This window comes from Vipera berus (genome assembly GCF_964194415.1).
Source record: "Vipera berus genome assembly, chromosome: 2".
In the NCBI taxonomy this organism is placed as follows: domain Eukaryota; kingdom Metazoa; phylum Chordata; class Lepidosauria; order Squamata; family Viperidae; genus Vipera; species Vipera berus.
Window position 1 is genome coordinate 143,453,268 of NC_138203.1, and position 71,492 is coordinate 143,524,759.

The 71,492-nt window shown below is 47.3% G+C and overlaps 2 protein-coding genes across 2 annotated transcripts; both read left to right on the forward strand.

Annotated features, from left to right (window-relative positions):
• Nucleotides 1-3,701: 3,701 nt before the first annotated feature.
• On the forward strand, nucleotides 3,702-21,703 carry WNT10B (Wnt family member 10B; the record flags this gene model as incomplete). Its single annotated transcript, XM_081321852.1, has 4 exons — nucleotides 3,702-3,853; nucleotides 10,687-10,949; nucleotides 15,335-15,687; nucleotides 21,245-21,703. The coding sequence occupies exons 1-4, from the start codon at nucleotides 3,723-3,725 to the stop codon at nucleotides 21,701-21,703; spliced, it is 1,206 nt and encodes a 401-aa protein (XP_081177978.1). The 5' UTR covers nucleotides 3,702-3,722.
• Nucleotides 21,704-52,484: 30,781 nt separating this feature from the next.
• On the forward strand, nucleotides 52,485-68,288 carry ARF3 (ARF GTPase 3). The gene is made up of 5 exons (XM_081318526.1): nucleotides 52,485-52,625; nucleotides 56,338-56,542; nucleotides 58,277-58,387; nucleotides 60,214-60,338; nucleotides 66,442-68,288. The coding sequence occupies exons 2-5, from the start codon at nucleotides 56,395-56,397 to the stop codon at nucleotides 66,601-66,603; spliced, it is 546 nt and encodes a 181-aa protein (XP_081174652.1). The 5' UTR covers nucleotides 52,485-52,625; nucleotides 56,338-56,394; the 3' UTR covers nucleotides 66,604-68,288.
• Nucleotides 68,289-71,492: the final 3,204 nt, after the last annotated feature.

Genomic DNA, 71,492 nt, shown 5'->3' on the forward strand with positions numbered 1-71,492 from the left:
GATAGGGTGGTGGTGGTGGTGGTTATATCTGGGGGGGGGGAGAGAGAGAGAGGGGGAGGGAAGCGGGCTAATCGGCCTCGAATTCCACATTCTCATTTGCACGTGTACTTCCTGACCCTGCGCGCTTAAGCCTCCAAATGCAGTACTGACCGTGATGAAATAGCATTGCCTTCGTAAAAGAGTTTATGCTTGCTTGTCATTTAATACTCCAGCCAAAAGCAGGCAAAGCCTGGACAGCCCACGAGCCTTGCTTTGCAAACCAATCGTGCCGGCTCTCTAGAAAGCAATGACTCGGCCTCGCAGCTGGATCGCCGATCGGAGGCGCCAGCTCTGAACGCGTCAGCTGTTGCTATTCTACTGTACTTCGTCGGAACCAGGCCACATTTCTGGTGCCTGCGGTACTTGCGCCAAGGCTTGCAAGCTATAGTCTCGGTGCCCACGTGCCAGTCGAGTAAATTCTTATTTAGGAGCCACTTTCCTCCTCCCCTGACCCCCGTTTATCTAGATGGCTGCATAACCGTCCTAAGGAGAAACGCGTTCTCCTGGGTAAAATTCTTGCAATTCTATACAATGAAAATAACATTGGGAGCGCCAAGAATGATGTTTTTAAATGCTCGGACAATCGAGTAATATTTCCAGTGGTACGGAAGAGGAAGACCGTAAAAAGACTTTTTTAAAAAAAAAAAGCAGAAAAACGACTGAGCAGTTGCCGGACCTTCTGTGCTTGTAAAGCTAGTCGGGAGTCCGTGTCCTTTTCATGTTTTGCGACGGTTTTTCCAGCAGAGAATGAGGAAAACCCTCAAATACTCGAGAACAAGCAAGTCCTTCATAACTTTTTCCCGAAAAGATATTTGCAGGATTCCTTTTTTTATTTTTATATTTATTGAAAGCTAAAGGTTGCATATTCCATCTAGCCGAGGTTCCACACGTTTTAAAAGTTGAAGCTCTGCGGTCAGGAGCAAACAGTTCCGATACAGGCAGAGGAACATTAGATAACCGCAGTAGACGATCTGTGGTTTCTCCTCTATATTTCCTTGTGAGATTTTATACCCAGCTTTTCGTGCGGGATGGGATATCGAGGATTCCCAATGAAGGTTTTTAACCAGCATATATGTAAGAGAGGATCTGCGCATACAAGTACAGTATTTGTGTGTATCCCGGGAAGGGTGGCTACATATTCCTGGGCGCCTGGATGGCTATCGGAGGCTTGTTACGCAATGAGCTCCTGCGGGTCAGAATTTAATATCACCCTTTTATATTTCGGGCTGTTAAGATACCATTTCTGCAAACGTGGGTGTAATGAGGCAGCGAGGAAACGATGCTCATCCTAGGCTCCCTTCGAAGGACGTTCCAAGCTTCTTCGCTGCTGACACGCGGGGGGGGGGAGGGAACCCCTTGCTTTCTCGATGGCTCCTAGTGGCCTGCTTGAAGGGGAGGGCGTGGTAGGTCTCTCGGGACTACTGTTGGGTGGGGGGAGAGAGGGGGTAGACTAGATGGCCTTTTGATCTCGCCTCCCTTCATTGACTTCGTGTGACTCCCCAGCTCGGGAGGGAGGGGAAAGCCAAGGTGGGACCGACGCCACAGACTGGAGGAACTGCGAAGCAACCTCGGAGAGGGGGAATGGGAACATGAAGCAGAGGATGAGCGTTCAAGAGCGTGGAAGAGAAGCGCTTGGCTTCGCAGCGTAAAAGGTAAGCGGGCGAGTCGAGACGTGAGAGATGAAGGACGAGAAAGCCCAAGTAAAATCTGCGGAGGAAGCGTGCAGAAACTTCCCCCGCGAAAAGGGGAAAATTTTTTTGATGAGGACGAAGGTAAGCTGAAGAAAGTGACACCACCCCCACCCCACCCCCAAAGAAATTCCGACCGGGGACAAGACCAGAGAGGTCGTCGGCAGGAAGAGTGGGGTTCCACGCCGGGCTTCGCGCTCGGGGAGGCTGGAGGTGCCGAACGCTGCCCGTGGGACCACGGCGGGACAGCGTTCACGCCCGTGGGTGTGGGCATTGCGCTCGAACCGCACCCGAAGGAATTGAACAGCTGCTTCCCGGCTTCGGCTGCCCCCGGATGGGGAGGGGAAAACCTCGCCCAGGCGAGGCTTTAGCGACTGCGGAGGAGCGAAGGAGAGACGGGGCAGGTAGATGAAGAGGAGAAGAAAGGGATCGGCCGGCACACGGGTGAGAGGGGTGGGCGTCCCGCCGGCTGCTGCGACGGGGGGCGCGCTTCTGCGTGGACAGCCCCGCCAAAGAAAGGGAAGAGGAGTGCGCGGAGGGTGGGGTGGGTGGGTTTCTGTTAAGTGGGGCGTTCTGGGTTTTGGAAGGGAGGTCGACCTTGCGGGGTCTCGGGAGAGGCTTTCCAGCTTAATCTGCGGAAAGGGATTTGGGCACAAGGTGCCTGGAGGAAAGCTGCGACTGCTGGAGCCTCAAAGGAAGAAATCCGACAGGTAGGGTTCCTGCCTGGGTTCACTGTTGTATTCCCATCTCTTCTCTCTCTTGTTTTCTTCTGGCAGGTCGCTTGTGTCTTTAATAAGGTTGAACAGGCAGAAAAGCGACCAGTAAAATTGTCCTTCCATGTTGTACCGGCGGTACAATATTGGTATCTAATGAATTTCGGGCTGTTATCCAGAGTTCATTCAAGAAAAAAAAAGGTTTGGAAACCTTGACTCCGGAACAGATGGTGTCCCTACGATTAGATTAAGGGTCGTAGATTGGGGACAGCCTGCCTCCAAAAGCTAGACGCAGCAGGGTACAAAGAAGAACGTGTGTCTTCTTCCTTTTCTGCTTGTGAACATCTCAGGGGCATCTGGTTGGCCACTGTGAGAAGCAAAGTGCAGGACTAAGATGAGTCTTGGTGTGATCCAGATGGGCCCTTGGATTCTTAAGGTCTTGGGTTTTTTTTTCACCTTTTGAGAAGAGCTCTGTCATACTCCTTTTTTCTTCCTTAGAAATCTATATTCAGGCTAATCTATGCAGCAGAATCTAGGGTCTGAGTCGAACGAAAGAAGGGAGCTTCTGTTAGTAGCAAAAACAATGATTCAGTATTGCTTGTAGAAAGCTGTGTAGAAGCCATGATTTGACTTAAACTGGAGGGAATCCAATCCAGGAGGGTGAGGCTGGTCTTTTGTCTTAAGGGCCTTCTTTATTATTTGTTTTCATATTTATGAAAAGTTGCCATTGACAGCAAATGTTCTGAAAAGAAGCCTCCAAGATATTCACGTACAATTATATAACAGTCCCTCACTCTAATACTCCAAGAATAACCTGTAAGAGGATGACAGAATTGGGGGACGTTAATTTTTTTTTTTTTTTTGCTACATGTTTGTCCTCCTTCTGAAAGTTAAAGAAATGCCCATCTCTCCTTGTTTTATCCCCATAACATTGTTTGAAGTAGACTGGGATGAACTCCATCGACATAAATTCTTGGTCCAGTCAATCCCTTGTCCATTGCTCTGTACTACCTACCCTTATATACAATAACGCCCTTAAGTTGAATTAGCTTTTTTCTTGGTTTGCACAAAATAAACTAAACTAACCCAACGTACCATGTGAAAACATATAGAAGGCTAAAACTAATCCAGCTGAATGCGCTGTCCACATGTGGCAACCGGGCCTCTCAATTGTCCACATTGGATGTGAGCTCAGCCACTGACTCCAAACAACTTGCTTTCCGACTGGTTCTTAGATTTCCCTTTTGCAGGTTTTTCACCCCCATCCCTCCGTGGCAGGGACATGAGGGAGAGGGCATCATCCAACCACACTAGAGAACCAACCCAAGGCATCCAGGTGGAGTTCAGCATGGCCCCGAGGAACCCCCATGTGAATACTTGCCTTTTTGCTGCTTGCCTCTGCCTTTGGAGAGGGTAAGTAACATGACTGTTGGGAGCTGAGGTGCCTATCCTGGATCAGGTAGTAGCCTCAAGAGGATGCGGGTTTTGAAGTCACTTTGAAGAACTTGGGGATCAGGGCAGAAGTCTCAAAGAAGAGCGGTCTACTCTAAGCACATTTTTCCCACCTCCCCCTCTCTACAGAGCCAATGATAGGGTGAGAACAGCCTCTGCAGCTGTTTTATGCCCTTTTTTAACCTTCCCCCTCCCACTAAATATGAGCACAATTCCTAAGTGCCAGAACGATCCGGTTTTGGAGTTTAAATTGAGGGAAGCGGAAAGTAGGGCTCCCAGAATGTGATCTTAAAAATTATTCTCGGGATGAGCTGTATCCTCTGAGCATGCGACAGGTAGCCCTCTACACTCCAAGATGGTTAGAAAGAGACCGGGGGCGGGAATCGTGGGAGACAACTGATGCTGCTCTTACAGTTTTATTATGGGAATAGTTAAGAAACGTGATTGGTGGAGTCCTCCAACCTTCCCACCAAGCATCACTTGCTGGTATGGCAACAAGTGCCAATCACATCCCCATCAGAGATTGGACCCAGATCGGGTGAGGGTAGGTGAGTGTTTGGGAGAGTACTCTTATCCACCTGTCAGATTGCCAGGTGGGTTTCGTCCATGAGCCAAGGACGGTTCCTGTTGGTGCTGAATGTAGGGCAAGAGCTGTATGTCATGTTTCTCCATCTCGGGTATCAGCAAGTAGCCATCATTAAGGGCGATTTTCATGTTGGCTAAAACGGATGCTGTAACAGCCCTGTGTATAACAGCTGTGGGGCTAGTTCTGATGTACATGTCTGGCTTCTCCTGAAAAGCCAGAAATTAGAATGAAGCTAAAATGGGCAGCTCTCATTAGCAGTGTTCCAGTATTAAATTAGATATTTTTGTGAAACTTTCCAGTCGCTTTATGCTATTAATAGAACCTTCCTTGCTCTAATCCCCCTCCCCCCCGCCCCCAGGTACTGGAGTCAAACTGTTATAATCTCTGACAAGTCCAGTGACAGGTAGTCTTTGACTTATGACCCCAACCGGGACCAGAACTTCCATTGCAAAGTAAAGTGGTTGTTAAATGAGTCACACTCAATGTATGCCCCTTTTTTGCCATGGTCGTTAAGTGAAAGTGTCACTGTTATACAAAACAGGCAGTCATTAAGCCAATCCTGCTTCCCCCATTGACCTTGCTTGTTCGAAGTTGGTTGAGAAGGCTGCAGATGGTGATCATGTGACCCTGGGGTATCCCAACTATCATTCGTTGCCAGGGGCCCAAATTTTCATCGTGCGAATGCAGGAACACTGGTGACAGTAGTAAGCGCGAAGAGCTGTCGTGAGTCACTTTTCCAGTCCCATCATAACTTTCAACTGTCGCTAAATGGATGGTTGTAAGTTGAAGACTACCTGCCTTGTGCTGGTTCAACACATTTAGCTACAACTTTTCAGAGGGCCAAGCTGAGGATTGGAAAAGGTTCCTGCTTCCGGCCTTGGAATGCTTAACCCAGTGACCACACTAGACCGGAAGGATCACTGGCCCAATGTCCTGTTCCATAACTCAGGGTGCAAGTGCCGTTCTTTCCCTCCTACAGACCAAGGACTTCTGCCTCTGAGAGTAGAAGAGAAACCAGGATGTTCCCTGTTTTAAACCTTGCTGAAATTTGGAAATGGTGTGTGGCATGGGAATTTCTCCTTCTGTTTCCTTTCTTTCCAATCTCGAAAACAAGGCATTGCTTAAGATATTCTTTCCCAGCCTGTTAACCAGACAGACAGCAGATGAGAGGTGTATAGCCTAAGCCTTCCACATTTGGATGATGTCAATTTGGAAGGTCGAAGCTTTAAAGTTAGCAGGGAGAAAGAGGCGTAAGGCAACCCTGTCTGCATTAAGTCACCTGCTTGCCACTGTTGACTGACTAGGCAAGTGGCAAAGTGTAGCGGCGCATGAGAGGTCCTCTACTGGAGTGTTTCTTGTGAGTGGGCTTTCGAGAAAGAGGAATTTGGCTGATCCTTTTCCTGATTTTTCAGGCTGTACAACTATTCAAGGGTCACCCTTTGCCTTTTGGGGGCATGTCAAGGGTGCACTACAAAAAGTGGGTAGATCTGGGACAAGATTAACTCAGCTTTAATTTAAACATAGTGATAGACATAGTGATAGACAGGGCAAGAAGCAACGGATAAAAACTAACCAAAGAGAGAAGCAATTTAGAACTAAGGGGAAATTTCCTGACAGTTAAAACAATTAACCAGTGGAACAACCTGCCTCCAGAAGTTGTGAATTCTCCAACACTGGAAGTTTTTAAGAGGAGACTGAACAGCCATTTATCTGAAATGGTATAGGGTTTCCTGCCTGAGCGGTGGGTTGGACTAGATGACCTCCAAGGTCCCTTCCAACTTTATTCTTCTTCTTGTTGTTGTTGTTGTTATGTAACGTAAGTTAGTTCAGGAATCTTCCCCTCAAGACCTGCTATGCTACCTCATCAGGCTGGAGATTGTTCCTGTAGAAATGTGTGAAAAATATCAGGAATGTATACTAAGAATCTACAGAGAATCCTCGACTTGCAAACATACATTTAATGATGGTTTTAAGTTATCAGCAGGGGGTTGGACTAGATGACCTCCAAGGTCCCTTTATTATTATTGATCATTGCACAGTCAGCCAGATGTTCAGACTGGATTTGGCATTTTTGTCTACCTATTGAGTTGTTGTTGTTGTTGTTGTTATATTATTATTATTATTATTATTATTATTATTATTATTATTATTATTATTATTATTATTTATCTCCTTTTGCCCATAAAAAAGTAAAATTTGGGAAAACAAGGAAGGTTGGGGCTGGACTGTGTGCAACTTTGGGACCCAAGCTATGCCCTCAGTTGATGGCCTTTCCCCATCTCAGATGCTCAGAGGACACTCCCAACTTCAGAGAAGAAAGAGGTTCTTGCGGTCCTTTGGAGATTTACAGGCTCATTGCAGCTTCTGTAGGCTTTAATTAATGTATACAAGGACTGAAAGCTCCAAAGCACCCCTCCCCCCTTTTTGGGAAAAAAAATCCAATCCAGTGCATCGCACAGCCCTAACAGACAATTCTAGGAGTAGAAGTTTTCCATTCTGCAGAGCAGGAATAGAAGCCATCGTACCACTCCCATAATCTATCACGTGATCACAAAAGCCCCGGGGAACTTAGCTATGGTTTATGAGTAGCCACTAGATTATGATGAGCCAGTTATAGTAGAGTCCTCAGCTTGTTCACTCAGATGCATATTCCACTGGATTCAAACAGGTTTTATCCCCAAACTGTAGGAATGCAGTCTTCAAGTACAGGTCTGCTTCTTTAAGGGGTAAAGCTCATTGCTTAATGTAGTTTTCTTTCCAGGAATGCAACCTGCCTTTTCGAAGGCTGCAGCCATGCTTCTCTTGCACTACTGCTACAGATGAGAAACCCAGATGTGGCATGTTCTGTATCCCTATTCCTGTCCGGAGTGAAAAGTTGCTTTGTGGAAGGATGGTTTGGGCAAGGGAGAAGGACTGAGGCAGTGCTTGATCTTCAGGAGAATTCATCTGTAGGCGTTTAGGAGGAAAGCATTTGTAGTTTATGTGAGATACTATGTGTGATGGCAATCACAGGGCATGCAGGAACTGTTAAAGCTATACATCCATTGCTATGAGGATGTCCTGTCTCCATTGGGTGGTTGCTATGGTGGCCTCTTCTCATCAGGAAACCTGGCTCCACTCCCTTTTCCCACATTCATATGTCTGTGTCTCCCACTGCCTGGGCTACTCCTACTCTGTTCCCTCTGCTGCAGAGACACCCTGCTTTAGATCTGGGAGGGGCGCTGCCTTTCTGTCATGGGAACATCCTTTTACTCCCCCTCCCCTATTTTTGGGTGCCGAGCCTTGGGGGGATACTTTTGATCTCCAACCTTGCTTTTATCTAGTGCCAGAGGGGGCCCAGGCAGGGAATTTCCCCCTGCAAACTCCACCACCCAGGTGCAGCCCTCTCCCTTAGATGGTGGAGCCTGGCTGGATGGCCAGAAGGCTTTTGTACAACTCTGCACATATGTTTGACAAAATGCACTTAGCCCAGCTCTGTGTGGAGAGAGAAGCCTGTGTGGAGTTAAAAATTAAAAAATAAAATGCAGGAGATCTGATTTTTCATTGCCTGTCTCTCCCACACACTCTGTCCTTTTGCCTTCTGCCCCTATTTAAACCATCTAGAACAGGGGTGTCAAACCCACAACATTATGTGACGTGTCGCGATGTATCGCGACTTTTTCCCCCCATTGCCAGCAATGGGGTGGGTGCAGTTTCGGCATGAGGCATCCGGCCTGTGGGCCAGCAGTTTGACACCCCTGATCTAGAAGCTTTTGTAATGGAACCAGGGTTGCTGGCCAGCACATTTAGATCCTCTTCTCTGTCATGGGCAGAGAGAAGAGGAAAATATGTACAGTAAGAAAGGTGATTGGTAGAATCCTCCAACCTTCCCACCCAGCATCACTTGCCATCCTACCAACAAGTAGGATAGCAAATACCAATCCTAGTCCCATCAGGGATTGGACACAGCCAGGTGAATGTAGGTGAGTGTTTGGGAGAGTACATTTATCCACCTGTGACATCCATCAAGTGGATGTCAGATGCACAGCCAGTGACCCGTTGGCTAATTTTGAACACAGGTTTAGCACTTTTCTGAAAGAGAGCTAAATATGGGTCCATGGAGGAGGCAGAAGGGCATAGTATAAAGCAGAATGGTCACTGGTAATGAGCTACCTGCATCTTCATCTAGTGCCGCCAGTGCTTTTTTTGTAAAAGAAAAAGGTGCCGGAACTCACACATGTCATACAACCCGCCTTGCCTACCCTACAAGGTTCCATCCAAAAAAGGTGCCGGAACTCCATTCTGAGCGTTCTATGAGAAAAAAAGCCCTGAGTGCCGCAATGGAATTCCAGTGATGGCAGCTAATCCAGTTTTGTTCCTGTGGCTGGCCGCACCTGGAAGTAGATGAAGTTCAGCTGTGGTATTAGAGCAGAGCAGGCAAAATTGTGCCATTCCAAGCCTCAGGTAATTAAAATAGCAATAAGGACAGCCCTATGAAATCCTTTTGTTGGCAGAAGAATCAAAAAAACATTGTAATGTGGTAAACACAGTAACACGCAGCTAGCAGAACCCTGCTTTTTTTCTTCTCTTTCCTTTTTTTTTACACTGTAGATCACTTGAGAGCATTAGTCCTATTTTTTAAACAATGATCTGGAGCTGTTCTAAAAGAAAGCTAAACTCATATTTTTAAAAAAAAAAAACACAGGTCTTTCAAAAACATGCTAGAGCTTTACTTGCTAGGAGTGGAGTGCTGGTTAGATTTTTGAAAAGTGCTGGTCAAGCCGTACGTGAGTAATGAAGTACCTAGCCCAGGGGTAGGCAACCTTGGCTCTTTTATGACTCGTGGACTTCAACTCCCAGAATTCCTGAGCCAGCACGGCTCAGCTTAGAAACCTCTCCCTTTCCCCTCAGCATGGCTGGCTCAGGAATTCTGGGAGTTGAAGTCCACGAGTCATAAAAGAGCCAAGGTTTTGCCTATCCCGACCTAGATCAATGTTTGATCTCCTGGAATTCTGAGAAGTTCACCCATTTTAAAGTGGCCAAATTGTAGCATCAACAATTTGTAGAAAAACACAGAGGGTAGATGCCAGGTGTCTGATCTTTCCCACAAACTAACCCAAATGGCTACTGTACTAAGGGTAGGCTTTCAGCAAGTGGCTGATAGGACCTCGGCGGATCCCAACTTGTCCGCATCCACAATCGTGCTAGTGATGAATCAGGTTAGATGGTATCAGTGATCAAAATGGTTTCAGGAGAAGAACCCTTCCACTACTTTGAAACCAGATTCAGCTAAAGATGACTCCGAATCACCTTAGCTCGGTGCTGAGGATGAGGCAAAGGTAACCCTGGTCTATGGTATGAGGGAATGGCCTTGGGAGACAGGGGGATGAGAGGGTGCCTACGAAACAGACAAGGGGAGGGGAAGGAGCTACTGTTGCATAACAGGCAGAGAAAGGAACTGAGAAAGGAACTCCCCCTAATGTACCAGGCTGTTATCAGAGGCAGCTGGAGATTTATACTTTCAGATTTGTAAGATTCTGTTAATGTTGCCTTGCAATAAAGTCGAATTAGCTCATCTGGTTGTGTTTCCTGTCTGGTCTACCTGGGAAGCCTGACACCTTGGGAGGGCACGGGATAAAAAAAAAAGTGGTTACCAGGCATATTGATGCTACAATTAGGGTGTCAGCCTTCCCAGACAAACCAGATAAGAAATGCAACTGGATAAACTAAGTCTACTTAATTGTAAGGTTACATTAACAGACTCTTGCAAGTCTGAAAGTACAAACTTCCCACCTTCACTTTTAATGGCTTGATCCATCAGGGCAGGTCTCTCCTACGTTTCTTTCTCTGACCATTAAGCCACGGGGGGGGGGGGTTTCCTGCCTCTCTTGTCTGATTTTTTTCCAATGAGCGTCTTTTTCTCTCATTTGCCAGAGTGATCCACACATTCCATTAGGGAATGCACAAGTGAACCTATTCCATCTCTCTCTCTCTCTCTCCCTCTCCCTCCCCCCCCTCCCTCCCTCCCTCCCTCCCTCCCTCCCTCCCTCCCTCCCTCTCTCTCTCTCTCTCTCTCTCTCTCTCTCTCTCTCTCTCTCTCTCTCTCTCTCTCTCTCCCTCATTCCTAGGCCTAAGTCATTCTGGCTCTGAGATCAAGCAATCAAATGCTTCCTGATCATTTTCTCTTTCCTTCTTAACTCAAGATTTCCTTTTTCCTTTTCTCTCTTAGAATGCTGGGCCACAGTCCCTTGGGGCCCAAAGTGCTGGCAGAATCTGTTCTGAATTCTAACGCCATGTGCATGACCCTGCCCTGGCTGACCCGGCGCCAATTTGGACTCTGTGTACGCAGCCCAGAAGCGATGGCTTCAGCTTTACAAGGCATTCACCTCGCCCTCCACGAGTGCCAACACCAGTTGCAAGAGAGGCGCTGGAATTGTTCCGACCTGAGCAGCGGGAGCACTGTGCTTCTTAACAGTGCCATTCTGAAGAGAGGTGAGAAGAGGATTTAGTGGGAGAAAATGCCGGGCTTGGGACAACCCCTTCGTTGGGGTTGGTGGGCAATAAAATTGGGAGTTGGTTCGTCTCTCACTGCCCATGGTTCCCCTTCTATCCTCTCCTCTCCCCCTTTACTGATCTAGTGTCCACAGAAATGAAGTAACGTGGGATTACCGAAGAACAAGGAGGAATGTCAGCGAACCTGGGCGATTTGGCATGAATAGATCTATATTAAAAATGTAAATGTAAGCCTCCCGAAGGAAGATGCTGTGGATCTTTGTGTGTAGAAAAGGAAGCTGCAGCATTTTGTTTTCAGGCCTAGCTGGTCTTCATTTAGTTACTAAGCCTCATGGGTAAAGCCCTTTCCCCCCCCCATGGCTCCTTAAAGTCTTCAAATATAAGTTGCTTCATGATTTGTTTCATGAAGATTTGTTGTAGGTCATTAGAAATTTAAACGGGGAGAGAGCAAAGCTGGTGAGTGAAATTGACGTGGCTTATGAGCATCTGCATCTAGAACGTATTGTGAGAATAAGAATCAGAAATCTGTCCTCTTCATTTAAAAAAATACCTTTTGATTACCCCTCCTGGGTTATTTTTAAAAGGCTACAGTAGGTCTTAAAAGAGCTGTGGTAGTGCAGTGGTTAGAATAAAGTGCTGCAGGCTAAGTCACTGTTCATTCCAAGAGTTCGATTCTCACCGGCTCAAGGTAGACTTAGCCTTCCATTCTTCTGAGGTTGGTAAAATGAGGACCCAGATTGTTGGAGGCAATATGTTGATTCTGTAAACTGCTTAGAAAGGGCTGTAAAGCACTGTGACTAAAAGGTTACAATCAGGTGCCTTAGTGGGTTTAGGGCACCAATTTTGCTTCTGATTTTGTCCTCCTACCCCGCCCCCCCTGCAAAGTCTGGGACAGTTATGCTCTTGTAAACTGTTGATTTGTCAACACAGTTTAGCTATTCTCTGGAAGCTGAAAACGATATGGTCAGCTGAGCCTTCAGTTGCCACCTCTGATTTAAGTATTAATCTAGTTTGGATGTTGAAACCAAAAATAGAGTATTCCAGTTGTCCAGTGTCTGGGAAACACTGAGATAAAGGGCTCGTTTCTGGAGAACAGTAGGCAACTTTAATTGTACATCCTTCTTCCACAAACTGACTGAAGTCTGTGGGCTACAAGCCAAGGTTTCTTGAGGCCTGGGTAAGAATAATTAGAATTTAGGTCCATCACAGCTGAAAAACACCAGGTGGGAATGTTGATCTAATCCAGAAGTCCCCAACCTTTACTGCTAGGTAGCCCGGTTGGGCGGGGGGGGGGAGTGCAAAAGGGGACCAGCCCGCCACTTGTGAAGTTGAGCGCATGCACACTGGCCCGCTGCTTGTGCAACTTGAGCTGCACGTGCACATACACAGGCCAGCCAGTTGCGTGGCCCAGTTCTGAATAAGGCACAGCCCGGTAGTGGGCCACGGGCCAGGAGTTGGGGACTCCTGGTCTAAGCTGTCTGAAATCAATTCTTCCTTCATTGCACATTGTACGATATAGCCAACTATCTTCAGTTTGAGAGTAAAAATGGCTGCCCGAGGATGAGGAACAAGTAAAGGTGGTAGGGGTAGAGTGTAATTCCTGTAGGGCTGCTGTCAGCAAATAGCATCTTTGAGCTGCTCAGAATTGCTTTGAACTGGGAGACGGTGGCAAATAAATTTGATAATAATGATCTTTGCCCCATCACCTCAAACTGGCTTATTGATAAAGGTAAAAGTAAAGGTTCCCCCGCACATGCGTGCTAGTCGTTTCCAACTCTAGGGGCTGGTGTTCATCTCTGTTTCAAAGCCGAAGAGCCAGCGCTTGTCCGAGGACGTCTCCGTGGTCATGTGGCCGGCATGACTAGACGCCAAAGGCACACGGAACACTGTTACTTTCCCACCGTCCCTATTTTTCTACTTGCATTTTGACGTGCTTTCGAACTGCTAGGTTGGCAGAAGCTGGGACGAGTAACAGGCACTCACTCTGTTACGCGGCACTCGGGATTCGACCCGCCAAACTGCTGACCTTCTGATCGACAAGCTCAGCATCCTAACCTACTGAGCCACTGCGTCCCCTGGTTTATTGATCACTCCCACCAAATAGGAGCAGCAGCAGCCACCAGCTGCTCCTTTTCTTTGCATCAGTAAGAATCCTGCAGCTAAGCCTGGGCTGCTTTGGTTGGCTCACTCTCATCAGCTCCTTCCTCTGTTCCCGTATCTGTGCTGCGGAGGAAGGACCCTTCGCTGTGAACTCCAACTCCTAGCATCCCTCACCATTAGCTGGGAAGAATGCTGGGAGTTGACATTTAGCAACCTTAGGAGGACCGCCATCCTTTTAAGGAATGGACAAACCTGACAATAACTGCTTGGGCACAGTCTTCAGAAAAGGGATAATCTGTAGAAGGTTCTTGACCACAAGTAGAGTTGGGAAAAGGCAGTCTTGATGATGGATTCCTGACTTGGAAGGGTATGAGCAAGAGGAATCCTGCCAAAAGCAGCAGCAGCAGCAGCAGCAACAGCAACTCATTGCTTTTGCCTCTTTCCCCCCCTAGCCGGACCAACAACTGGGAACAGTGAAGAGCAGTGATTCTGATGCCTCTCCACATCCGTGTTCTGTGGGTGGCATGGCTGCACGCATTGTCTCCCAGGTGGAGGGAGCAGCTGAGAGCATCTTGCTAAGCCTGCCTGGTCACGGCTGCCCTTCTTTTCGCCCCTGCCTTTCTTCCCAGGTGCTGCCTCACCCAGGCCTCTTGCCTTGGCTGTGTTAAGAGTGGCCAACACCTGACTCCAGAGGCAAATTGGCAAGCAGCTCTTTTCTTTTGTCCTTTGCATCTCTTTTATTAATTGAGCTTTGAAGGAGCCGGTTCTAAATTTAAACCCGAGTTCAAAGCAAGGCCTCTGGGCAGGCAAGAGCTGGAGCAAGCTCCAAACCAAGCACCTGGGCTGAGCCGCTGCTTGATGTGTCAGCTGCTGCTTGATGTGTCATGAGTTTGGTGGGGCTCATCTGCGTTCACAGGAATAGGAGAAGCATCAGGAGACTAATGAAGAATGGATTAAGGAGGAAATGCCTAATAGGTGCCAGGGACTAGAGGCATCGTGTTCATAGATATCATGGCTAATTATAAAGCAAGTCTGTATCAATTTATAAACAACAGTCAAGAATTAAAATACCAGCTCTAGGCATGTGTGATGCTTAGCAGTCCTAATGAGTTCAATGGAACATGAGTAGGAATACTCATGTTTTTCAACCTGATGTTCTCCAGACGTGTTGACTTGCAGCGCATTAACTCCCAACCTGCCCGACAGTTGCGTCTGTGTGATTTTTCAAAATGTTGAGGTCCAACATATCTGGAGGCACCAGCTTACAGAAGGCTGTAGGCAAGGGCATATTTAGGCTATGGAGTAATTTAGGAGTAATTGTTTTTCCGAAGGGAATCCTGGAATTAGTGCATTAGTGAGGCAGGAAGATCCAGAAGTTCTTTAGGGAAGCAAGCTGTAACAACTCATTCATACTGTGAAAATAAATTATTTTAGAGTAGATTTTCAAAGGCCACCCACAGCTTTATTTCAGATTATTATTATTATTATTATTATTATTATTATTATTATTATTATTATTATTATTATTATTATTATTATTATTATTATTATTATTATTATTATCTATTTTATATGCACAAACATTTAATTTGATGAAAGGATGAGAATCCAGCTTTCTTAAATCCCCAAATCAGGATTATCTCAGGTCTGGATTTAGGAATGAGAATGATGTAAAGTGGACAGAGTACTGTAGTCTTAAGTTAAAAAAAGAACTGAAGGAGTTGTGGGATTAAGGGAGACTTTGACCTACTCTAAACGCCCAAGAGTCAACATCACCTTGAACCCATGTATAGCAGTGTTCCAATATCTCAGGGGCTGCCACAAAGAAGAGGGAGTCAAGCTGTTCTCCAAAGCACCTGAAAGCAGGACAAGAAGCAATGGATGGAAACTAGTCAAGGAGAGAAGCAACCTAGAACTAAGGAGAAACTTCCTGACAGTTAGAACAATTAACCAGTGGAACAACCTGCCTCCAGAAGTGATGAATGCTCCAACACTGGAAGTTTTTAAGAAGAGACTGGACAGCCATTTGCCTGAAATGGTATAAGGTTTCCTGCCTGAGCAGGGGGTTGGACTAGATGACCTCCAAGGTCCCTTCCAACTTATTATTACTACTACTACTACTACTACTACTACTATTATTATTATTATTATTATTATTATTATTATTATTATTATTATTATTATTATTATTATTATTATTATGTAAAGTCTTCTTGGCTTGAGCCTTTAGCAAATTTATACTCTTCACTGTGTTTGCTTCCTAGGCTTCCGGGAAAGCGCATTTGTCTTCTCCTTGCTAGCAGCTGGTGTGACCCATGCAGTGGCAACTGCCTGCAGTCTTGGGGAACTACAAAGTTGTGGCTGTGCCAGACAAGGCACAGAGAACCAGAAACTGAAACTCACCCAGCTGCAGTCTCTAAGCCGGGGCAAAAGCCTGCCCCCTATGCCATCCTCGTTGTGGGGGCAACCCAGCCCTCAGGACACCTGGGAATGGGGTGGCTGCAGTGCAGATTTTGCGTATGCCCAGAGATTTGCCCGGCATTTTTTAGACCCACGAAGAAAACCCCGTGATGCTCATGCCCGGATGCAGCTACACAGTCATCGCGTGGGCAGAAAGGTAAGGTATGAAACCCTTGGGCAGGGTTTTGGAGGATGGAAGGATGAAAGTCTATCCGTGGCATAATGAAAGAGTAATCATGGAGATAATCTTATTGCTACGATTCTGCCACAGTTGCATTACTTGGTGTTCGTAGCAGTTAATCTATATCTGTTATCTGGTACAGTGTTTGAAATTCTCAGGATTCATGTTTTTTTAATGTTTATTGCTAATGTGTAGCTGTCACGGCCATGGAGATGAGTTTGAGAACATAAAGTTATAATAGTAAATGTGGCTCGACTAAATTCAGATTCTTTTCCCAAACCATGTGTTGAGATAACTGCGGTGTGCAAGAGAAATACATTCAAACCATCTACTCTCAGAGGGAAGATGCCTGCTGTGTTTCTGCATGATTTATCATTCTCATTATGCTTGCTTCCATTCAATAAATCTACTGCATTTCTACATTAGATTTAGCAGAACTATTTATGTTATTTATTCCCAGTATAGGGAGGCATTAGGATTTTCTTCTTTTGCATGAACCTCTGATGGAGCTTGCTTCTGTTAATCGGATAGTATGCTTGGAATAGCTGATCCAACAGAAATACAATTGCTGAGCTCCTCTAAATGAAAGTTTCTCATATGAGAGAGTGAACTGTGCTTACATTGATGCAGATGACAATTCTCTTGGTAATAAGAAATTTGGGAGCAAGTTTATGTTGTTGTTGTGTTGTTGTTAGCTGCGAAGTTGTGTCCGACCCATCTCAACCCCATGGACAACGTTCCTCCAGGCCTTCCTGTCCTCTACCATCTTCTGGAGTCCATTTAAGCTCACGCCTACTGCTTCAGTGACTCCATCCAGCCACCTCATTCTCTGTCGTCCCCTTCTTCTCTTGCCCTCAATCTTTCCCAGCATTAGGCTCTTCTCCAGTGAGTCCTTCCTTCTCATTAGGTGGCCAAAGTATTTGAGTTTCAACTTCAGGATCTGGCCTTCTAAAGAGCAGTCAGAGTTGATCTCCTCTAGGACTGACCGGTTTGATCGCCTTGCAGTCCAAGGGACTCGCAGGAGTCTTCTCCAGCACCATAGTTCAAAGGCTTCAATTCTTTGGCGCTCAGCCTTTCTTATGGTCCAACTTTCACTGCCATACATTGCAACTGGGAAGACCATAGCCTTGACTATACGCACTTTTGTTGACAAGCTAGTTTATAGACCTGCTTAAAAAGTTGTCTGAATACATCATCATCCAAAATTGAAGCATTCTGCACAATTCAAGCAAGAAAACTGGAAAATTAGTTATTTTCTAAAAACATAAATGTGAGTTTATTTTGACTCCTATCTGAGAATATGTTCTATTGTAGAACACTTTCCACATTTATCCTGACGTCTTATACAGATGCTTTATACGTATTGAGGCTATAATGGATAGAACTTGGCACAGCAATAAAATAGGTTTCAGAACGAATGAAACTGAAATACATCGTTGCCCATCAGTTTGGAGGCTATGTATCAGACAGGCCTCTGAGAGGGGGGAGTGATGCCGCCCTCCAGCCATTGTTTCCCTGTAAGTAGTCCTTGGAATTACGCTGTAGAAGAAATATTAGATCTCCAAAATCAACTGCTTTGGATAGACCTGTTCTCTATTAAGTTATCTAGTACCTTTACAAGTCACCCAGTAAGTGGCCATCGCTATGTCTTGTGGCAAAGAATTACGCAGGTTCATTATTCACTATGTGAAGGCATGTTTTCTGAGATCTATTTTAAATCTTCTCATCCACTTTACAGGATGGCATTTGTAGCATTTTGAGACAAGGTGAAGAACTTTTCATTATGCCATGGGTGTTTTTATTCATCTATTATATCCCTCTCTTTTTTTCCAAGCTAAAGAGTTTGGAAGAGTAGTTTTTGTCCTCATAGGGGATGTTTGAATTTATGTCCTCCTCTTAACATATTTTTTCCAGCTCTGTTAGATATTTTTCCCCAAATGTGGCAACAAAAGTCTATCCACCTCTCACGCCAGATGTGTATATACTGTACATTTATATAGGGTTATGATAGGGTTAGCTTTTTTATTCTGTATCTTTTCTAATCCTCTCTAGCGTGAAATCTGTCTTTTCTATACTGAATAGTCAACACTTTCACTGAGCTACCCAGTACAATCCCAAGATCATTTTCCTGGTTGGTTAAAGACGGCTCAAAGCCCACCAGCGTAAATGTGAAATTAGAGGGTTTTGTTCCAACATGTATCACTTAACACTCACTTAAATTGAATTCCATTTGCTGTTTGGCTAACCATTCACCCAGCTTGAAGAGATCCTTCTGGTGCTCATCACAATTCCGCCTAGTTTTTAACCTCTTAGAATATGTCAGTGTCATCCATAAACTCAGCCAGCTCATTGCCTAGTTCTCAAGATTGTTTATGAATATCCTCGTGGGATTCCACTTCTTTCCTCTTTGAGAAAATTGTCCATTTAATCCTATTGTGGGGATTTTAAAAAAAAACCCAGTTAGTTTTTAAAAGACACTTCCTCTTATCCATTGATGCTAAGTTTACTCAAAAAGCTTTGGAAAGGAAATTTCTCAAAGGTTTTTTTAAAAAATAAAATAAAATCCAGGTATATTGTGTTGACAGAGTCAGCTGTATCCACATGCCTCTGGTTGGTACTCTCAAAAACCTCTAAAAGGTTAGAGAGGCCAGTGGCATACATGTCTACATGAAAGCTATATATCGCAAGTACATGTAGTCCTCAGCTTACAGCAGTTCATATAGTGACTGTTCAAAGTTACTACAGCACTGAAAACAGTGACTTACTATCGTTTTTCACATTTACAACTGTTGTAGCAGCCCCATGGTCACATGACCCAAATTCGGATGCTTGGCCACTGGCTCATATTTGTGATGCTTGCCGTGTCATGTGATCACCTTTTGCAACCTTCTAACAGGCAAAGTCAATTGGGAAGCCAGATTGACTTAACAACCTGAATAACTTAACTGCAGTTATTCACTTAACAGCTGTGGCAAGGAAAATCATAAAATGGGGCAAAACTCACTTAACAAATGTCTCACTTAGCAACATAAATTTTGGGCTCTATTATGGTTGTGAACTCTCAGTACTCTCCAACATACCTTGAGATATGATCAGACATTAAGAATCATAGCCTAGTAGGTGTGTTGCACATGAATAGGTTACGTTATGGTATATAGCAGGGGTAGACAACCTTGGCTCTTTTATGACTCGTGGACTTCAACTCCCAGAATTCCTGAGCCAGCCATGCTGAGGGGAAAGGGAGAGGTTTCCAAGGTGAGCCATGCTGGCTCAGGAATTCTGGGAGTTGAAGTCCATGAGTCATAAAAGAGCCAAGTTTGCCCACCCCTGGTATGCACTCAAAAATAAACCAAGAATTCTTTCTTTTCCCCTTCTTTTCTGCACTCTTCCCTTCCCCTTTCCCTCCCCTATTTTCCCTACTATTTGTTTTTTGTATTTTTTCCCTCTTTTATACTATAAACCAATAAAAAAGAGTAAAACAAAAACAAAAAAACAAGAATTTTAAGTGCCAAAATGCACTCAAAATTTGGATTCTGTTTATCCGCAGATGGCTTATCCATGAATACACTGTTTGCTGTGATACTTTTAAAAAATACTCATATACCAACATATACTCACGGATAAGCCCATCCATGGATAAACTCTCATTTTTTTAAAACTAAAATATCATGAAAAATAGATATTGTAATCTATGGATTAATTTAATTTTAATTTAATATTTGCATTTGTATACCGCCCTTTCCCTGAGGACTCAGGGCGGTTTACAGGGAATTAAAAATCAAAACATACAAAAGTTAAAACCAATTAAAAAGCATTAAATTCACCCTGTACATTAAAACCCCAGTTAAAATTTTCTCCTCAGCCTGGGCCCGAGAGCTCAAAGAGCCAGGTCTTCAGGCCCCGGCGGAATGATCGGAGGTCGGGAGCAGTCCTCAACTCTACCGGCAGCTGGTTCCAGAGGGCAGGCGCTCCCACTGAGAAGGTCCTATCCCTGGGTGTCACCCGCCGGCAATCTCTCACCGGCGGAACCCTGAGCAGACCCTCCCTGTGAGAGCGCACTGGGCGAAGGGCGTTTGATGCCGGCAGCAGGTGTTCCCTCAAATAACCCGGACCCAGGCCATGTAGGGCTTTATAGGTGATAACCAGCACCTTGAATTTCACCCGGAGGGCAACCGGAAGCCAATGCAGCTCGCGGAGTAGAGGTGTTACATGGGAGTATCGGGAAACCCCCATTACAACTCGCGCGGCCGCATTCTGCACCAGTTGAAGCCTCCGAGTGGTCTTCAAGGGCAGCCCCATGTAGAGAGCGTTACAGTAGTCCAAACGGGAGGTCACAAGCGCATGAGTGACTGTGCGTAGGGCGTCTCGGTCCAGATAGGGACGCAACTGGCGCACCAGGCGAACCTGTGCAAAAGCCCCCCTGGTCACGGCTCCTATGTGATCTTCAAAATTGAGCCGTGAATCCAGGAGGACGCCCAAGTTGCGAGCCCTATCAACGGGGGGTAACACCTCACCCCCCATCGTTAAAGGTGGAATAACTTGGTTAACCCGAGACGCCGATATGCACAGCCACTCAGTCTTGGCGGGATTGAGACGAAGCCTGTTTCTCCCCTTCCAGACCTGAACCGCCTCCAGGCACCGGGACATCACGGAGAGGGCATCACTGGGTTGGTTCGGGGTGGAAAGAAAAAGTTGGGTATCATCAGCGTACTGGTGATACCCCACCCCAAAACCACGAATGATCTCGCCCAGCGGCTTCATGTAGATGTTGAACAGGAGGGGCGAGAGAACCGACCCCTGAGGGACTCCACAAATGAGAGACCTCGGGGCGGATCTCTGCCCTCCTGTCAACACCGACTGCGAGCGGCCCTGGAGGTAGGAGGAGAACCACCGTAGGACGGTGCCTCCCACTCCCAACCCCCTGAGACGCCGCAGCAGGATACCATGGTCGATGGTATCGAAGGCCGCTGAGAGATCTAATAGGACCAGGACAGAGGAGCAACCCCTGTCCCTAGCCCTCCAGAGATCATTCACCTTGGGATTACCCAAGGATAATCCAATTGTGGAAATTAAAACATGCCAACATTTTGAGCATTACCTTATGTATGAGTGGCTCATTCTTGGTTAAAAATTTGAAAGTCGGTTTACTCGTGGATGTGAGTATATGTCAGTATATACAGCATTTTGGTATTAGAAGCTCAACTAGAAAGGTGGGGGAACTCTGGGAGATTCCAGACTAAACAAAGACTGGCTTGCTCCATAGACTAAAGACAGTTGAGTTAACACTTCCAACTTTTTTGGCTGATGCTTTCTTATGTAGTGCATGGCTTAATGATGGATTGGCTTGATAAAAGAAGTTTATCAAATATAAGCTGGCTTTGGATTCTCTGAAAAACTTAGATACAGTTCAGTCAGCGCCCCTCAACCCTTTCCATAGGTACTGCGCATTTCAACTCAATTGGTGGGATCAAAAGAAGCAAGGGATTTCAACCTTTTTCTACAGCTAACCTTCCCTTCTGATTTCTCTTGGCAGGTGGTGTCAGAGCTGAGCAAGCGCAGATGTAAATGTCACGGCCCCTCTGGGAGCTGTCAGTTTCGGACATGTTGGTTAGCAGCCCCGGATTTCCGCCACGTGGGTTCCATCTTACGGGACCGAATGGACTATGCCACACTCTCGCGGCTGGACAACAGAAACTCGGGAGCCTTCTGGCCACGACTCCCCGGCTCCCATCTGGCCAAGCACCTCATCTTCTACGAACCCTCTCCTGATTTCTGTGAGCCAGATCCGAGCCTAGGTTCCTCAGGCACCCACGGTCGCCCCTGTGTCAAGAGCAGCCCACGGCCAGATGGCTGTAGCAGCCTGTGCTGTGGCCGTGGCCACAACATGCTGCAGGAGGTGCGAGCTCAGCGTTGCCAATGCCGTTTCCATTGGTGCTGCCATGTGCAGTGTGAGGAGTGTCCTTCCACAGAATGGGTTAGTGTCTGCAAATGAATAGGGAAGGCCTAACCCTTTACTCCGTGCTCCAGCCAGCCGTGTGACAAGTGCCAGCTGCAGCATCAGCCATAATGATTAGAAGACGAGCTTTGGGCTGCTGATCTACTTTCTGTGGGTCCCTTGCTCCATTCTGGAAACATACCTGGTCCTTTCAAGAGAAGACTTGCTTCCAATAGAGGGTGAGCAGCGAGGAAGAATTCCTCAGAGAGATACCCTTTTGTCTTCTCTTGACCGCCAGCTTGGTCCTATTTCAGTTTATTGCAAACTGCCCTATTTGATTTAATGGGTGGAGAATAGACTTGATCCTGTCCTGCCACTTCAGGAAGAAACAAACAGAAGCAAAGTGGCAAAAATTCTTAATTGGGGCTAGATTCTTCACAGGCTAGAGTCAAGGAAGGGAGACATGTTAAAACCAGCATGGTCCCAGAATCTCAGAACTTCTCCTATATGAGGACTTGGAACATTAAAGCTTTAGTTGGAGGGTGTTTGCTGTTTGCAGCTAGTAGGAGAAATAGACTGTCATTTGGGGACAAAAATTAGCAGTATATTTGCAAGAGTTGCAGTTGTTGCTAATAGCACAGCCCATTGGCAAAATTGAAACTGGGGTGCTGTATTGCAAGGTTAATTTATTATTTTGCTCTTTTACTGATCTATATTTTGTAAACCTGTTTGGTATAGTTAATGGAGGGAAAGATGGTCTCTAGTTTTATCTGGGAAATCACATTCATTCATTGACTTTTTTATCTATTCCTTTTGTCAATCTGCATATGTTATATGCTTCCCCTCAGTAAACATGAGTTCTCCATCTCAAGCCCATATCTTCTTGTGTTTGATTAAAGATTTCAGAGTCCATTGGCCATAACAGATTAATTTTTTTGCTACCTTTCTCACTTACGTTAGTTTCTTGATTTTCATGATTTTCACACCAAACACTACTGGCTAAAGGGTTGGTGTCACCAAGAAAACTTTGGTTTCCTGGATCACGGACTGCATTTCCTTCGCGAAGGACTCTTGGCAAGGAATGGGCTGCACCTCACAAAAACAGGGGAAAATGTACTCGGAAAAAGACTGGCCCAACTCAGCAGGAGGGCTTTAAACTAAAATTGAGTGGGAAGGGTAAATCTTCAGTCTCTAGAACCCAAAACCAATCATAAATCCCAAGAGAACAAATCAAACAATGAGGTGGGCAGAGATGGAAAAAAAAACACTCAAACAACATTCAGGAGGTGCAGGAAACATACCCACGCACAGGCACAAAAGCCTTAAATGTTTATATACAAATTCCCAAAGTTTGGGGAACAAACAGGGTGAACTAAAAGCAATAATACACGAGGGAGGGTATGACATAGTTGGTATCACAGAAACCTGGTGGGACGAAACCCATGAATGGAATGGACTGATGGATGGATACAAATTGTTCAAAAGAAACAGGTCTACAAAAAGAGGAGGGGGAGTTGCACTATATGTAAAAGAACACTACATATCTACAGAAATGCACATGATCAAAGATAAAATCACTCCAGAATGCATATGGGTCAATATAAAAGAGAAAAAAAAGTGACATTACCATAGGTCAGGGGTCGGCAACCTAAAAAAGGAAAAGAGCCACTGGGAACCGGTTCCATCACAAATTAAAAAAAGTGGGAGCCGCGTGCGTGTGTCCATGCACGCGCATGCGCATGCGGTTGCCATTTTTTTAAAAAGTGAGATGGAACCGGTTCCCGGTTGCCCGACGGCGACGGCCCGTCTGCAAAGCTGCCGCTTTCAGCAGCTTTGCAGACGGGCCGCGGCAGCTTCCTCAAAGAGCAGCGCCCCTGCCCATTCTGAGAGGTGCGCGCGCACCTCTCCGAACGACCGGAGGTGCGCGCGCACCTCCCCAAACCTTTGGAGAGGTGCGCGCGTACCTCCGCATGAACGGGCAAAGATGCCGCTCTTTGAGGAAGCTGTAGCGGCCCGTCTCCGCTTTCGGCAGCTTTGCAGACGGGCCGCTACAGCTTCCTCAAAGAGCAGCGCCCCTGCCTGTTCGCGCGGAGGTACGCGCGCACCTCTCCAAAGGTTTGGGGAGGTGCGCGCGCACCTCCGGTCGTTCGGAGAGGTGCGCGCGCACCTCTCAGAATGGGCAGGGGCGCTGCTCTTTGAGGAAGCTGTAGTGGCCCGTCTGCAAAGCTGCCGAAAGTGGCAGCTTCGGAGACGGGCCGCTACAGCTTCCTCAAAGAGCGGCATCTCTGCCCGTTCGCGCGGAGGTACGCGCGCACCTCTCCGGTCGTTCGGAGAGGTGCGCGCGCACCTCTCAGAATGGGCAGGGGCGCTGCTCTTTGAGGAAGCTGCCGCGGCCCGTCTGCAAAGCTGCCGAAAGCGGCAGCTTCGGAGACGGGCCGCGACAGCTTCCTCAAAGAGTGGCACCTCTGCCCGTTCGCGCGGAGGTACGCGCGCACCTCTCCAAAGGTTTGGGGAGGTGCGCGCGCACCTCCGCCCATTCGGGGAGGTGCGCGCGCACCTCTCCAAATGGGCGGTGCCACTCTCCATTTGGAGAGGTGCGCGCGCACCACTGCCCGTTCAAAGAGGTGCGCGCGCACCGGGCAGCTGGGAGCCACAGGAGACGGCTCAAAGAGCCGCATGCGGCTCCGGAGCCGCGGGTTGCCGACCCGTGCCATAGGTGTATCTTACAGACCACCCAAACAATCAGAAATAGATGAGCTCTTTGTAAACCAGTTAACAAATGTATGTAGAAAGCATACCACAGTAGTAAAGGGAGACTTCAACTATCCAGATATTAACTGGGAGACAAACTCTGCAGTGAGTGAGAGATCAAACAGATTCCTAACCAATCTAGCCGACAACTTTGTCATCCAAAAGGTGGAGGAGGGAACTACAGTAGGTGTAAAGCCATACTGGACTTAATTCTAACTAATAGAGAAGAAGTGATAGAGGGCATTGAAATTGCCAGAACCTTGGGTGAAAGTGACCATGTCATACTGGAATTTAATATAACACAAACACTAGCAACAGAAAACAATCCAACAAGGGTCTTGAACTTCAAAAGAGCTGACTTTAACAAACTCAGAGAGAACCTAGGGAAGATCCCATGGATGAAAATCCTAAAGTGGAAAACAACCCAAGAAGCATGGGAAACTCTGAAAAATGTAATCATAAAAGCCCAGACCAGCACAATACCACTGAAAAAGAAAAACAAGAAATTCAAGAAGAAACCAGCATGGCTGCACAAAGATCTCTCCGACAAACTGAAAGACAAAAAAGGATAAATACAAAAAATGGAAAGAGGAGCACATAACTAAGGCCAATTATCAGCAGACAGACAGAACATGCAAAGATGAAGTCAGGAAAGCAAAGGCTCAGAATGAACAAAGACTTGCAACACAAATCATGAATAATAAAAAAGTTTCTTCCAACATATTAACAACAAGAAAAAAGTCAAGGAAACCGTTAAGTGCACTAAAGAGAGAAGATGGCAAGGAAATAACAGGCAATAGGGAGAAAACAGAGCTGCTTAACTCATACTTTACATCACTCTTCATGCAAAAAGAAACCATAGCCCAACATACCAAAAAAAACCACTACAAAAGACAAATTAGAAACAAAAATTAAAATAAGCAAGAAAATGGTAAGAGAACACCTATCCGACCTTGACAAATATAAATCACCAGGGCCTGACAGATTACATCCCAGAGTTCTGAAGGAGCTAACAGATGTTATCTCAGAACCATTGCACTACATCTTTCAAAAATCCTGGAGCACCGGGGAAGTACCTGAGGATTGGAAAAGGGCTGATGTGGTTCCCATCTTCAAGAACAGGGGGGGAAAAACAGACCCAGGAAGCTACAGACCAATCAGTTTAACATCAATACCCTGGGAAGATCCTAAAAAAAATAATCAAAAACAGATCTGCAAACAACTAGAAGTAAACAAAGTTATAACTAGTAGCCAGCATGGTTTTGTTAAAAACAAATCATGCCATACCAATCATTTCATTCTTCGACAAAGTGACTAAACCAATAGACCAGCGAAATACTGTGGACGTAGTATACTTTGACTTCAGTAAGGCATTTGATAAAGTAGACCACAACCTACTCCTTGGTAAGCTAGAAAAAGGTGGAATAGACAACATCACTACCAAATAGTTCTGTAGCTGGCTGACAAATTGAACTCAATGAGTAGTCCTCAACGACACTACATCCATATTGAGAGAAGTAAACAGTGGGGTACCACAAGGTTCTGTCCTAGGTCCAGTATTCTTCAATATCTTCATCAATGACTTAGATGAGGGAATTGAAGGGGAACTCATCAAATTTGCAGATGACGGACAGGAATAGCCAACACCCCAGAAGACCAACAAGGATCAAAAAAAATCTTGACAAACTTGAACAACGGGCCCTAATCAACAAAATAAGTTTCAAAGTGGAGAAAAGCAAAGTTTTACATTTAGGCAGGAAAAATCAAAGGTACAAGTACAGACTGGGCAAGACCTGGCTTAAAAACAGTAACTGTGACAGTCCTAGAGGACGATCATTTAACCATGAGCCAGCAGTGTGCAGCAGCAGCCAAATAAAACTAATATAATCTTGGATTGTTTAAGCAGAGGCATAGAATCAAGAGCACGCTTTAGTACTGCTTTATAAAACCCTAGTAAGACCACACCTAGAATACTGCAGCCAATTTTGGTCACCATATCACAAAAAAGATGTTGAGAGTTTGGAAAAAATTCAGAGAAGAGCAACTAAGATGACCAAAGGCCTGGAGACTAAAACATACAAAGAACAGCTGCAGTACTTGGGTTTGGCTAGTCTAAAGAAAAGAAGAAATAGGGGAGACATGATAGCAGTATTCCAGTATTTGAGGGGCTGCCACAAAGAAGAGGGGGTCACCTTATTCTCCAAAGCACCAGAGGAGGGCAGGACAAGAAACAATGGTTGGAAATTGATCAAAGAGAGAAGCAACCTGGAATTAGGGAGAAACTTCCTGACAGTGACGATAATTAACCAGCGGAACAGCTTGCCTACAGAAATCATAGGTGCTACATCACTGGAGGTTTTTAAGAAGAGACTAGATAGTCACTTGTCTGAGATGGTAGGTTCTCCTGCTTGAGCAGGTGGCTGGACTAGAAGACCTCCAAGGTCCCTTCCAGCTTCTATTCTATTCTATTCTATTCTATTCTATTCTATTCTATTCTATTCTATTCTATTCTATTCTATTCATTCCTAAAATATACTGTAGCACAGTGGAGTATTGTAACTGCATAATCAATCCTGAGATTCAAATCCACAATAACATCAATGCAATTAGTAAAAATACAGTTTGGTTTTAGGAAATTGCTTCAGTTAGAATTCAAAAGATAAAGATGTTTATTTTAAAACCTTCTGTCCATGAAATCAAACTATAGCTGGTGCGCCAGTTACGGCCCTATCTGGACTGAGATGCCCTACGCACAGTCACCCATGCGCTCGTGACCTCCCGGCTAGACTACTGCAATGCTCTCTACATGGGGCTGCCCCTGAGGACCACTTGGAGGCTTCAGCTGGTGCAGAATGCAGCCGCGCGAGTTGTGATGGGAGTCTCCCGATACTCCCATGTAACACCTCTTCTCCGCGAGCTGCATTGGCTTCCAGTTGCTCTCCGGGTGAGATTCAAGGTGCTGGTGATGACCTATAAAGCCCTAAATGGCATGGGCCCGGATTATCTAAGGGAGCACCTGCTGCCAGCGTCAATTTCCCATCGTCCTGTGTGCTCCCACAGGGAGGGCCTCCTCAGGGTACCGCCGGTCAAGGATTGCCGACGGGCGATCCCCAGGGGGAGGGTGTTCTCTGTGGGCGCGCCTGCCCTAAGGAATCAACTGCCAACGGAACTCCGGACTGCCCCCAACCTTCGTTCATTTCACCGACACCTAAAAACCTGGCTCTTTGAGCTATCTGGTCTGGACTGAGGGGTTTAATGTTTTTAAATTGTGATTTTAATTTTTGCGGCTAGACTTAATTTAATTTAATTTTAATTTTATATTGCATTGTTTTTAAATTTTGCCTTGTAAACCGCCCTGAGTCCTTTGGGAGTAGGGCGGTATATAAACCGAATAAATAAATAAATAAATAAATAAATAAATAAATAAATAAATAAATAAATAAAATGGATTGGAAAGCTGGACTCCGATGTAGACAGATAAGCAAACCATCTTCCATGAGGATAGAGCATATTACCTGGAGAACAAACTATTGGGGGGGGGGAAGTACCTATACAGTTAAATTCCAGAAACTAAGCTGGATCAAAATCTACATTTCCTCTGTACTGGAGGGTTTCTGACCTGCCAGGACTTAGAAGCCAGTCAAGGATGTTTGTAGAATTCTTTGCAATGGAGAGAAGTTTCCTCTGCAGTTGTACCCATGAAGAAAATATTTTTCAGGACACACACACACACACACACACACACACACACACACACTCAGCCATGGAGCTGAAGTGTTGTTCACCTACCCTTCAGTCACCAGAAACTTGATAGGCATAGTATTTGTCTTCCCCATTCATCTTTATCCTGCGTCTGTTTCAGGTCACTGCCATCCCATAAATTCCCTTCCGGGGAATAAGTGACAAAGCCTAATAGATTTTGCAGACATGAAGCTTATCCTGGGATGGTGTCTGAATAAAAGGGTAACTGCTACATTAGCAACTGCGGGTGGATTAAGCTCGTCTCACAAGCTTACAAGGGGCATCCGTGCTGTGGTTAACTGTGAACAGGAGAAGTTCTTGGTTTGAAAATGTCTGAGAAGGGAAGTCTTCAGCAGAAGGCAATAAAAAGGTTTGCAGACAGTTTCTGGAGCAATGTTTCTCAACTCAGCAACTTTAAATTGTGTGGACTTTAGCTCCCAGAATTCCCCAGCCAGCATGCTAACCAGGGAAATCTGGGAATTGAAGTCCACATAGCTTAAAGTTGCGGAGGTTGAGAATCTGTTCTAAAGTAACATTAGCACAAATGATGAGATGCCACTGCAGGTAAATACTGGAAAAGGAAAAAACACACCCTATACAAATAGGACGCCTGTGGCTCAAAATATATGTTACAATTTGAATGCAGTAATGCAACCAAATTGGCTTAGGAGTTACAGGCACATGCCAGGAAGTGTTTGCCATCCAGTAAGTGTGGGAACAGCACGACTGTAATAATATATCTGGTTCGTATGATGTGTGTGTATATGTATGTGTTTGCAATTAGCTTAATATACAAGTGTGTTCATTTAAGTGCCAAAACTTTGCCTTTGAGTCCAAACCATAGCCTGTGGAAATTCCTGTTGAGTTCTGTCAGACCCTGGCTCTGGCCTCTGAGAAAGGCACTTGCTGCAGCCAGGTCCATGGCGTGATTTACTACGTGGCTGCTGCAAGGCTGCAGCACCAGTCAGCTTGGGATGCTGCAGTTACCTAATAGAGCAGATGCTCCCCAAAAGCTACAGTAAAGCATTACTTCACTTGCACAAGAACATGTTTGGATTGCAGTGGTGTTAGTGTGAAATTACTAGCTGCTAAAATGTAAACATACAACAGTCTGAGGCTCTGAATGAAATGCAGCCCCCAGAAATGCTCCAAACATTGCTGTAATGTATTGGGTTTTATTGTAACGTGTGGTAAACTGGAGCTAGCTAAGGCTCCCAGCACCTCAGACACCCCGTCTCCAGGGCTGCTATTGGTTGCCCCTAAGTGGCAATGGGTTGCTTTAAATCTATTGGCTGCCGCCTAGGGGCCAGGCTATAAATTGCTGCAAGCTGCAGCCCAGTTCTCTAGTTCAGATCCTGCAAGCAAATAAACATGTTCATTGCTGAACTCACTTGCCTCGTCTTCATTCCTGCGCAACAAACTCACTACACAACAATTGCCATCCAATTCTACTTTTTAATACGTAACAGTAAGAATGCCTATCCCGTGTTCCTTGTTGAGAAGGGGAGCTTGCACAAATCTGCTCCTTTTGATCCCTCACTGGCAAATCACACTCCTCCCCTTTCCTGCTGCCTAGTGCATCTTCTTGCTAGCTTTAGAACAGGGGTGTCAAACTCAATTTCATTGAGGGCCGCATCAGCATTGCGGTTGCCCTTAGGGGGCCAGGTAGGTGTGGCCTGGGTGGGTGTGGCCTACTGGGTGGGCGTGGCTAGAGTGCATATGGCCTACTGGGTGGGTGTGGCCAGCTCTACATCATTCGCATCAAGGGTGCCTATGGGGGCCTGGGCAGGAGTGGGACAGATCTGAGGGTCTCTGGCAGAAGGAGGGTCTCTGGGCCAGGGCCAAGGCAGTGGGGGCCGTTCCCTCACTGTTTCCAGGATGGCTTTGCGGGCCACATGAAACCACTTCGCGGGCCGGATCCGGCCCCCGGGCCTTGTGTTTGACATGTCTGCTTTAGAAGGAGGACATATCTACCAGGATCGGCCTATGTTAGTGATGGTAAACCTTTTGGGTTGGCCCTTCAAAAATTGAAAAAAATTCCTAATTTGACAGTGCTGTCACATACACACATACACATCCTAAACAAAAGAGAAACAGTTCTCTATCTTCTCCACCCTCAACATCTATGCCACCCAGAACAGTGGCCCTCAGCAGCAGTGCCAAAGCTGAACCTGAAGTAAAGGCTCAGGCCACTGCCACTCAAAAAAGGTTCCTTGTGCCATTCCCCAAAGTACACAAGTCTTGGAGAATGGTGCAATTGCTTTACAGTCCAGCCCTCCTGAGGATCTGCCCTATGCTGCTTACTTTTAGGGGTCTTTCTGTTGACAGGCCCTTGTGTTCTACCTGAGGCAGCTCCAGATGTCATGAAGCCCTCATTCTTGAAGTAGCTTTGGAGAGTGCTTTTCTGCAGCCTTTGCAACCTCCAAAAACCATGTGAAAACACACCCTATTCTCACATGATTGGGGGGGGGGCTCTGGAGGCCATGCAAGAGCACATTCTCTTCCAGTGCAGCCTCATACCAACTCTCTTAAGGTCCCATTTATTTAATGGGAGCTTCTCAGAATAGCCCTACAGGGACTGTGTCTTCCAGTTCAGAGAGACTCTCTTCCCATAAGGGTGCACCTCATATTATTACAAGACAGTGCAGCTTCCACATGGGAATAGCTTCTGCTCAGTCTACCTAAGCTTCCTAGTGGCTTTCATAAAGTAGAAACTATATTTGCAGTATCTTCTCTTCATATCTGTATGCTAAACAGTTATTAAAGAGATGTTGTTGGCCTCAAGTGCTTACAGATTCATTACTAAGATCATTGAGTGAATAGGAACAACATTTTTACGTGCTCAGAGACATTTTTTTTAAATTCAAATGTTGGGGCTCAAAGTCCTGGTTTAGGAGATAAATCCTTTTTTATAAGGATTTTACCTCTAAAACCAGGATACCAAAGGAAAGAAGTGGGCAACTGTCTAGAAAAGAAATTGAGTACTGTTTATGTGCATGTCTATGTTTCACATTTACATGGATAAGGGGAATAAAATGGGAAAATGAATAGTAAGCACCATGCAATGTCTATATGCAATTTCTTACAATAAATTACTCACACGTGAGTGCCCAAATAGAAACATGAGCAACCAAGCACATTTTTCAGAACAGTTGGGATATGTCCACCAGGCGGAGAATGCATTCCAATTCAGTGATGTTCTAGCACTGATATGTCAAACACAAGGCCCACAGGCTGGATCTGGCCCGTAATGAGCCCAGATTTGTCCCGTGGGGTCGCCCTGGAGATGGTAAGGGACTAGTCCCATCCCAGCCCTGGCCCTGGCTCATCCCAGCCCAGCCAGGTGCCCTCCAGCGCACATGCAGGGGTCTTTGTGGGGGTTGTTGGTGTCCGGTAGCAGTTGCAGCCCACCGGCCCCTCACCTGGCACACTCTGGGGCTCCACAGCCCACTGCAACCACCAGGCCGGCTATCCAAGCTGCAGATGTGGTGGCAGCACTGGCAGCAGGCAGAGGCAGAGGCACGGGGAGATGGGAGGCATGTGATCCAACCCGCTGAACATGCTGGCTCCATCCCACCTTCTGTCTTTGTATTGCCGCCATGGCTGGCACAGGGCAGGCAGCCACATGGCGCATCCAATGGGCCAGATCATGTTTCTCCTCCCCGAACTTCTGCCTCCACCTGTTGCCAGTGCTGCTGCTGCACCTGCTGCTTAAGAGGACCAGCCCACTGGTGGCAGTGGGTTGTGAAGCCCCAGAGTGTGCCAGCCAAAGTGCTGGTGGGCTGTGGTTGCTACCAGACACCATCAGCCCCCATGTGTTTGCTGCCTCCTGTGCGTGTACCACTGAGGCGAAGCGAGTGTTAAACGAAAAATCTTCATCAGGATCCAGTCCAAGCTGGGAATAAACAAAATGGAGACTACTTTAGAAAGAAGATTCTTGTTTATTGACTTGCCAGTAACTTCAGTGACAGCAGCATATTTCTGGGGTGGCTGACCAAATGGAGCTGGAGTGGTGGGTTTTATACCTTCTTGGGCTTTTGTGTTTGGAGTTGTTCCTGTTTGAGGCTGTTCTGTTCCTGTGGCATGAAGTTTGACCTGAGGTTCAGTGTGCCCTTTTAGTATTCTGATGGTGGTGGGTTAATCCTATTATGTCCTAAAGATCATATCCTGCTTCCCTTCCCTGAGCTGTGGCTGATGGCTATGTCCTGTGTTGGATGGGTGAGGGATTGCTGGTTCTAATCCTATCACTCTGCTATTGTTAGCTATCAATTTTGCTGCAAGGGATTTCAAAATATTTTGTCTTGAATGGGCTTTTGCCTGGTAGTATTTACTCATGAATGGGGCCTGAGTCTTTCTAAATGGGATTATCAAATCTGCATTTCTACAGAACTGGCCTGCTCAGTTTCTGCTTGGGGCTATTAAGAAAAACTGGGCCTGCTTTTCTGCCTTTAAGATCCTTTGGGGAAATATAATATTCTGCCTTTTTAATATTTGCTTCTCTGGGGGGGTGCTATCTTCCTATACGAGGCAGGTGGTGGGGCAGGGGTGGTGCACATTCGCCTCCCACCGCTCAACCTCATTCTCCAGCTCTCCCCCACGTGGGGCAAGCCTCCTGCCTGCTTCCCCTTCCGCAATGGCCCCAGTGAATAGGAAGGGTTGGGAGCAGTGGTGGGATTCAGCCGGTTTGCACCACTTCAGCAGAACCAGTAGCTATTTTTTTCTTGCCCAGGCCCAGAATGGACTTCCGGAAGCGTCATCCACACAGAGAACTGGTTGTTCACATATTTGAATCCCACCACTGGTTGGGAGGACCCATCCCCAAGAGGCAGTCTGACTCTGCAGCCTGCGCAGCACAGGTGGGTCTGAGTGTCGCAACCATCGGACCAGTCCTCCAAACAGCAGGCAAAGGCAGAGGTACAGGGGGGGGAGGCACAGCACTCCAGGAGCTCAAGGTCTGGACCGGATGCCTGCTGCCTGGGGGCACCCTGCAGAGCTCGAGAGGATCAGTGAGGCTCCTCCAGTGGATCAGGCCCTAGGACCCATCCCGGTCCCAAACCCCTCTGCCAGAGACCCCTGGATCCCCCTGAGCCCCGCCCAGGCCTCCACAGACATCCCCCGACTTGAGCAACATTGAGCTGGCCACGCCCACCCCAGCCACACCTACCCAATTGGCTGCGACCCTTCTGGTCACGCCCACCCAGCCCCACAAGGGCAACCACAGTGCTGATGTGGCTCTCAATGAAATCAAGTTTGACACCCTGTTCTATCAGATAGTTGAAAGCTTAGAAAACCTTAGAGAGGGTAAAATATTTGTGTACTTGTAACTTCTGTTAAGAAGACCAGAAGCCACTTCTTTATAACTGTTTTTTTCTTTTTTCTATTTTTACTTGTTGTTTTATTTTCCTTACTTTCTCTTTCAAAATTTGTATTGTTTTTATTCTCTACAAATATCTTTAATAAAAATTTTATATATCTGCATTATATATAGAGCCACTTTGGTATGTAAACATGATAAATAAATAGTATTTATTTATTTATTTATTATTTTATTTTATTATATTTGTATACTGCCCTTCTCCCAAAGGACTCAGGGCGGTGAATACATAAAATATATATAAAAATACAGAATACAAAAATTAAAAAGAATTAAATAGTAGCCCAGCTAAAACAATCAATAATAATATAAAAATCCCCATTAAAACCCCAACACATCCCCCATTTTTTTTTTTTTTTTGCCGGCTCCAAAGATGGCGGACGCGCTGGGGAGAGCTCCGTAGCCCCCAACGGTAAGGCGTCCCCCCAGGAGCCCCCCAGGGATGTCAGTGGACCCCTGGGGTGGGGCCAGAATTTCGGGCAGATGAGCTGGGCAATTATGCCGCCCGCTGCCTCCCGAATCAGCTGCAGGGGTGCCGGGACATCTCCGCCCCGCCGCCTGGGCCGTTGGCAACCGTTATAAACGGGGCCAGCGCCTCCGCCCTGCCTCTACCGCTTGTCAAACTGCCGGGCAAGGGCGGCGTCTCCGCGGATCAGCTGTGCGGCGGAGGCGCCGGCGGCGAGGACGGCAGCGGCGGCGGCGACGACTCTCAAGCCCCCAGGCTGGTCGTCGATTCAGGGAGCCTGGCAGCGGCGGTGGCGGTGGCGGCGGGGCGTCTCCAGGCCTGCCCCTGGACCACGACAGCCATCGTAGCCATCCAGGAGGGGCCGGAGGCTCTGCTCTGCCCCGGCCCCCTGACCGGCTCCCGGGTGGCGGCGGCGTCTCCGGGCTATCGGCGGAGACGCCGCCGACCAGCTGGACCAGCTGGGTGGCGGAGGCGGCGGCATCTTCAGCGGCGTCGGCGGTGAGAGGCCCGCCCCTGGACCACGACAGCCATCGCAGCCATCCAGGAGGGGCCGGAGGCTCTGCTCTGCCCCGGCCCCCTGACCGGCCCCCGGGTGGCGGCGGCATCTTCGGCGGCGTCGGCGGTGAGAGCTCAGCGGGCCCTGGTCTGCGGTCTCCCACAATCCCAATCACCGGGCAAGGGCGGCGTCTCTGCAGATCAGCTGTGCAGCGGAGGCGCCGGCAACGAAATCAACAGCAGCAGCAGCGACGGCTCTCCAGCCCCCAAGCTGACCGTCTGTCCCAGGAGCCTAAAAGCGACGGTGGCAGTGGTGACGGGGCATCACCGGCCCGCCCCTAAGCCACTACAACCATTGCTGCCATCCAAGAGGGGCCAACATCTCTGCCCTGCCCCGACCCCCCCTGTTCGACTCCCGGGCTGCGACGGCGTCTCCAATCGATCAACAGAGGTGCCGCGGACCAGCTGGGTGGCGGAGACAGCGGCATCGTCGGTAACGGCGACGGCGAGAACCCCGCGGGGCCCTAGTCTGTTGTCTCCCCACGGGCCTGAACACCGGCGGAGGCAGTGGCAGTGGGGCGCCTCTGACCCGCCCCTGAGCCGCTGCAGCTGCTGCAGCCATCCGGAGTGGGGCCGGCGCCTCCACCCTCGGCTCCCTGTTATGCCTCCCTGGGCAACGGCGGCACCTGGGAAGATCAGGAAAGACCCCGCGGATCAAATGGATCAGCTAGGCGGCGGAAGAGGCAGCCGCAGCAACCACCCTGAGCAGGACCGGAGTCGTTACCCTGCCTCGACCTCCTGGCCTGCTCCTGAACAATGGCGGCGTCTCCATGGGATCAACGAGACGTCGCAGACCGGCTATGCGGACCCGATCGACCACCACCGAGGGGCCTTGATAACGGCGCTAAGCTTCTCCAGGCCCCGGTCGACCAACTCACCAAAAACCCTCGACGGCAGCACTACTAGACGCGGCGTGGCGTCTCCGGCCCGCACCCTGGGTGCCGACGGTGTCTCCGTGCCGATCAACAACCTAAAGACGCCATGATGCAGCTGACCAGTGGAGATGACGGCGACTAGACCACCGAGGCCATCATCATCTTGCCTCCACCAGCTCCGAACCCCCTGCCCTCCCTCGCCCCACAGGACATGATGGGCCTGGGTGCAAGCCACGGTGGCAGAGTGACCTGTCCTACACCTGCAGCCCCATAGAGGTGAGAGCTCTATGGGGTATGCTTCACCCAGAGTGGGTCCTGGACCACCCCCAGAAGCAGAGTCACAACCCATCGTGAGAGGATGGGGAGTGGCCTGCTTCTGGGGTTCACCCAGCCAAGTGGCAGTGGTTGGATGACGGTCCAGATATCCACCTACCCGACTCGACCCTCCTTCCAATGCTCCACCCAGGGGACCGCCTTCCCAATGCTTTCCAATGCTCCCTATGCTTCTCCAATATTCAAGCATAGATCTACTCGCCCTCAGGAGTTCCCCCCTCTCCTGGGTTCGTCCTGCCTTCAATACATCGAACCTCGATGACGGGCCCGACCATTGGGCCTCTCAGAGATGGCCAGGCAGGGTCAGGGGCCTTCATCGCAAGACCAACAAGAGGCCCCTGGTTAGGTTTCTAGTCAAGTTTTTTGTCGAGTTAGGGAGGGGGGCGGGAAAAGACTATGGTTGCTCGGGAAAGGCAGGCCTTCCAGCTACCATAACGCAGGCCAGGCCTACGACCATTCGCGATGGTGAAAAACGAGGACCAGTCGCCGACAAAACCCAATGGCGAACTGACGAACAGCCTATTCCCAGGATGGTGGGGAACGGCAGAAGGTGCACAAACAGAGGGCCGTATCGTCACCGGGAGTGTCATCTCCGCTCTGTGCAAGCGGTGAGACGCTCCGACCCTCTGTACTTCCCCGGAGGACCCGGGAGCGAAGGTGTGCAGCCTCCTATGCTAAGGCTGATCTACCTGAATGCCAGGTCCGTAGCTAACAAGGCTCACCTCGTGCGTGACCTAGTGGAGAGCGAGCACGCGGACCTGGCTTGCATCACGGAAACCTGGCTGGGCCCAGAGGGTGGTGTCCCTCTGGTTGACCTCTGCCCGCCAGGTTTCCAGGTGCTGCACCAGCCTCGGACCCATGGGAGGGGCGGGGGAGTGGCAGTTATCATCAGGGAGTCCCTTAGCCCGCGAGAGACCACCGTCCCTCAGATGGTCGGGTGTGAGTCTCTCCTTCTGAGATATGGCCCGGGGGCGCAGTTGGGCCTGCTGCTGGCGTACCTACCACCTAATCGTGCAGCGGCAGCCCTGCCCGAGCTACTCGATGTCCTCTCAGGGTTGGTGGTTGAATTCCCAAAACTCATGGTCTTGGGCGACTTTAACCTACCGTCCCTGGGAGGATCGTCCGAACTGGCTCGGGAGTTCATGGCTTCCATGGCGGCCATGGACCTGTCGCAAATAATTTCTGGACCGACTCATGAGGGAGGCCACACCCCAGACTTGGTGTTCTTGTCTGGACGGTGGCGTGATGATATCGGTGGGGGTGCCACGACTGTTACGCCCCTGTCATGGACCGATCATCACCTCCTACGGCTAGACTTCCCCGTTGCCACCCCCCACCGTGGGTGCACGGTGCCAACCAGATGGTACCGCCCTAGGCGCCTAATGGACCCGGATAGGTTCCAGACAGCGCTTGGGGACGCACATGCACTCCCTGCTCACAGCTCGGCGGATGCCTTAGTGGAAGCCTGGGAAAAGGCAGCCACGGAGGCTCTGGACCGAGTTGTACCCATGCGGCCTCTGACCCGGCGCAGATCCCAGCGAGCCCCATGGTTCACCACGGAGCTCCGGGAGATGAAGCGTCGGAGACGGGGCCTAGAGAGCCGTTGGAGATCCAGTCGATCCGAATCCGACCAATTGCGATTAAGAATCCTCACCAGGTCTTATCTCGCTGCGATAAGGGTGGCAAAATCCAACTACTTTTCCACCCTCATCGCGTCCGCAGATAATCGCCCGGCTGCCTTGTTCAGGGTGACTCGCTCCCTACTGAACCAAGAGGTGAGGGAGGAACCCTTGCAGGGTCGAGCCGAGGAATTCGGTCAATATCTGCTGGATAAAATTGCTCGGATTTGAACCGGCCTGGACTCCAACTGGGCTGAGTTGGAAGAACAAGACATGGACAGTCTTGTCGACGTCATCTGGGAGGAATTTGATCCTGTGACTCCTAAGGAAGTGGACAGGATTATGAGGAGGTTGAGCTCCTCCACATGCTTACTGGACCCGTGCCCTTCCTGGCTGGCTTATGCGGCTCGAGAGGGGACACGAGGCTGGTTCCTGGCGGTCATCTCTGCTTCTCTGAGTGAGGGTCACTTCCCCACCGCCTTGAAGGAGGCGGTGGTGAGACCTCTCCTCAAGAAGCCCACCTTGGACCCATCCTCATTGAATAACTTTCGCCCAGTCTCCAATCTTCGCTTCCTTGCGAAGGTTGTTGAGAGCGTGGTGGCGCACCAACTTCCTCAGGTCCTGGATGAAGCGGTTTATCTAGACCCGTGCCAATCGGGCTTCAGGCCAGGCTACAGCACGGAGACGGCATTGGTCGCTCTGATGAATGATCTCTGGAGAGCCCGGGACAGGGGCCATTCCTCTGTCCTAGTCTTATTAGACCTTTCGGCGGCTTTCGATACCATCGACCATGGTATCTTGCTGCGGCGCCTCAGGGGACTGGGAGTGGGAGGCACGGTTCTGCGTTGGTTCTCCTCCTTTCTCCAGGGTCGCTCGCAGTCGGTGCTGGCAGGGGGACAGAGGTCGACTCCGAGGCCTCTCGTTTGCGGAGTCCCTCAGGGGTCGGTCCTCTCGCCTCTCCTGTTCAACATCTATGTCAACTCCTCGTCTTCGCCGGATTGACAAGCCCACAGGAAAAACCACGACGAAGTACGGATGACTGGAAAGAGTACCTTTAATAGCAGGATCTCTATACCTTAACAAAGTCAGCGTTGAGAGCCACACGCTCTCAACGCACCTTTTATTCTGAATCTGTAACTAGGTAGCAGCCCCACCCCTAGACTCCACCCCTCCCTCGTGCAGACCAGCATCCGCCTGGCCTGCGTAAATACTCCACCCCCCTACTCCTTCAACCCACGCCCAGCTCCCTCCACCGGCACCGTGCTTCCCAGCGTGAAGGTAAGTACAAGCCCACCCCCCTCCTAACAACCTGAGTGTGCTCCCCTCCACCAATGCATCTCCCCGCGCCATCCCCATGACCCCCTGGCAGCCCCCAAGGTCCGGGTGCAGCTGTTCAGCACCCTGCGTCGCTGCCGGCCGTCTCCCTGCTGGCTGCCCCGGCGTAGCCATCCTGCAGCCACTCACGACCGCCCTCAGCCTCCTTTCAGATAGCGGCACGCCCGTGGGTCCGGCGCTCGCCCGCCGGACAGCTGGAGGGTGTGGGCGCGGCTGGACTCTCGGCGTCGCACGGCTGCTCGCCCGCCGGTCAGCTGAGGAGCTTGGGAGCGGCTGGGCCTTCGGCGGCGCGCGGCTGCCTCCCCCCCGGCCAGCTGGTGATGGGAGCGGCTGGGCCTTCGGCGGCGCGCGGCTGCTTCCCCCCCGGCCAGCTGGCGAGTGTAGGAGCGGCTGGGCATTCGAACGGCTGCTCGCCCGCCGGCCAGCTGGGGGCTTTGGGGCCGGCTGGGCTTTCGGCGGCAAACGGCAGCTCGCCCGCCGGACAGCTGGAGGGTGTGGGCGTGGCCGCTGCTGTTGCCGAGGGCTGCGAGCCGAATCCCCCTCCCGGCGAGTTTGTCGAACCCGAAGGGCTCGACAGTCGGCCCCTCCTACCAAGGCTCCTCCTGAAAGGCAAGGTAGAGAAGTCAGACAAGCACTAAGGAGAGCAGCAGATCCCCCCCGACCCCCTCCCGAGGGTTTACCAGGGTGCTTCTGGTGGAACGCCTTAACCAATCTAGGGGCCTGAACGTTTGACTCCGCCACCCAGGATGCCTCAGTTATTGGGTATCCTTTCCACAGCACCAGGTATTGCAGTCGCCCTCTCCGCATCCTGGAGTCTAAGACTTCTTGTACCTCATATTGCCCATCACCCACAGGCCCCGGCCCGACTGGCTCCCCCCGAATAGGAACAGGGGCTGGTTTCAGTAAGCTGCCGTGGAACACGGGATGCACTTTGCCTAGAAATTTAGGCAGCCGAAGGCGCACCGTGACCGGATTGATGATGTGGGTTACCTGGAAGGGGCCTATGTACTTAGGGCCCAGCTTTTTACTAGGTATTTGTAATCTCAGGTATTTTGTGGATAAGTACACCCAGTCCCCAACCCCTGGGGTGTAGAACGGTTGGCGCTTCTTATCCGCTTGGGCTTTTACAATACTGGCTTGCTTGTTTAGAGCCTGTTTGGTCGCCGCCCATGCTTTTCTGACTTGTAGCATCCACTCCTGGGGTTGACAAGAGGAGGCCGGCCCCTGGTCACACTCGGGAACAGGAGGGAAATCGTAGCCAGACACCACTGTATACGGTGGGAGACCAGTACTACTGTGCACAGCGTTGTTGTGGGCGATTTCTGCAAACGCCAATAGGTCAGCCCAGTCTGCCTGCTGGTACGAGACATAGCTGCGTAGGTATTGCTCCACCGCCGCGTTGGCTCGTTCTGCCGCGCCGTTTGTGCAGGGATGATACCCCGAGCTTAGTCCCTGGGATGACCCGATGAACTGGAGAAATTCACGCCAGAACCTGGCGGTAAATTGTACCCCTCGGTCCGAGATAATACGTCTAGGCGCCCCGTGTAAACGGTACACGTGGGTTATAAAAAGCCAGGCCAGACGCCGGGCCGAGGGTAAGCCCCTTAACGGAACAAAATGGACCTGCTTGGAAAACAGGTCAACTATGGTCCAGATGACGGTGTATCCCCGACTCTCTGGTAGGTCTACGATGAAATCCATCCCGATGTCCTGCCATGGCCGGTAGGGGTCCGCCACCGTCTGTAACAGCCCTGCCGGCTTTCCGGGCTGGGTTTTCGCCATGGCACAGGTGCGGCAGCGCTGGACATACTCTTTGACCTGCCGCCTCATCCCGGGCCACCAGAACTGACGCCTAGCGAGGTGCAGTGTTTTCAGGAACCCGAGGTGGCCGGCCTGCTTGGCATCATGACACCTATAAAGCACAGTGTTTCGCAGGGTTTCTGGCACGTATATCTTACTCCCATACCAGGCCAGGTCGTCCCGTCGTGTTAGAAGCCGCGAGTGCTGCCGTAACCAGCCATCTCCCTCCAGGGCCTTTTTCAGCTGCGGTACCAGTTCATCTGCAACCCCGTTCTGTACTGCCTGTACCTTCTCTGGGCCGAGAGGAGGGATAAGAGCTTGCACCACCTCCTCCCGCTGGTTGTCATACTGCGGAAGCCGAGAGAGGGCATCCGCCAGGAAATTCTTCCCCCCTGGGACGTATTTCAGGGTAAACCTAAACCGCCTGAAGTACAGGGCCCACCGTACATGCTTAGGGGCCAACTTACGTGGGGATTGCAGGGCTTCTAGATTCCTATGGTCCGTCCATACTTCGAAGGGCTTTTCTGCCCCCTCTAGAAGATGCCGCCACGTCTCCAACGCCCACCGAACGGCGTAGGCCTCCTTCTCCCAGATAGCCCAGGCGCGTTCGGTGGTTGATAGCTTTTTAGACGCGTAAGCACAGGGTTGCAACGCACCTTTACTGTTGTGCTGCAAAAGGACAGCTCCAACCGCCACGTCGCTAGCATCTACTTGCACGACGTAAGGCGCTGCTGGGTCAGGGTGCAGGAGTATGGGCTCTCGGGTGAACAAACCTTTTAAGGACTCGAAGGCCTGTTGACAGTCTACGGTCCACGATACCCGCATCCCAGGCCGTGGTTTCACCGCCAACGTCTTGGTTTTTAGCAAGTCTGTTAATGGAAGAGCCACTGCAGCAAACGATGGTATAAATTGGCGGTAGAAATTGGCAAACCCCAGGAAGCTCTGCAGCTGCCGTCTGGTCCCCGGGGCTTGCCACTGCAGTATAGCCTCCACTTTCTTTGGATCCATTGCAATCCCGGCTGCCGAGACCCGATAGCCTAAGTAGTCCAGTCGAGACGCGTGAAATTCACATTTTGACAATTTCACGTACAATCGTGCTTCTAGGAGTTTCCGCAGAACTTGGCGCACAAGGGCAACGTGTTGGTCCATGGTCTCCGTATAAATAAGGATGTCGTCCAGATACACGAGCACCCCCCTGTATAAATGTTCATGCAACACTTGATTTATTAGTTGCATGAAAACGGCGGGGGCCCCCTGGAGACCGAAAGGCATTACGCGAAATTGGTAGCTGCCCAACGGGCAGTTGAACGCTGTTTTCCACTCGTCGCCTCTCTTGATTCGCACCCGATAATAGGCTTCGCGTAAGTCCAAGCGGGTAAACACCCTCCCCTTAGCCAAGTGGGACAACATGTCTTTCATTAGGGGTAGCGGGTACAAATGTTCAACACACACTGCGTTGACCCCCCGGTAGTCCACACAAAGACGCAGGCCCCCGTCCTTCTTTTCCCTGAAAAGAACTGGTGCTGCCATCCTCGAGCGAGCTGGTTGTATGAACCCCCGTGCGAGGTTCTTGTCAATGTAGTTCCGGAGTTCTGTCATCTCCCGTGGGGTCATGGCATACATCCGGGGCTTGGGAAGTTTGACCCCCGGCTCCAGCTCGATCGCGCAGTCCGTCGGTCGATGGGGAGGCAGGAGGTCGCATTCCTGCTCGCTGAACACTTCGAGGAATTCGGCGTACTCTGGTGGTACGTGTACGTCTGCCCCAGCCCTGCACTTCTCCTCCAGCTTCCCTGGCGGGCCAGACGGCCCTGGCTGCTCATGATCAGGGGGCTGTGGCCCAACCCCTAGGCGGAGGTGTCGACAACCCCCCTCCCACCAGATAGTCGGGCCCCACCTATCCAGCCACGTTAGCCCCAGAATCACCTCCTCCGTCATGGAGGGCACCACGATGAACCGTAACCGTTCCCAGTGCTCCCCCATATCCAGCCGCACAAGTTCTGTGACATGGGTGATAGGTACCCCCCCCAGAAGGGACCCATCCACCTGCTGGAACCGTATTGGATTCCTTAGCCGTACCACCCTAACACCCAGTTTAGCCACCACCTTCCGGCTGATTAGACACCTCGTGCTGCCCGAATCAATCAAAGCCTTAACCACCACCACCTCCCCCGTGGCGGGGTTTGTTAACGTAACCGGGACTGCAAATGGGCTAACCGAGGCACTTACCATGGGGTCCTCCTCTGGTCTCTCCCCATGCCCGTACATCTCCACGTCTACATCGATGCCACTGTCCCCTTCCGTTTGGCCGTCTCCTCCTGGTGTTAACTCCACGGCCTGCCGAGAGGCCCGGGAACGCTCTGCAAAGCGCCCGGGGGTTGTGCCCCTTGCCGGGGTTGCTGCCGCGACCACCCGGGACGCAGGTATTGGGCAGGCGGCCACGCGGTGCCCTGGTTGATCGCACCTGAAGCACCGCAAAACGGATCGCGGGGGCTGGGCAGTAGGACCCAGCAACGAAGGCGACGGCTTCTGCACCGGGCCCTGTGCCCTTGGCGGGACCTGACAGGAGTCTCCTACAGACCGTACACGACGTTGACAACTCCGTAAGGCCACATCCAGCTCAACCGCGACCCGCAGCCAGTCTTGAAGCCTGGAAGGAATTCCACGGACGATACAAGCCCGGAGGAGGTGATCATCCAGACCGGCCCGGAATTGGTGAACCAGCATCCTTTCTGGCCAGGAACTGAGCCTGCCGGCCACTTCACGGAAGGCTTGCACATAAACTGTTGCTGGACGGCCGTTCTGCCGCAGGCCAACGATCTCAGCCTCCGCTCGATGCGTGCGTGTCACATCCTCGAAGCGTATCCGCAGAGCTTCGAGGAAAAGGCCGACGTCCCCCAATTCACGGGCACGGTCGCCGTAGAGGTTCGCCACCCAAGCCGCCGCCTCCCCTTGCAATGCCGTAGTGACGGCCATCACCATCCCCCACTGGGATGTATACAAGGGACCATACTGGTCCAGATGGTGGATGGCTTGTCCAAGAAACAGGGCCAAACGATCGGGGTTGCCATCAAAGGTTACAGGCAACGGTGGTGGGCCCCAGCCCGCAGGCCCTCCCCAAGGACCTGCCGGGCCTCCCAGCCCCTGTGCAACCCCTGGTTGTTGCCAACCCAGTATTCCTGCGGCCACAGCACCCCCCGGTCTTGTTCTACCAGGTCCTGGGGGCCCCAAGTCAGGAGCAGCCGCCGGTCCCGGCGGCGGAAGGCCCGGGACCTGCGGGGTACCAGGAGCCTGCGGGGCCCGGAAGCGGGGACTCGCCAAGCGGAACCGGGTTTGGCTTCTGCGCTCCTGGTCGGCCCTGGTTTGTGCCCATCTACCGGTCTCCAGGTCGCTGTCACTGGGGGTCCACGGCCGAGGTTCTCCAAAATGGTCCCTCAGGATGTCCATCGTGTAGCTGCCAGGAGCCGTGGTGTAGCTCCACTCCTCTCCTCCTTCGTCGGTGGCACGACGCTCTCTCCACTCCCAGAGGGACCCCTTCCCTCTGGACGGTTGGTCCTGTCCAGCCGCTGGCCGACTCAAAACAGGGCTGAGCCACCAATCCCCATGCTTCTCCTGAGCAGCTGGTTCCGAGGCCTCAGCTTCCTTTGGCGCTGGTCCAAGGTCCCGGACCTTAGGCCGAACCACAGGTGGGACCTCTGCCAAGTCCCCCCCCTCAGGAGGCACAGCAACCCCAGCGGGCCCCTCCTCTCCTGCCACAGGCACCCCACCCTGGGTCCCTTCAGCCATGGAGACAGGCAGAAATCAAAGCCCAACAGGAGGAGCGCTGTGCTACTTCAACGCTGACTTACTGTCAACTCCTCGTCTTCGCCGGATTGACAAGCCCACAGGAAAAACCACGACGAAGTACGGATGACTGGAAAGAGTACCTTTAATAGCAGGATCTCTATACCTTAACAAAGTCAGCGTTGAGAGCCACACGCTCTCAACGCACCTTTTATTCTGAATCTGTAACTAGGTAGCAGCCCCACCCCTAGACTCCACCCCTCCCTCGTGCAGACCAGCATCCGCCTGGCCTGCGTAAATACTCCACCCCCCTACTCCTTCAACCCACGCCCAGCTCCCTCCACCGGCACCGTGCTTCCCAGCGTGAAGGTAAGTACAAGCCCACCCCCCTCCTAACAACCTGAGTGTGCTCCCCTCCACCAATGCATCTCCCCGCGCCATCCCCATGACCCCCTGGCAGCCCCCAAGGTCCGGGTGCAGCTGTTCAGCACCCTGCGTCGCTGCCGGCCGTCTCCCTGCTGGCTGCCCCGGCGTAGCCATCCTGCAGCCACTCACGACCGCCCTCAGCCTCCTTTCAGATAGCGGCACGCCCGTGGGTCCGGCGCTCGCCCGCCGGACAGCTGGAGGGTGTGGGCGCGGCTGGACTCTCGGCGTCGCACGGCTGCTCGCCCGCCGGTCAGCTGAGGAGCTTGGGAGCGGCTGGGCCTTCGGCGGCGCGCGGCTGCCTCCCCCCCGGCCAGCTGGTGATGGGAGCGGCTGGGCCTTCGGCGGCGCGCGGCTGCTTCCCCCCCGGCCAGCTGGCGAGTGTAGGAGCGGCTGGGCATTCGAACGGCTGCTCGCCCGCCGGCCAGCTGGGGGCTTTGGGGCCGGCTGGGCTTTCGGCGGCAAACGGCAGCTCGCCCGCCGGACAGCTGGAGGGTGTGGGCGTGGCCGCTGCTGTTGCCGAGGGCTGCGAGCCGAATCCCCCTCCCGGCGAGTTTGTCGAACCCGAAGGGCTCGACAATCTACATGAAACCGCTGGGTGAGATCATTCGTAGCTTTGGAGTAGGGTACAATCAGTATGCTGATGACACCCAGCTTTTCATCTCAACTCCAAACAGCATCAGTGATGCCCTCGACGTGATGTCCTGCTGCCTGAAAGCGGTCCGGGAATGGATGGGGAGGAACAGGCTTCAACTGAACCCGGACAAGACTGAATGGCTGTACGTACCGGCAAGCCAGGTTACTCAGAGCATCCCATCCCTTAACATCGGGGATGAGTTACTACCCCCTGTTGATAGGGCCCGCAACCTGGGTGTCCTCCTAGACTCACAGCTCTCCCTGGAAGATCACATAGGAGCTGTGACCAAGGGGGCCTTCTCCCGGGTTCGACTAGTGCGCCAACTACGGCCTTATCTGGACCTGGATGCCTTACGTACAGTCACCCATGCCCTTGTGACCTCTCGCCTAGACTACTGTAACGCTCTCTACATGGGGCTGCCCTTGAGATCCACTCGGAAGCTTCAACTGGTGCAAAGTGCAGCGGCACGGACACTTTTGGGAGCCTCCCGATACTCCCATATCACACCTCTCCTCCGTGCGCTGCACTGGCTTCCAGTTGCCTTCCGGGTGAAGTTCAAGGTGCTAACAATGACATACAAAGCCCTACATGGCATGGGTCTGGACTACCTACGGGAACACCTTCTGCCAATGTCAACACCCCACCGCCCTGTGCGCTCCCACAGAGAGGGCCTCCTCAGGGTGCCACCGCTCAAGGAATGTTGGCTGGTGGCCCCCAGGGGGAGGGCATTCTCAGTGGGTGCGCCAGCCCTCTGGAACTGCTTACCAACTGAAATCCGGATGGCCCCCGACCTCCGCACCTTCCGGCGCGACTTGAAGACTTACCTATTCCAGCAGTCCGGCCTGGCCTGATAGCTCTAATTGGGGTCCCAATTTGTTTTGTTTATTGTTTTTCAGTACTGTTTCATTATGTTTGCCTACCTTACTCTGTACACCACCCCGAGTCCCTCGGGAGAAGGGCGGTTTATAAAAACAAACAAACAAATAAATAAATAAATAAACTGATTCCATAAAGCCGGAGCGCCCACAGAGAAGGCCCTCCCCCTGGGGGCCGCCAGCTGACATTCTCTGACCGGAGGCACCCTGAGGAGGCCCTCTCTGTGGGAACGCACGGGGCGGAGGGAAGTATATAGTATATAGATACGTATGCATATATTAGAATGTATGACTGGATAGAGCAAGTTCTTTCTGTATACAAAAAGTAATGAGAAAAACATGGGAAGAGCACTACAGTATGTTGATAGAAACAGATTCTGAAGGCAGACCTTTTTATAGGCTACAACTTGACGCTTTTTCCCTTTCTCGCATCTCACAGTGGCACTCAAGGAGAACTAGCTGCTGACCATCTTTAGTTCCTTAAATTAAGAACTTTCATGTGCTAACAGACCCTGGGGGCTGAGTCCATCAAGCCAACCAGAGGAGGCTCTTTATCAAAGAAGGGAGAATTCTTTAAGCATTCCCCAGTTTCTTCATTCTAGTCCCAGCCCAAAAGGGACCCACAAGCTGTGAGTCAGGCTGGACCAGGTCTCCTTGCTGAACTCAGCTTGGTCTCCACCCATGGCCATGACTTCATTGCACAACTTTCCCTGCACTTCAGCAGGGAGTGGTTTGGGTTTGCACACAGTCAACTATGAGTGACAGGGGGTGCTTAATAAGAAAGAGAGGCATTTTAATGTAGGCGACCTAAAGAGACAAGTTAGCGTACGACTATAGAGAAGGACAGAACTAGCTTGTCACCCAATGACTGCATTAGATTTTGTCTCTGGGCTATCGTGCCTATATTGACATGTTTCCTAATTGCTTTGTATCTGACTAGATCACTACAGGCTGCCTTTTCCCAACTGCAGCCACAGTAGTAGTAACAAGTGGCTTTGAATGAAAATCTGAGTCTTTCCCATTTTTCTTGTGGTGATAGTCTTCTTTACAGAGTGACTGCATCTACTCTATCATTGAGGTTTGTCCTTACACTTATGGGGAACAAGGAATGGGGCTTACTTCCCGGTAGACTTTTTAGGGATTTATCTCTTTCAACAAGACGTTCAACACTGTGGAAATTTTAAAGGCTAAGTGTAGTTTTGAGAGAGGAATCTCTTCCTGCGGTTTGCATGTACATATTTCTCACCCACCAACTGTCATTTCTGGTCAAACATGTTTTGCAGGTTTCAGTGTTGTCTCCAAAAACATTTTAGTGCAGGTGAAAGTGAGATAGGTGCAGACAAAATGAGCAGCTATCCCAACAGAAATAATCTTCAATTCTTTGAAAAAAAAATTCTGGTACAGATGGGTTTCTTATTTGAAACCACTTAGAGAATAAAATCTGGCTATAAAATCTTATGGTGCAATACATTTATGAGAATTTACAGTTGCAAGAAAAAGTATGTGACCTTTGGGATTACGTGGAGTTTTGCATGAATTGGCCATAAAATGCGCTCTAAACGTCATGTAAGTCACAACAATAGAAAAACACAGTCTGCTTAAAATAATACTACACAAACATTAGCTGTTGTCATGTTTTAATTGAACATAAGATGGAAACATTCACAGTGCAGGGTGGAAAAAGTATGTGAACCCCTAGCCTAATGACTTCTCCAAGAGCTAATTGGAGCCAGGAGTGAGCCAACCTTGACTCCAATCAGTGTGATGATATTGGATGTGTTGCTGACAGCTGTCCTGCCCTTTAAAAACACACACCTCTTTTGGGTTTACTGGTCTCAAGAAGCACTGTCTGATGTGAACCATACCTCGCAGAAAAGAGCTCTCAGAAGACCTACGATCAAGAATTGTTGACTTGCATGAAGCTGGAAAGGGTTACAAAAGTATCTCCACAAGCCTTGATGTTCATGTGTCCATGGTAAGACAGACTGTCTACAAATGGAGAAAGTTTAGCACTGTTGCTACTCTCCCTAGGCGTGGTCGTCCTGTAAAAATGACTGCAAGAGCACAGTGCATAATGATTAATGAGGTAAAGAAGAATCCTAGAGTGTCAGCTAAAGACCTACAGAAATCTCTGGCACATGCTAACATTTTTGTTGACACATCTACAATAAGGAAAACATTAAACAAGAATGGAGTACATGGGAGGACACCACGGAGGAAGCCATTGCTGTCCAAAAAAAGTATTGCAGCACGTTTGAAGTTTGCAAAAGAGCACCTGGATGTTCCACAGCACTACTGGCAAAATATACTGTGGACAGATGAAACCAAAATTGAGTTGTTCGGGAAAAACACACAACACTATGTGTGGAGAAAAAAAGGCACAGCACACCAACATCAAAACCTCATCCCCACTGTAAAACATGGCGGAGGGAGCATCATGGTTTGGGGCTGCTTTGCTGCTTCAGGGCCTGGACGGATTGTTGTCATTGATGGGAAAATGAATTCCAGAGTTTATCAAGACATTTTGCAGGAAAACGTACGACCATCTGTCCACCAACTGAAGCTCTGCAGAGGATGGGTGATGCAACAGGACAATGACCCAAAGCATACAAGTAATTCAACAAAACAATGGCTTCAACAGAACAGAATACGCCTTCTGGAGTGGCCCAGTCAGAGTCCTGACCTCAACCCAATTGAAATGCTGTGGCATGACCTTAAGAGAGCGATTCACACCAGACATCCCAAGAATATTGCTACACTGAAACAGTTTTGTGAAGAGGAGTGGTCCAAAATTACTCCAGATCGTTGTGCAGGTCTGATCTGCAACTACAGGAAACGTTTGGTTGAGGTTATTGCTGCCAAAGGAGGGTCAACCAGTTATTAAGTCCAAAGGTTCACATACTTTTTCCACCCTGCACTGTGAATGTTTCCATCTTATGTTCAATTAAAACATGACAACAGCTGTTTGTGTAGTATTATTTTAAGCAGACTGTGTTTTTCTATTGTTGTGACTTACATGACATTTAGAGCGCATTTTATGGCCAATTCATGCAAAACTCCACGTAATCCCAAAGGGTTCACAAACTTTTTCTTGCAAGTGTATATCATTCCAACATTACAGATCTTCTATTTTGATAATACTATTGTCCTGTAGACCAGGGAACAGTACCTTCTGATGAGTAAGAAGAAACAATTCAGTGAGGATCTGTGGGAGAACAACTGTCTTTTCTCCTTACTACGTTTCTCAGCATCTTTTTGTGTTAGCTGTGCATGATATAACAGTATAACCCCAATACAGAGTGAATTTCAGTATTAAAGCCATAGCCTGCAATTTTATGCATACCGGGGAATAAGTAAAAGCTCAGTAGGATTTCCTTTTAATAGATTTCTCTAGAACTGTTCTGTCAATCATTAATTTGCTATAGAATTCAATTGTTCATATTCAAAATGTCACTGATAGTGAATTAGTCAAAGATGTGTCAATAATTGGATTTATCCATTGAATCCAGTTGCTATTTCAGCTGCTTATCTCTACATTTTTGCCTGCTTCAGTGGCAAAAGCCAAGCATATCTGTGTCTGGGCATTATGCCATAAGCAAACTGTATATTGGTTTTGTGCTACAGAATTTGACATGCAGGACATTATTCTATTTATGTCTTCATAATCTGTCAGCATCATTAAATATAGCTTCAGAACTACATGAGAAGTAAATAAAGGTCTCTGCTAATCAGTTGTCAAGAGTCTCTGGACCTTCTCCATTGGATCAGATCCAAATCTTGCCATTGCAGCAGGAAGAATGGAGCAATGCATCCAGGTGCAATAGATCAACAGGGAAATGGTTCAGTCCACTTCGAACAATAATCTAAAGACATGTCTAGTGATGTCTTATGAGAAGTTGCTGCATCTTAACTACAGTGAATTCTTGCTTTAAGCCATAGTTGAAGAGGAAAGATCCCAGTGAACACAGGAAATAATAATCTATGACAAAACAGAACACTAAATGTATTCAGTTTTAATTAAACTCAGCATATTTCAAACAAGAGGAACATAAAAGCATTTAGAGCCCCTACTTGCTATTTATCCACACATTATTTCTGCATTGTAATACAGGCTGTTTTTGGACTGATCCAAGACCTATCATGTTCATGGAGACATGAAATGTGATCTGATGTAGTACTATACTGTATTTTTATTTTTTGATGTGGAAAGTAGAAGGAAATTCAATCAAGTTTTTCTTTCCAACATCACTGTTAAAGCTGATATAAAGCTATCAGGCTGGTGGGTGCAATGCTCATAGTCTTCTGTGGCATGCACATATTGAATCAATTTCTCAACTAAGGCTGTTTTCTAAACCATCTGTGTAAGTCCAGTTTTCCTGATGACTGTTGCTTCCTTGGCCACAATGTAGAAGTAGCTTGTCACTGTCTATCAACTCAGAAAGTTTAGACTGCCCCAGGAGCTGTTGATTCAGTTTTACAGAGGAATTACCCATATTGAGTCAGTCATTTGTATTTCTATAACTGTCTGGTTTGGTACAACAACCAAACAGGACAGGTACAGGCTTCAATGGATACTTAGGGCTGCATATAAACCAACTGCAACTAGTCTGCCTTCCATGGAAGATACTGCATGAGTCAGAAAGAGGGCTGAGAAAATACCTACAGATTCCCTCATATCCTGGACTGTTTCAACTCCTCCACTCAGGATGCTGCTATAGAAAGAAGAACTCACTGGAGAAGAGCCTAATGCTGGGAAAGATTGAGGGCAACAGAAGAAGGTGGCTGGATGGAGTCACTGAAGCAGTAGCCGTGAGCTTAAATGGACTCCAGAAGATGGTAGAGGACAGGAAGGCCTGGAGGAACATTGTCCATGGGGTCACAATAGATCGGACACGACTTTGCAAACAAAAATATCCTAAAATGTAAAAAACAAAAAGAACATGACTGTATGCTTACATGTGAAATTTGCTGATGAAAGGTAGAAAGTAAAAGTAAAAAGAGAGAAAAATTCTCAAGTAAATATTGAGTTTTAGGGAAAAACCAGGAGAAAGAAGGAGATGAAATAATGAAAATAAATTGAGAACAATTGGATGAGGAGGGGGAAAAAGAGACATATTTTAGAGAATTACAAAAATCAAGGGAACACTCATATAAAGATGGCAGCAATGGAGCAACTCAATATAGTAGTTAAAAATTGGGAAAAAACATTTGAAGGTTGTTAGGTTAGGTTAGATTAGGTTAGGCTGTATAAATAATAAGAAATGTTGGAATAGGAGAAACTGAAATTCAACCTTAACAGCTTCTGATATGCTGACTGTATCATTTTGGAAGTGAAGGACTGTTTGGACACATAAAGCACTGGATGGGCCCCAAAGCTTGAAAAAACTTAAAAGTAGATAAAAAACAGAGGCTGACAGCAGACAAGAGGGTTGGATAGCAGAATAGATGACACAAGTATAAGCTTAATTGATTATTTGCTATCAAGTCAGTGTCAACTCTTACTGAATACAAAGAGTGAATGATCTGTCCCCAGCCTGACCTTTCAGATCTTTCAAAAGCGCACCCATCAACTTCAGGAGAAAGCATAAGCTGACAAGAATAAAAAAACCCAAACTAATCATTGGGTCAAGAAAAATTGGTAGTGACCAAACAATCGTCTTGCTAGAAATTTTTTTTTTTATAGAAGGCGATAGAATTTCTAGGCTACGTAAAAATTTTAGCATCTCAGCAAATGGATCAAGAAGTTCCTGATGGCACCTAGATATTATTAGGTCCAGCCTCACCTGGTGAACAAGGTGTATTACAATTTATTCATATCACAATTTTCCCCAGGCCTTCAGTTGGATTTTTTTTGCAGCAAAGGTTTTATCTATATTCTATCTATATTTTATCAATATTCAAATCAAGCATGAAGGCAAAGCAGTAAAGATGTGTACATACATATATACTTACATACATACCGTACACACACACACACACACACACGATCATTTTATATATACATAAAAGCTGACAACTCAGGCACAATCTCTCCAAGCCGTTCTGCAACACAGGAACCCTCCGACAGCTAATACCGGCGGTATCAACTGAAGTGACCATCAGAGCCAAGGTGCAACTCAAGAACGCCCCTCCATGCAGCAGTGTTTCCCCCCCCCACCCCCCCCCCCGCAGTACAGCAGTCGCTACCATGGAGACGATGGCCACACAGTCTCGCGAGACGAACGCCCTCGACCCAACTGGGCGATGGGGCGGCGAGATCTCGCGAGAGCGTCGTGTCCACGGGCCTGCTTTGATTGCCGCTGCCGCTACCGCCGCCGCCGCTGCTGCTTCCGGCTGGAAGGCGGGGGGTGGGGGGTGTACTCAGAGTGCAGAGTCAGCTGGGTAGCAGGAGGCGGAGGCGCGCGCGCAGGAGCAGGTGGGTGCTCGGGGGGCCCCGGCTCGCTTTGCGGGGGCGACGGCGGCGACCGAGAAAGAAAGCGGGGGGGATGCGGGTGGGGAGGCGCGATGTAGAGGGAAGAAATAGCGCCGCTGAAGGAGAAGGGCGCTCGGTGGCCAGCCGGGGTTGAAGGAAGAAGGCCGTCGGTCCGGCTCTCCCGCTGAAGACATTCGGGAATCCAGAAGGCGGCTGGGGGTATTTCGGCGATGAGGAGAGAGGCTGGGCAATGGCTTGCACGAAGGCGGGAGAAGCGAGGCTTTCCCTGGCGTGTACCGTGTGGGAGCCCGGGAGGGGGCTGGGACAGGAGGGAGGAGGCTGTGTGTGTGTGTGTGTGTGTGCGTGCGTGCATTCGTGTGTGTGTGAGAGAGACCGGGGCGGGAGGGAGGGGGCGGCGGGGGTGTCGTTCCTTCGGACCCCGAAACAATAAAGGGAGGACGTCCAAGGGACTCCGGCCCGCAGCGCCGGGGCCGCGGGAGCGTGCGCGTTGCAATGTGGGGGGTGGGGTGGGTGTCACCGGCTCGGTGTCAACGGAGGCAGCGTTGCCGAGCGGTTCCCAGCGACGGTGCGGTGTTTCCAGGAGGAGCGGGGTGGGCTGCGTGTTCTGCACACGCGTGTGGGTGGATGGCACCCCTTTGGGTGGATGCCGCTCTGACGGGCGTCGTAAGGGAGAGCCCGGGTGGCCCGGCCTGTTTTAAGGAAGGGAAGGGAAAGAGAGTAACGTTCAGCATCCTGACTGCTGCCCGCCGCCCCCCCCCCACTACGTAATTTTGAAGGTAAGGAGAAAAAAAAGCTGTAATAATAATAATTGGTCCCGGCGACTCCTACCTGTACATTGCCCTGTACACCGCCCTGAGTCCTTCGGGAGAAGGGTGGTATAAAAATTTAATAAATATAAATATATGTAAATAGCTGAAGAGCTGGAGCCGAAAAAGAGCGTGGAAGAGGCGTGCTTCTTGAAGAAAGGGGGAGCCTGGTGCCTCCGGTCTACACCCGAGCGGGAACTCTGGATGCGGGGAAGCTTCCGGGCTCCCAAAACTGCCAAGTTAAATCAAGGGGAGGTTGAATGGTCCTTCTTGGGCTTGGAGTTTGGGCAGGGAAAGTGAGCCTACTGAACTCTTTGTTTCTCAGCGTCCATATTTTTTTGCGGGGATCCTGGGGGGAGGAGGAGGAGAAGTGGGAGAGGTCCCAGGAATTGCCCTAAGGAAGTTTGTTTGGCATGCTTTTGTGTGACAGGCAGCGCCTGGCACATGTGTCCCCTTGCCTCTGGATTGCCTTTCACTAATGTCACGCAGGAGAAAGAGTTCCTTTACAGGACTGAACTGTCTCTGTATTGCCTATCCTGCCTCTAGCACCATCTCTGGAATCGTATGTACTGTAGTTCTCTGTACATTGGTTTTATGTATGTTCCTTTGTCAGAAATAACTGTCTAGTGGGACTACGGGATAAGGAGATGAAAAATAAGCGGTTATCTCAAGTGTAAAGGAACCAAACTCTTCCAAATTGGATTGCATCTGTGTGAAAACACATCACATAATCTGAGGCTTAAATGCATCATTTATCTTCTGCATATCTCTCTATACTAAATCAGGGCTTTTCAACCAGTGGTAAGGGTACCACCTGTGGTACATTGGCACCTGGCAGGTGGTACGCGACCATCCTAGAAAAGTGGTAGCGGGGGAGGGGAATGAGCTGAACCGGAGGCAGCACCGCACAAGCCTGAGAGAGAGAGAGACGGCTGGAGCTGCAGGGCTGTCAGGGCTCAGCGGAAGCGCCAGGATCAGCGCTTCTTCGGGGCTGTCAGGGCTCAGCAGAAGCACCAGGATCAACGCCCCAGAAGAAGCGCCAATCAGCTGGAATGTTGTAGCATCTCCAGGGTCTTGTGATTTACATTCAGATGCTTGGCAACTGGTTCATATTTATGACGGTCACAGTGTCCCAGGGTCATGTGAAGTGACCAAAACCTGCTGCAACCACCCAGCAGACGGGGGGAATAAAAACCAAACATACCCCCACCCCACCCCCGCTGCCAATCCTCAACAGAAATGCTCACAGCAATGAAAACCTCGGACAGGAGGAAGAGCGCCGCCGGGCAGGCAGGTGTCTTGCTCGGCTGTGGCTTGGGGGGGGGCACTTTTTTCAGTGCCATTGTAACTTCGAACAGTCACTAAGCAAACTGTTGTAAGTTGAGGACTACCTGTACTTCATCACTTTTTTCCTTTTTTTATTTATTGGTCATCAAGTTTTTGACACCTTGCTAGGCGACTGGTGGTACTCAGATGTTGCCATATCCTAAAAGTGGTAAAATGGGTGAAACAGTTGAAAAGCCCTGTACTAAGGCATACTGACCTTGGCCTTGTATTCCTGTAGGAATACAGAACATTCCTTTTATTCCTTAAATATTTGGGCCTGGGTGTGCTGTATTAAACTCATGTAACCGAGCACTGTGTTTGACCCTACCCAAAGTTGTATACTTGATGAAGAAATTATGTATAATGAGGATTGATTTTATTTTGTTTTACTTGCTTTTAGAGGTTAATATGCACCTGATGGCTGTGAATTGTGTGTGTATGAAAGCTTTAAAAGAAATGAATGAGATGGATGTTGTTAAGCCTCAGTGATCAAATGCTCAAATGAGATTGATTATTCCATGATTATTGAAGGGAAGGCAGAGAAATTATGCGGCTACTGTAATGAGTTGCTATTTCCGATTTTCTTTGACCAAGAATGGCCTTCAGTTGACCAACTAAGAAGAAAATCCCTAACCACACAGAATTGATATATTTCTTTTTCAAGCAGCTCCAGTACTGCAAACATAGATAGTATTGTGGGAAAATTCATGGTAGGTAAATAGCCTTTGTTAAATTTTATTTGCTGAACGTTTCAGGAAAGTTTCAGCTCACGTTATACTTTTTTTTTTTGCTTGAAGTTAACAGGTAACCTTAGGATTTATTTTTTTTTGCAGCCTCCCACAGTTTTGGACATGATCCCCAGAGCTGTTTGAAAAGTTACCAAAAGTAATCTTTACTGAAATTGAGTGAAATGATTAAAACAATACAAACAATATAGTAATTACATAATTTCACTTAAATTTAAACAATGTTAAAACATTTTTTGTCCTGTACCTCTGGGGTGCTCTTCACTTAAAGTAAGCCCTCAACTTGAAAACGATTGTGCACCCTTATGCAAGAAATTTTCCAGTGGCAACTTGAATTCCCATGTCAAATATGTGTGTGAGTGAGCTAAAAGAGATGCTGCAACAGAGAGAGAACTTCCCTATGTCTTTGTATCATCAGTCACTGAGTTATGAGTGCCTGTTGAATTTGAGTTAAGAGTTTTGTGCTTACGTGTCTGAATGTATTTGGTCATCAGAAATGTTTTAGAACCGGGAAACTTTGTAGAAGTCCTGTAAGAAAGTGCATAATTTATCTGCTACTCTAGCTACCTTCTTGTAGGCTTGCTAGTACAAAGCTATATGCACATTATTGTCAATTCTAGCCAATTTGTGAAGAGCAGGGATTGATGGGGAAATTTATACTATGTGTTCCTCTCCGGTGCTAGCCTGTAAATCTTTCATTCTGTAGTCTCAAGAAGACTGTTGTGATCTGTTCCTGTGGTTCTGTTGACGACCACTCCAAGACATTTTAGAAGAAGCTGTGGCTTCTCCAGCTAATGGCACTTTCCACATTCATAGGACTTTGACACCAGCTGGAGAGAAGAACCCAAGTCCTGCCCTGTTGAACTTGCTGCCATGGGGAACATATTTGGCAACTTGCTGAAGAGCCTGATTGGCAAAAAAGAGATGCGAATCCTTATGGTGGGCCTTGATGCTGCTGGAAAAACCACCATCCTCTACAAGCTCAAACTGGGAGAGATTGTCACCACCATCCCTACTATTGGTATGGCCTCCTTGTTTTGGGGAGTACTTTCCTTCCATTTCGAAAGTGGAACTGTGAGCATGAGTTGGTTGCAGAATGAATCTGTCATTTGGGGGCGGTAGCATAAGCAAATATCTTATTTCCCTTGGGACTGTTCCGGTCCTCTTTCCAGGGATTTTGTCAATTTCTGGAAAGATTAGCGTGTTGTAGGCATGTAATCCGATAAATTTAAACAAGCATTTTCTGTCCTGTCGATTGGATTTATGGGAGTTGAAATCCAACACATCTGGAGATGTAATCCTATAAATTTAAACAAACATTCTCTGTCCTGTCAATTGGATTTACGAGAGTTGAAATCCAACACATCTGGAGGACACCAGGTCAGGTTAAGGCGTTTTCTTGTCATCTGTCATTTGAACTACTCTTTTTTTTTTTTTCCTCTCTCTCTCTCTCTCCCTGATGTGGCACAGATAGACTTAATGAGAGTGACTCAGAACTGGCAGCAGCTAGATGAAAAATGAAACACACACACACGGGCAAAACCTGCCTATGATGCTAGTGGCTTGCCTATACTTGATTTATTATTGGTGTTCTACAAGGGCTACTAGGGCAAGGTGTACCTAATAATGAATATTTGGCTTCCAATAACAAAAGTCACTCTGAAAATGCCTTTGTGCAGTAAGAATATAAGCCAGATCCTTCTGAAATGATCCAGAGATCTATATGATCTGAATTTCTTAAGGGATTGGCCACATCTTTTTTAGAAAACACAAAGAGCATGATAGCCCATACTGAAACAACTTTCTTCCAGGCAACTGCTGCTCAGTGATATTCTGCTTTGCTACTTAGAGGCTCCATTTTACTCATCATAGCCAATTGCTAATCAAAATGCCGTTGTTGTTTCTGAGTACAATAGAACTTCCTTGTCTCCCTTAATGATGAAAGTGAGCTAACATGTTTGCAAAGAGAACTTTGGAAACAGCATTGTCCTAAACCAGGGGTCTTCAAACTTGGCCCTTTTATGACTTGTGGACTTCAGCGTGCCTGGCTGAGGAATTCTGGGAGCTGAAGTCCGCAAGTCATAAAAGGGCCAGGTTTGAACACCCCTGTCCTAAACCAAAGAGCATCCAAAGGTGTTTGGAGTGCAATTGGCTATACAATGTTGCTGTGCAACCTCCATTCATTAGAGGTGCTTATGCTGGACCCCTGTGGTATAGAACAGATTGTGTAGCAGTGGTGCTTCGTGGATTGCATCTTTTGAATTTTTTTCTCCAAATGTGTGGGAAAAGATGAGTCATTTGTGAGATTACTGAGAGCTAGTAATACTATGGAGCTTCTGGTTGCTTGAAACCTGCTGTTTTTCCACAGCTGGGATTCTGATTGGGGATGTGGTATGTTCTTAAGATCTCACTGTAATGTTTATAAGTAAGTACTACTTGCTGATGAATTCTGAAGCTTAAGGTCCTCTTTTAAATTCTAAATGTAAGCAGGAGAATTGTCTCCTTTAATTTCTATATGGAGGCGGCATTAGATGTCAAAACAGGTCTGCCGACTTAATCCTGGGGCAGTACATCCATCTGTACTTTAATACTAGGGATGTTACTTCTGGATATGAAGACTGGCTGCGACCTCTGCAATGCCTGACTCTCTCAGTCCTGCTCTTGAATGTCTCTTCATACTCGGCGTTCTTGATTGCCAGAGAAGGCTACGTTTCTGCTGTGCAGCCCAAATTCTGACCCTGTTATTCTTCCTCAGGGTTCAACGTTGAGACGGTTGAATACAAGAACATCAGCTTCACCGTATGGGATGTCGGCGGCCAGGACAAGATACGGCCCCTCTGGCGACACTATTTTCAGAATACCCAGGGTATGGGAAGGGAAGAGGAAGGGGAAACTCTCTTCTTTATTGGGATTAACAAAGTGGTGCTTGTTCTCTCTCCCTGCTCTTCACACTAGCCAGTCTTTGAGCCTCCTTTTCTTCTTAATTATTTAGAAATCCATTTGAAGTTGCTGCTGTTTTCAGAGGTAAACTCTTGTGCAGCACTTAGAGATATGCACCCACCAGATAATACTGCTTTTGAAGAAATCCTATTCCAGGTACCTTTTAGGTGACACGGGTTTATTAGGCAATGAATTGTTTTATTATATGGCTTCATTGTGCTGGTGCTATTTATATTTTGAAAAATTCCTGAATCCATACAGAAGCAATACAGATAATAGGTCCAAACACAGTCACAAGCGGTCTGTTAGCTTGCTTCTCTTTGCACTTTCGTGATTTTTAAAAGCTTTCAATTGATCGGTCTGTTTTGTAAGCCAGCTAGAGAATGTTTTATTAGGAAGAGCTGTCTAAACAATCTTAATTGCTGGGTCCATTTGAAGCTTCTGACACATTCTTCACAAGAGAGGCAATGATTAAGCAGTAGCTTGTCTCTCAGTTTCAAAATGAAACAGTGATTTCTAAGCAGCCAAGATGCTCAGCAAGTTTATGTGTCTGATAACACTGCTATTTGTTTCTTTGTTGTTGTTTTTTCCCATGAGATAATTATCTTGGAATCTGCTGAGATTTAAACTTATGCACTGGTCATAAGTTAAACAGTGGTATGCATAGATTAAGAATTACAAAGTCCTTGCTAACCCTAAGAACAGTGTGGCGGTGGAATAAGCTTTGCAACTCAACCGAAAAACCCCATTCCTTTAATTTTCAAGGCTTTAAATAGCTGCTCACTTCAGGCAAATTAGGAACTGCATCTAATTGACCAAATGTCTTTTTGCATTTTTATAGACTTTCTGTTCTGTCCACAAATTACTTACTCAGGCATGTGTAAGCAAGCTAGATACATTGGGGGGTGGGGAAGGGGAAATCTTTGAACTAGTTGCCTTTTTTGCCTGTCTTGCAAAACTGATGTAGAATAACCTGCTCCATAGTGGCTCTAATTGGAGTTACTCTGTACGATCCAGTGGAACGTTTCCAGCCTGAAGAATTAGGGTTCTGTGATAATCTGATACAGTTTGAAAGCCGTGGACTATAAAAGAAGCCTTGATTTCTTGAATTTGGCAACCTAACCTGGGTTTCTTGATTAAGGTATAAAATTAATTGGCTGATTTAAAAACCTTGATTGGACTTCTGTCTTCACATTTCTTTTTGAGGATTGGTTTACGATAAGGCAATGTCCTTAGTCACATAAGGGAAGAGTTTAAAATCTGGTGTTTTCTTTTAGGGCATAATTCTGCCAATCAAGTGTGAAAACTAGGCCAATTCATATATTTGGGACAAGGGAAAAGTAAAAAAGTTTGTTGTTGTCAGCCCCAAATTAATCTACTAGTAAATTTATTAAGATTGCTCTTTTGGAAAGGTGACTTGGAGTCCAGTTGATTCCCCCCCCCTATCTTTCTTGTTTAGTAAATAACCTGTGGGCTTCCAAGGGAAAGCCTTTTCTCCCTCCCCCCATTGGAGAATTCAAATCGGAGGCTATTTCACATCCTTGCTTTTCTCTTTCTAAGTTTCCAGCCCTTTTGAGTGACTGATCTGCCCATTGTAACAGTCAGAATTTCTGATATGTTAATTACATTCTTTTGAAGGGATCATAATTCCAACTTCCATTTCTTCATACTTTGCTTTACAAAATACCCAATTTCTTTTCATCGTATGTTGTTTTCTGTGCACTTAGATAAACGAACAAACTCTCTTTTCAGGTCTGATTTTTGTAGTGGATAGCAACGATCGGGAACGAGTGAATGAGGCACGTGAGGAACTGATGAGAATGTTGGCAGAGGATGAGCTCCGAGATGCCGTTCTCCTTGTCTTTGCTAACAAGCAGGTAAGTCTGGAGTGGGACGGCTGCTCTGAAGATTGGCCTGGCTGATTCCAGGTCAGGTATCTCGGGGGGGGGGGCAGAGATGTTTGGAAGGTCTCTCCCATCTGTGGAGAAGGGTTGACGTTTTCATTCGGTCTAAATGCATTCTGTCTACCAGTTTGCTGTAGATCAGAGATAATTTTGGTAATGAGATTTGAAAAGGGCATGTAGCAACTTCTTCTGTTGAATGGACGATCCTGGGATTCCCAGAGGGTTAACAACGTATGTTCTAATGCAGGAGGAAACCTGTTTGGGGAGGTGGTGGGTATTTGCGAATCACATTCCTTCAGGAGAGAAGATTTAGTTGGGCACAGTACTTTGGTTGTGGCTGGACCAAACTGAAAAGTAAAGAAGCTCATAATCAAAGATGATCAGAAACACTCCTTTTTGTCGCTGTCTTCTATTTGTCTGTTTTTCCCCTCCATACAATACATATTCACCCAAATGCATCAAACTCATTTGTGAGATATGTAAGGAAGGTAGAGCAGAACAGCTGTAATTGTTCTCTGTTCCATTCAACACGTACGTCCACACTTGTCCATCTACCCTTTTCTCTGTAGAGAGTCACGTGGCTGCCATAAGGGAAATACTCGGAAGGGATTACAAAAATAAAAAGGGCAGAAACGTTCTTTGAGTCCTGGGAGAGGAGCCTTAGTCTGGCACAGGAGGGAAGGAAAAACACAACCAGAGTGTTGATTTAAACAATCTCGATGAAGTCTGTTTCCTGATGTAGGCTGACATTTCCCCCATTCCTCCTTGTCATTCGCTTCTTCCCATTCGTAGTTTTTCTCCATGAAGCGAGTCACTACAGGTAGTCCTGGATATAAGACCACAATTGAGCCCAAAAATTCTATTGCTATGTGAGACATTTGCTAAGTGAACTTTGCCTCCATTTTATTTTTTTTATTTTTTTATTTTATTTTAATTCCATTTATATCCCGCCCTTCTCCGAAGACTCAGGGCGGCTTACAAGCTTAGCAGTAGCTTTCATTCTATGTATATGCCTGCTTATTAGGGCTTTCACACACACCCCAAGAGGCATTATTACAAAGTCAGCTTAATTGCCCCCAACAATCTGGGTCCTCATTTTACCTACCTCGGAAGGATGGAAGGCTGAGTCAACCTTGAGCCTGGTGGGATGCGAACCTGCACTAATTGCAGGCAGCTGGTGTTACTTAAGGAGGCATTAGCCCACTGCTCCACCAAGGCTCATGACCTTTCTTCCCACAGTTGTTTAGTAAATCACTCCAGTTAAGTTAGTAACACGGTTGTTGAGTGAATCTGGCTTCCCTATTGGCTTTGCTTGTCAGAAGGTCACAAAAGATGACCCTAGGACACTGCAACCATCATAAATATGAATCAGCTGCCAATTATTTGAATTTTGATCATGTGACTTTGGGGAGGCTGCAATGGTCGTGTGAAAAACAGTCGCCGTTTTTCAGTGCCATTGTAACTTCGAATGGTCACTAACTCTTGTAGGTCAAAGATTATTTGTATTAGATATCCTAGCTGTGAAGCACTTTAACCATTCATTGTAAATGGAGTACTATCTCTTCCCCAAGAAGAAAATAGGTGGAGCTTAAATTATACCTTACTTAAGAAGCTTGGCAAAAAAAGGATGTTTGTTTCCTATAATCTGGTGCAGTGTCCACTCAGAAGTTCCCAAATGAGACCCTTGCATGTGTGCAATTTCAAATTTGAACTCAGAATTCTTCAGGTCGAAAATGCTTTTAGTTAATAATGCACACAATAAAAGTTACTGTATAAGGTGCAGTTAATTAGGAGACATACATTCATTCATATTAGTCTATTTAACATTGGCACATGCAGCTTTTTCTTGGTAATGTACATTGTTCTGTGTATGTTTCCCTGCCTTATTAGTGTTGAAAAGCAAACCCAACTCTTTCTTTTCCCTGTCTAGAGCCGAAGCTATTGATTTAGTGAATTTTCTTGATTAATTACTAACCTATTCAACCAACAAGAATTATCAAGAATCCTCCTCTTTGGAGCTTCCAGTTTGATGTTGCGGTGTAATGGGCGCAGTAAGACAGGCCTCCATCTTCCACGTTCGATTTTGCCCTGCTGGGGACCCTAAAAAGGGTTGAAAGTTGCCCCAAAGAGGCGATGGAGTAGGAGGGGACCCTCGTTGATTGCGGGAGGGTGGTGGCCCTTCTGTTTGATCTGAGGAAGCCCTCCAAACCAGCGGGGGAAAGACTGGCTACGTTTGTGTGGCCAGTCAAAAGCTGTTGACAACCGAAGAAAATAAGCATTAACCAGCAACTTTTGAGCAATGTGGATGGAACTGGGTGAGACCCCATCCTCTCTTTATGACTTTAGGACTTTTTCCTGGGAAAAAATTGCCCAAAGCAAAGAATCCTCCTCGATGAGAGAGGGAAGGGGAATTTTCACCCCATTGCCTCAGGAAAAGAAAAACGGTGAATTAATTGTTTGGGGGAAAGTAGAAAATTACAAGACTAATTTGGAATCAATACACATATATAACTTTGAAATTTGGGGACTAAAAGTGCTCGAGATTTTTTTTTAAGAGACTTGCAAAGCTTGTAATATAAATTTGGATGTAAAAAGCTGGAAAATGGCGTCAACGACATCTGGTGGTAAACTACAACACTACAATTTATTATGCCTAAAGGAAACTTGGCTGGAAGCCCAAACTCAGATACGACTTGTTATTTTCAGAAACTTTCACTTTTGAAGACTGCAGCTAGGGAAAGGGGAAAAGAAAAAAAAAGCCTCTTGGGCTGCTTATTTGTGTGGCAGACACAATAAACTATTTTGAAGCTGGCCTGCCTGGACTATGAATATAAATACTGACTTTTAGAGCTGTGTCGTGGAGCTATTTCACTATAGAAGAAACATGCATTATTGATTGAGATGATGGAATACTTTGGATTATAAACCTTCGATTGATGAACAATTTTTAATTGCTCTTTTCTCTCTGGACAAAAAGAATATGTTTTTATTGGACAGAAATATTTGAAAAATTCAAACTTTACTAATATTTGCTGAGGGGAGACCTAAGGGACAGACTGATAGGCCGGTTGAATAATTTGGAGTACAAATGACAATTGACTGAAACTTTTTAAATCCCTAAATAGATCAGACTATAAAGACTAGATACAAAAACAAAATGGATGTTCCATACTTAGCTTCAAATGGTAAAAAAACCATCCCTAACACCTGTCCCCAAAGTCCCCAGCTTGACATACTAACAAAAAAATGTTGATGAATTAAAGAAATTCTATGTTAAAATCAATACAGGAGACAATTGCCTTAGCTCATGATGAGACTAAAAATAACACAAGATAAAAGAACATTTTTTAAATCTAAATCTACAAACTCAGAAAATGACTACAAAGAAGGAATTAGCAACCCAGAAAATAGAAGAAAAATCAGAGGAAGCAGATCCAAAGATGGAGGACCTAAATAAAGGAACTAACAGACAGAATCAGACAAACGAAGAATTAGAAGACGTAGCGATAATATTGGAAATGGAAAAGATATCTTACCTGTCAAGATCTTAGAACACATTTGAGGATAAGAAAGAAGAGCTGATTGAATGGAAGATAGAGCTGTTAGGAGAATTGTGGGAAATTGGAGAAGGAGGGAGGCTATTTAATGAATATCAATGGGCTGAGCGTCCTTCCAAAAATACTTTAATCAAATTGTTTTTCTTATTCCAGACACTATACACAAAAATAGAGGAAGAATTACTTGATTCAAATGCATTGAGTTGGAAAGTTAGTTGGCAAAGGAAGAAAGCTAGAGTAAGACTGAAGAAAATAGAGGTTTTGACCCATTAGATGGGATATACTATTAATCAGTTGTTTAATCAGTGGCTGAGAATAGATAATTGTTAGAAATGGAAGTATTATAACTGGAAAGATAGGATTTGTAACTAGAATATATTTGGGTATGAGAAGGGAAATATGAAAATGCTAAGAGGGTTTTAATACGAGAAGGTTTTGGTTACCCAAATATAACTTATGAGCAATTATAAGCGATAGAGACATTTTGAACACTGATGGGAAATTAAAATTTTTAAAAATGGGAAAAACAGGATATTAATTGAACAAATGGATATTAAGTGCAAATTCAATTAAGATATATTTGAGTTAGAAAAGATTTTAAACCAACATTATTGATATTATTAGGAAAATGTAACAAAGATGTTGATATTCAATTGTATATGTTATTAACAACAACAAGAATTGTATTTGCCTAGTGTGGGAAAATGTGTACTACCAGAAGAAGAGAGGAAGCATTGGAGGTGTAATATTGGGCCTAGACTGAAGAAGTTAATATGTACCATTGAATTATTAATACACCCAGACAACACATTGTTTATTAAGTACCTATTATTGTAAAACTAGAAAATTAATAAAATATTTATATAAAAAAGAGAATCCTCTTCTTTGCAGCCCAGAACCATATCAATTCCCTCCTTTAAAAACTGTTTGTTGTATGTATTATCTTGGATTATGAAGCTTTTCCCTTGCTACATTGTGTAGCTGGCCAGCATGCAGGTGTACTTGCAGTTTACACATCAAATGGTATGGGAGTTGGATGATGCAAATAATTATTTTCCATGGCAAAGAGTTGATAATAAATGTGCCAAATGAGTACAGATGCATTTGCTTCTTCCATTAGTTGCTATTTCTGTGAAGAGAAGTTGCAGCCACCTTGCACTCTTCTGTGTATTCTTAAGATTGAATGGTCCTGTCACTACTGCTGTGCAAGTGAGGACAACTGAATATTGAGGAAAAATATATCCCACACATTGGGAGCTATGTGCTGTAGGAATGCCCCATGGCCGACAACTCTTGGATTGAATGTTAAATTCGGTTTCTGAAGGAGTCTAGTGTCGGTTCAACACTAGTTAGGATCCCTTTCCATTGGAAAAATATGCTTCAGAGTGGATGCTGTAATCTTGCTATTTCTTGGAAATTAAAACAGATACTAAATAAGATTTAGATCCAGGCTCTGATTCCCTGTCATTAGCAAAAGCAGTATAAGTTACGCAAAATAGTATTGTTTGAACTATATCTGCACTATTCCTCAGCTTTGCACATATGAGTAGAATGAAAAGGAGCATTTTGATACAATTTAACATTGTACTTTTAATCCTATCATCAAAAGTTTCTTTTAAAGTGAAATGGAGGGGGGGGGGATTCACCCAGATGTCTCTTCCCTCTTTTCCCCTGTCATTGTCTTCTTCATCTGTCACTTGGACAGAACGTTGACACGTGATTACCGTGTATAGTAACAGTTTATGCAGCTTCTATTCTGTGACAACACCGAATAGCTTTTCATAGAGTGCTTACTTGGGAGTAAATCCTCAGGGGTAAAGCAACTGGATGAGTGTGGTAGGAAGAACAGACCTTGAACTAGTAATTCATAAAGATTTTAAATGATAGCTGCTCACATCACTGAGTAGTACAACACATTAAGTAAGTGCAAACTTCCTCCATGCCAGCAATTGGATTTTTATATAAAATCCTAACTAGCAGAGGGAGGGGGACAAGGATTCCATTGTTTGAGCAATTCTACAATGTTGGCTGGGGATTTTCAGGCCTTTGTGTGGGGCAGGAGGCAATGCCAAGAGCTTTCTTATGAAAGCTATTTTAAGCTTGACACCTCTGCTTTGATGAGCTTTGTGCCTCAATATAACATGCCTCGGTTTCTGGGAATTGGACTCGGTAGAGACCTGGAGGCCATGAATGAACTCCCCTGCCTACAGAACCAGATGGCAGAACAGCAAAGCTAAGAATGAACCAGGAAAGAGACTCTTCTCATGAGGAGCCAGTGGACAAGCTCTGCAGGCCGAAAGCGGTTTCCTTCAGCAGATTCCTACCAGTTCCCTGCAGGGGACTGGTTCAGGAGGCCCCAGGCAGAAGCAGGGCAGGTTCAATAAGCATTGGCTCCTAATCAGTTCCAGGGTTTACTTTCTGAACACTCCTTTTGCTCTAAGGTCTTCATTTTGACAGTCTTGGGGCACCGTTGGTCATATTTAGTTTCTCATCTCTCTCGTTTCTGCCTCCTTCCCCAGGACCTTCCCAATGCCATGAATGCGGCAGAAATCACGGACAAGCTGGGCCTACATTCCCTGCGCCATCGTAACTGGTACATCCAGGCCACCTGCGCCACCAGTGGAGATGGCCTCTATGAGGGCTTAGATTGGCTGGCCAACCAGCTGAAGAACAAGAAATGAGGGCAGGAGGGAGGGTGGTGGGCTAAGCCCCTCACTGTTGGTTCCATTTTGGGTTGATCCCCTCCCTCCTGTCCTCCTCTGTCACACCCTTTCTTCCCTCTTGGTTTTGCTTTTCTTGCCGGCACCGGTTGCTGTTGGGGGGGGAGGGTGGGAGTGGGATGGTTGGGGCTAACTTTTGATTTTTCTCTCTCTCTCTTTTTCTCATGTTCTGGTTCTGCCAGGATTTTTTGCACGGTCTCTGTGTGTGCGCGTGCGTGTGTGATAAATATATATATAGAGATAATAAAATATATGGGTGTGGTTGGGAGGGTTGGGACAAGTGGGAGTTGGATGCCAATTCTGTGGCCTTTCTTTCTCTTTCTTTCTTTCTTTCTTTCTTTCTTTCTTTCTTTCTTTCTTTCTTTCTTTCTTTCTTTCTTTCTTTCTTTCTTTCTTTCTCTATCTTTTAGTTGGATCAATTTTTGTATTTTTGGTGGTCTGTGAAATTTGGCTCTCTTTGTTTGGAGGTGACCAATACTCCTCAATGGCAGCTGCTTCTTGCTTTTGTGTGCTGTTGGTGCAGGTTGGTGGAAAATTTCTGTGTCATAGAGGCCAGGAATAAGGGAGATGGTGTGTAGCTCCACATCTGCAGGGGCTGAGGGAGACAATGAAGGGAAGAATGGGGGGGAGGGGGGGAGGAGCAGAAGGACTTTAGATTCCCCAGAGTATATATACTTGCTGTCCTGTCTGTATCAGCTGGCTCCTCCTGTTGGCATTAATGAGATTGCAATCATATTGAATGTCCTGCTCTATTTCTTGCTCCCCATTTTATCGCCCTGTTCACAATCTTATTAATGACTCGTGCAGTTAGCTCTATTATGCTGCTGATGGGCGGGAGCATTTGCATTCCAACCTCTTAGACCAAATGGCACTAAAGCCCTGAACAATGTCTCCTAAGCCATGCAAGTTTCTTTTTCTCTTTACTTCTCCTCAACCCCTCCTTAAAAGGGGATCAACATCAATGGGCTGCTGGAGGAGATTATTGGGACCAGTGGCTATCCAAAGCTACCCGGGCAGATGTTAATGCCACCCTTGGCTACCTGGCCTGGACTTTCCATCCAAGGGATGTATATGCACATATGCAGGGGCATCCCAGCTGCTAAATGTTTCCACCAACCAACTTGCTATTTCTCTCCCCTTGGAACTCACAGAGGAGGGGGGTTCTGTCATGGCTATTGCATGATATGGCCCCAGTGGAGAACCTTCCCGTCCTCCCTCTGCTACCCTCGGATCTCTGGCCCACGAACGTTTCTTTTTCCCACGCTGGGGGAAGTGGCAGAGTCGGGTTTTTTTCCCCTTCCCCTTGTTAATTTTGGGGAGTAATGATTGTATTAGGGTCAAGCCCAGGTCGCTGCATGTAACTTTCGGGTCACTCCCTGCCTCTGGACAGTGTTGGTACTGTGTATTCCCCTCCTCACTTCTGGCAAATGTGTATTTATTCCTTGTTTGCTCTCCTTGCCACTTCCCCCTCAAAACCTCAGCCCCCTTTGCTTGGTGTAAAGTGGTTTCCTTTCCCCTTAGTTCTGATTTCTTCATACTTTGGGCCATGGCTCCCTGTTTGTGTTTCTCTTGCCTCCCCTCTTTGAACAGTTGGATGCACCACAACCTCTGTGCACTCCCATTGGATATTAAACTCGTTTTATGTAGCTATGGTCTCCTATCTGCTCTTTCTGTTGGTGGTATGGGGGAGGGAGGGAGGGTGGATGAGCGTGACACCGTTCATAATTCAAAATGATTATTTCCTTTCTATTTCTAGCATTGGAACACAGTTTAGAGTCTTAGGGCAAATTAAACATTCTGCAGGAAATGCATGTTCTATGAATTCAGATCTGTGCATCTCCTGTTCTTCTCAGCCTGAACTGATGATTTGAAAATCTGTTTTAAGAATTGTTTTAAGACTTCTAGGAGCGTGCCGTGAGTCAAAGTGCTAAGGGGTTCCACGTAGAAGATTCTGGCCGCCTACCCATGACCAAAACACAATGATCTGTGCTTCCTTCTGCTCTCACATTGACAACTCCATAGTAACTGGTGTCTTTCATTTTGAATCTTTATTTCTCTTCCCCTTTGCGCACACACACACACACACACACCATTTCCTGCCTCCTCTTTAGCATCAAGGTCCTTTTGGACAGGGGTTAGGGTTGCTCAGGAGTGGTGATGGACATGCAGGCACTATTTTAATTAGAAACAGCTTAACAGAGAGCTGCATTTTTCTATGAGATGTGGGTGTCTTTAATCCAAAATGGCATTTAGCCCCCTCTCTTCCTGTATTGAAGGGAGATATTGGATGAGTTGCTAAATCCCATTAGTTACTAATCCAAGAAGGCAGCTTGTGCACGCTGAGGACATCAGATTGGACTTTCTGTTCCGCTCACTGCTCCAAAATGAGGACGCATCAGCTTCTAAAATTGCTTCCCATACCCAAACCTGCTTTTCTACATGAAGAACCTTGTCTCCTTGTTTGGTGCCTGTGAGAGAAGCTGATTGAGGAGGCCTGAAAGGGAGGTAACAACTGGGTGCTTAAATCTGTACAGGGAGTGCAGAATTATTAGGCAAGTTGTATTTTTGAGGATTAATTTTATTATTGAACAACAACCATGTTCTCAATGAACCCAAAAAACTCATTAATATCAAAGCTGAATATTTTTGGAAGTAGTTTTTAGTTTGTTTTTAGTTATAGCTATTTTAGGGGGATATCTGTGTGTGCAGGTGACTATTACTGTGCATAATTATTAGGCAACTTAACAAAAAACAAATATATACCCATTTCAATTATTTATTTTTACCAGTGAAACCAATATAACATCTCAACATTCACAAATATACATTTCTGTCATTCAAAAACATAACAAAAACAAATCAGTGACCAATTTAGCCACCTTTCTTTGCAAGGACACTCAAAAGCCTGCCATCCATGGATTCTGTCAGTGTTTTGATCTGTTCACCATCAACATTGCGTGCAGCAGCAACCACAGCCTCCCAGACACTGTTCAGAGAGGTGTACTGTTTTCCCTCCTTGTAAATCTCACATTTGATGATGGACCACAGGTTCTCAATGGGGTTCAGATCAGGTGAACAAGGAGGCCATGTCATTAGATTTCCTTCTTTTATACCCTTTCTTGCCAGCCACGCTGTGGAGTACTTGGACGCGTGTGATGGAGCATTGTCCTGCATGAAAATCATGTTTTTCTTGAAGGATGCAGACTTCTTCCTGTACCACTGCTTGAAGAAGGTGTCTTCCAGAAACTGGCAGTAGGACTGGGAGTTGAGCTTGACTCCATCCTCAACCCGAAAAGGCCCCACAAGCTCATCTTTGATGATACCAGCCCAAACCAGTACTCCACCTCCACCTTGCTGGCGTCTGAGTCGGACTGGAGCTCTCTGCCCTTTACCAATCCAGCCACGGGCCCATCCATCTGGCCCATCAAGACTCACTCTCATTTCATCAGTCCATAAAACCTTAGAAAAATCAGTCTTGAGATATTTCTTGGCCCAGTCTTGACGTTTCAGCTTGTGTGTCTTGTTCAGTGGTGGTCGTCTTTCAGCCTTTCTTACCTTGGCCATGTCTCTGAGTATTGCACACCTTGTGCTTTTGGGCACTCCAGTGATGTTGCAGCTCTGAAATATGGCCAAACTGGTGGCAAGTGGCATCTTGGCAGCTGCACGCTTGACTTTTCTCAGTTCATGGGCAGTTATTTTGCGCCTTGGTTTCTCCACACGCTTCTTGCGACCCTGTTGACTATTTTGAATGAAACGCTTGATTGTTCGATGATCACGCTTCAGAAGCTTTGCAATTTTAAGAGTGCTGCATCCCTCTGCAAGATATCTCACTATTTTTGACTTTTCTGAGCCTGTCAAGTCCTTCTTTTGACCCATTTTGCCAAAGGAAAGGAAGTTGCCTAATAATTATGCACACCTGATACAGGGTGTTGATGTCATTAGACCACACCCCTTCTCATTACAGAGATGCACATCACCTAATATGCTTACTTGGTAGTAGGCTTTCGAGCCTATACAGCTTGGAGTAAGACAACATGCATAAAGAGGATGATGTGGTCAAAATACTCATTTGCCTAATAATTCTGCACTCCCTGTAGAGGCAGAAAGCTTTGTTTCTTGGTTTCCTTGTGTCCTGTCTTCCACTGTCAATTGTCAGATAATCATGAGACATTGGAATACTGAGGTCCCTGAATTCTGGAACCAGCTTTCACTTTTAGAATTTCCGAGAAAATTCTTTTTCCCAGGAAGGCTATTTGTCCATCTGCCCAATTAAAACTCCCATCGGTATTCTACAACCCCTGAGAACATCTTTTTAAAAAAACAAAAAATCAAATCTGTTTGAAATCAGAAAGGCCCCAAATTGTGCTTGTATTCCCTTTGCATAGCATGAAATTCTAGGTGTTAAATTGTGTGCATTTGAGCTGTTCAGGATGTTAGCAGAATCTATTGACTAAATACTTGAATATATCCAATATGTATCCTTCAGCCTGCCCGTTACAGGGGAAAAATGTGTATGTATGTTATCTTAAGGAAGCTTACTTATTTTTAGGGACCTTGTCATAAATGGGATACTGGCTAAAATCCATTTATTTCATATCCATTCTGCCTTCTCTGCTGTTGCAGGAAAGTCATCTGTTGACGGTAAATTGGGTTACGCCCAGGGAGTTTGCATAAGTACCCTCAAGGAATTGGAAGAGTCCTGAATTTAAAAATTCACATGCTGTCTCTTTTCAGCATGATTCTTGAATTATGTTTTTGGAGTTAAAAGTTTGCTGCCCTTTACTCAGTTTTTCAGCTGCCCAGTTGCAACTGGAGAGATCATCCCATTAAACATGGTTTAAAAGAATTGA

Excerpts from the sequence above, each read along its gene's own strand:
- ARF3 (XM_081318526.1), top strand. The coding sequence starts at position 56,395 with ATGGGGAACATATTTGGCAACTTGCTGAAGAGCCTGATTGGCAAAAAA. Across the intron at positions 58,388-60,213 it reads CTATTTTCAGAATACCCAGG|GTCTGATTTTTGTAGTGGAT; the intron begins GTATGGGAAGGG and ends CTCTCTTTTCAG. Across the intron at positions 60,339-66,441 it reads TTGTCTTTGCTAACAAGCAG|GACCTTCCCAATGCCATGAA; the intron begins GTAAGTCTGGAG and ends CTCCTTCCCCAG.